The following is a 72,089-nucleotide window of genomic DNA, read 5'->3' as shown; positions in this document are numbered from 1 at the left end:
AGAAACCGCGAGATCTAAGACACTTTTTCAAGGCTAGTCACCAGACCACTACCCAGAACTTGATGAGACTTTACAGAATGATGTATGATAAGTTGAAAAAGCTTTTAACACAAAACTTGATCAGGGACTCACCCTAGCCCATCCTAGTTATGACATTCATTCTGTCAAACACATGATGAACATGAAACCTATAGGTCATGAATGCATATATGAACATAGAGATATGAAACTTATCTAAGTTTTACCAAGGAGGACTAATTTCCTCTCACAATAACTTCAATAACATCTATTAACTCATACATTCAATAACCCTTCATTTATCAATTAAACATGATAAGATCCATAACTTGGATTTGTCATAAAACCATGCTTATAACCAACATATAACCAGATAAATAAAAATAATAGAACAACCATTAAATCCACATCATAACAAGTACATTTACTCATAAAATGCAAGACGAACTTAGCTCTTATTGACATATGCAAAGGCCAACCAAGTTAAGGACTTCCATGTACCACCCAACCATAGATTGTGCTGGAACCAAATATTTCTTTCAGCCAACCAACCTTGTGCCATATTCCAACCAAGAATGTGGCATCTCATAGGATAAACCAATCCATAAACAACCAAGGGAATCTAGAGGTTAAACCACATCTACCCTTACACTATTGTGATCTCACCTAAACTAGTCTCGAGATAAAAAAACCAAACCGATCTTGGATGCCTCAAAATTCCTTCACTATCCCTTGAGGAATTTTCCTGCCTCCACCCACCTATTGAGGGTTTTCTGGAGAAAACCATCTCCACTCCCAACCCTTGGTATTTTCTTGAGACCACCTCACCCTGATCCAAAACCTTATGGTAATCCAAAGCTCAACCAAGAATGAATCCCATCACACCACAAATATCCAGAAATGGAAAGGCAATGCTGAAACCACTATCAAAACCAAGCAAAACCCATGTCATTGACAACAAATAACCAAATATACACATGCATATAACATGCATGCCAAAACTAGATAGAAAATCATACATGCAACCTGTTACTTGCAAGCATTCCCACTGAAACTGCTTGATCCAACCTTTCCTTGCTTGATCCTTGCTTTCCTTTGCTTTCATTGTCCTTCCTTTGCTTACTTTCTTTCCTTTTCCTCTATCATACTAATTCCAAAACTGAACTAACAAAAGGCTGTGAACTGATCCTCAGAAGCCTTTTTATCATTAAGGCCTCTATTTTCTTCAATTTCCTCTATTTTTCCTTCAGTTTATTTCTCATGCAAATATGTGACCTTTCACCTTCCTTTTCTCCTAATTTCCCTTATTTTCATAAATAAAATGTCAATAATTCCTTTTTTCCTTTTCAAATCTTTTTATAATGCCTTTGCTAATTTCCCTTAGCCATAATAAACAACAAGTGATGCCTATTAGGATGCTTTTCCCAACATTCAACTTGAAATATGTGTTCCATGACCAATATGTGTTCCATGACCCTGGGCTATTACAAACCCTTCCCCCTTAGGGGAGCACCATCCTCGGTGTTCTATGACACCTACAACCATCAAGACCACTGAAAACCAAAACATACTGCCCATGGAGCTTTATAACTCAATTTGATGTAATATTTACAATATCGACCTGCTGAAATCATGACAATCATACCATTTACTAGAGTTTTATAACACAACTTATTACAATATTTACAATAACAACCACATATACTTGTACACATTTGCTTGAACCAGCAAATAACCATATTTTCTATGGATTTGTATAAATCCAGCTCGATACAATATTTACAATAATATACACATATATACTTATGTGAATTTTCTCTAACCAACAAATAAAATAATACGAAGCCTACATCCGCAACAAGGGAATATAGAGGCTCAAACTTCCATCCTCAAGAGTAGTACCAGGTTTGACCTCCTTCCCAGGAAGTCCAGAATCCACTGTCAAATTCAAACCTGCATCTAATTTCTAGCGCTACAATCCTTGCACTTCATGTTCTGTCAGTGAACAGTTACCATCTCATTGTTTTAGGGCACACTCCCAATGTGCATCTGATTCCATCTGGAAATGCTAATGACCAAAACAAATCCATCCACCGCCCTTCCCATCTCTGCTACATAGTCCCTTGGGAAGTCCAGTCACCCCCTTCCATACAGTCGCTCACCTTCCATGTTCCCCCACATCCCCTATCCCGGGTGATCCATCCCTTGGCAAGGTTTCCTTGCATGAGAAGGTCCAAAAACCAAGGCATATGCCTCCCTCAAAACCATCATAATGGTCATAACATGATCATTGAAATCAATGGTCCACATTATTGGGTACTAGTGTCCCACAATGGCCCTGCTTGTGAATGCTTTACCAACATACTACTGCCTGTTCTAATTCCTTTTTTTGCTACTACTAATCCTTGTAGTGAGTTTCAACCACCCAAACCGGGCATTACCTTGCTTTCTTGTACCAAGTTCATAATTGCCATTAGAATAAAAGGAATTGAAACTAATTCAAATCACACCTCATTGGCGGCTTGTCAATAAGGTATACCTTCAATTCCGTTTACTTTCTATCACAACAAGTCAAACCAGATATTTATCCAAATCATCATGTATAAACATATCACAGCCGGTTAGCTTGAAAGGCGACCATATTAAATCAAAATCATAAATCACACGCAACCATCATAAATTAGAGTCATAGATCACATGCATAATAAAGCTAAAACAAAATACAAATACTTATCCTTCAATCAATCCTTTGCTTCCATCTTTGTTCTTTGTCGTTTCTATACACACACTAAATTAGTTTCCAAACCTAGCAAGCACCCAACGCCTTCTCTTTAAGGAATAAGGGAATCCATAAATTGAACCACCTCCTCCCTCAATATCATCAACAAGGATATTTTGAGACTAAACCACCTCAACCCTCAATAGTAACAAGGGTATCCCAAGACTAAACTGCCTCAACCATCAATAGTAAAAAGGGTATCCCAAGATTAAACCACCTCAACCATCAATAGTAAAAAGTGTATCCCAAGACTAAACCGCCTCAACCCTCAATATCAACAACAAGGGTATCTTAAGATCAAAGTGCCTCAACCCTCAATATCAACAATAAGGGCCCAGACAGTCCCATACCTCGACGTCTTATCATATTGTGTAACACATACACATATGCAGTGTACAACACAACACATACACCAACACCTAGAGTACAACACAACACATAAACCTACACCCAGTGTAAAACATGACATATACATCTACACCTAGTGTAAAACACAACACATACAACTACACCCAGTGTATAATTTCACACATACACCTACACCAGGTGTACAACACGACACAGGCACCTACACTAAGTGTACAACATGACACATACACCCACACCTATAACACAATACATATACGTAAACAAAGTGCAATACCACGAATACACATGTCACAATACAATAACTACGCAATACCCATAGCGTCGTACCAAATATACACAAAAAAACATGTATAACATGTACACAATACCACATGTACACATTGCCACCTTCACAAAATGTACACAACACCACTTGCACAATGTGTACACATCACCCAATGTACGCAACACCACCTGCACAATGTGTACACACTTGCACATAATGCCACATGTACAACATGTACACAAATCCACATGTACAACACGCACACAACACCATATCTACATAACACCACTTATATAACATGGAGACAACACTATATGCACACAGTATCACATATACCATATGTACACAATACTACATATGAAACACGCGCACCGTCCCACATATTCACAACACCACAATTGCAACATGTAAAGCATATACACAACAATAATACTACACATATGGAGGCTACATTGTCTCTACCAAGCAACATAGCTTCTAATGTCTTTCCACTATCCATGCTTGTCCAACATGTCACAAATCACACTACTTTCATTCATCTGATGTATCCCTCAACATTACCTTCCATAACATAAACATAGACATAGTATAATCAGATAATATCAATTCATATTCACATGATACTGACCTTGTAGATCTGTCAGGCTACTCTTCCACTTGATTCCTCATAAGCTAGGAACCTCTCCCTGCCATTCACCCGCATAATAAATCATTCCTCCACAAGAACGATCCCTGATGATCCTGTTAGAAAATGATGTACATACATACATACATATATACATCAACATAAAAAAATCATGATCCTAATGACCCAGTAAGATAATGACATTATACATACATGTATACATATAAAGACATCAACATAATCATGATCACAACATAATTACCAGTTACCATACGGTCAAGGTGAAGAGAACTCCCTTTCCGTGCACAACATGCACAATATTGAGAAAAACAGTGCCCAACATAAGCAAGGCATCTGATGCCTCAGTTACATTTAATTCACCTTTCAAGTTACCTTTCTCATGACTATCCTACAATCGTCCATCTATCCCAATGAACCCAATCCAATCTAATTGGTTGTCATATTCTTACCTTCAACTGGCCTTTACGCATACATTGAGCTTCATCCAAGTCTTACATTACCTATTGGGTTTCATTCATCTCCCTCCAAACTACATTAAATTTTCTCTTTCCCAAACCAATTCCCAAGAATCTCAAGCACAAAAGGAAAAAGAAAAAGCAAGAAAGAAGAAAAATCATGGAAACCAATAACAATACGACACCACAAACAAAATGGCATGGCCATGCACCAAAAATAAACAAAACTGAAAATCAGGCACGAACAAATCACAAAATACCGAAAGCATAAAAATCCCGACAAACACCCTGACTCAATCCCCATGGGTTCCCAATGATTCCAAGGGAAATATTAACCTAAGCCTTCTTCAAGATTTCATTGCAGTCTCTTCTACCATGCAATCCCCTGCATCATATTGCCATAAAGAAATAATTGGCAGTGCATAAATAAAGATAAAGTTATACCAGTTGCCTTACCTTTTTGTGCAAAGCACGTTGCCTTGTAACTGAACACGTACATATATCATCTCTCAAGGGACTCTTGTTGGCTTATTGGGCCCTAACCGAGGTTTGGAAGAGTGATTAGCCAAACAAATCCCGTAGCTACTGGCCCTTTTGGCAACAGCTTGCGGAGCGCAGACTAAGGTCTCACCCGAGGTAGCAGGGGAGGGTGCTGGAACCAGGTTTCCACACCCTTGGAATGTCTTGATGTGGTCTGGAGGGGTCGCGAACCATTCTGTAGCCTCACACCATTCTGTACTACTATTGGGCTTCCAAGTAGATCCGCACGGGTGTACTTTCTTATTAATGAAATTATTATAGATCTGATCTTCTCGTTACAGTATTTAACAAAACATTTAACAATAAAACCCAATGCGCGTAATTATAAAAAGATATAAACTCATATAACAGATGCATAAATTTGAACACAATAGATCCGCGAAACATCAGAAACCACTTATCTTTATTAATATCTTCCCTCAATACAACCAGATCCGCCTTACGCACTCAGCTGCAGGGGTCCACGCACACAGCTGCGGACTCTACCAAGCCTTTGCGCACAGAGCTGCAGAGCCTCTATCTATCTACTAACACCCCTGACTTGGACTTACAGACGCAAAGAATATTGCCTTCACAAACTCATAACATCAAGATCCCAAACAAAACTTCCAAAAAACTGACTTCTAGCCATAGATCCTTGCTCTATTTATACATTCCCATGGTCCGTAGACCATGGGCAAGCTAACTCACTTCCTATTATTTTACATTATTCTCAGGTTGACAACCCTTTGACTTGACTCATTACAATTCGCGCTCCGCGCACTTCGCAGAGTCTTTACCATACCTTTTTCCAAAATTGTGGACTTTGAGTCCCAAAACCATTACGTGGGGCCTCCGCTACCCAACAGGCCCCCAACACAATCAACGTGACTCGTCTCGAGTCACTCGGCTAGTGTGGAAATCTTTGCACAGAGGTCATTCAACAACTTCTATGCTTCGCTTACCCTCGCAACAAAATCATTTGCCATCTGCTTTACCCGTTCTACGCGAGCCATCAATGTATCAATATCTGATTTTGTTGCTTGCCTGGGTTTAGATGTTGCCTACATGTGTGCTAACTTTCCCTCGATGTTGGAAGAGACCGCGAATGCCTCATCAAGCCAAGGCTGGATGTGTTCTTTAAGCATTGCTTCCTTCTGCCGAGCCACGTCAACCTGTGCCTTGAGAACCCAGGTCTCCCTCATTTTGGCCAGTCGTTGTGTGATGGTGACCATTTTTACAGTCCCCCGAACTTTGTCATATGCCTACTATAACTCCCGCACTTTTGTTTCTACCTGTTGTAGTGTTGGGTCGTCCTGTAGGGATGTGAGAGTAAGGTGGGATTGATCCAACAATCGCAAGCAATCTTGGACTATGTGCTTTATGACTTCCAACCCTGCTTGAATTTTGTCGCGGCGCTGCTCTCAAACTTCTGGGGGTGTGGGTGGTTGTGCCTTCAGTCTTAGCTTCGCACTTTTCAAATTTAATTCCCACTGAGCTTTCGCGGCCTCCTCTTGGGCGGTATAGAATCTAGCAGCCATGTAATGGATCTTGTCCGTTATTGGAAGTTCTGCTGGGACAACCAACTCTGGTACCTTGCTTCAAGCCGCTGCCATGGCCTGTTCCGCTTCCTAGTTGTGGGTGACCAAGTCATCACGTTGTAGGCTAATCTGCTCCAGATTTTCCTTATGCTCCATTAAGATTTGGAGTTCGCGGCCTTCCTTGGCACGCAACTCAGCGGTTACTCCATCCTGCAATTGGTAAAGGGTTTCTCGAGGCAGAGCGGTGAAATTCAACCACCAACTTTGCATGTCACCCTCAGGTTTGGTTAAGACAGCGCCAACTAGCAATACTAAAGTGTTCATTGTGTGACTATGCACCATCTGCTCGGCTTGCTGCTATATCATCTGTTAGGTTTGGTATCATCCCTCCCGAGGGTCACACCTGTAATCCCTGCAACTGCACTCTGAGCTCCACCAACACAGTTGTTTGCTCTATCATCAGCTCCTCCAATGCGCCTGTAGCGATATTGCGCACTGGTTCACTACTATCAAGAAATTGTTTCTCCAAAGTCTTAGCTATTTTTGACTTCTTACGTGCATGTGGCAATTCTTTGCTGCACAACCTTTTGCCTTGGGCTGATTTTGTGCTAAAGTCGGTGCGTTCCTATGTCTCTGATTCCTTCTACCTATCCTATTCCGAGGACATTTCCTGATCTTCCGTGGTCTCTTCGGCAATTACTTCCTAGGTCGCCTCCTGCAGCGAAGCAACCTTTTGTCCCTGACGTGTCCTTTTTGCTAGTTTAGTGAGTCACAACTGGATTTCCTTCTTTCACTACTATGCCGCCATCCTTTCTAATGCGACCATGTCCGGGGCACGCTATTCCGGAGGCCATGCTACCAATACTTTGTAAATTGCATCATCTGTTGCAATGAATGGGAGCTTGACCCATGTTCGCTTTGGATCCTTCCGCGCCCGGATATATAGGTTGTGCATGTCTACTTTGAACTCGGTCGTGCTTTGCAAATTGTTGCAAACCGTTGGGGACATCCACGGTCTGCAAGCGATCCATGTCCAGATACTTGCTTCCATGAATATCCAGAATACCTTGATCTCTATTATGAAACCAGCTCACAAAAGGATAGAAATGATATATCAACACCTTAGAATTTAGCCTCTTTGAGGGGGCAACCTCCTTTACGTTACATAAATGAATAATTCTTGGATGATAAAAATGACAAAACCTCCTTTCTGTATATAGGAGTCTAAGGAGTCACAATATAACTCAGCCGACCTAACAATAATAATATAAAGCCACAAAAATAACAATAGAGGGATTCTATGGGGCACAGTAATAACAATATGGGGACAATAGGGGCACAACAATATTAATAAGGATACAACTATAATAGTAATGGGGTAATCACTAGTATTATAGGGACCTAAAATGCCCCTCTCCTTAAAAAAAGTGTTGTCCTCAATGCTTGAGTAGTTCTGGATGCTTCTGTATAAAATTCTCATCCTCCCATGTGGAATCTTCAGCGAATAAATTCTTCCACTTGATGAGATACTCCGAAATTGATCGATTTCGTAGCTGTCAAGTTCTTGTCTCTGTGACTGCTTCTGTTTCCAATATAATTTTTCCTTCCTCGTCAAGTTCTAGAAATATTGTTTGAACTGGGAGCTTGTCACCTATAACCTTCTTTAAACATGAAACATGGAAAACTGGGTGCACTCGAGAAACTGCAGGAAGCTCCAATTTGTATGCCATAGTACCAATCTTTTGCAACACCTTTATGGACCATAATACTTTGGTGATAATTTATTATCCTTCTTAGCTTGCTTCAGGGACATTTGTTTATATGGTTGTAGCCGTAGGAATACCCAATGACCTACATCAAAACTTCTTTCGCTGCGATGTTGATCTGCCTGTTGTTTAATTCTATTCTGTGCCAACACGAGGTTATCCTTTCAGAGTTGGAGGACTTGTTTTTGATGTTTGATGTGATGTTCCACTGCTTGAACCTTAGAATTTTCTCTTAAATATGATGTGATGGATGGTGGATGATATCCATAAAGTGCCATAAATGAGGTCATTTTTGTTGCTGTATGGAAGTATGTGTTATACCACCATTCAGCCGGGGGCAAACATTTGACCCATTGTGTCTCTTTATCAGAGACAAAGCAACAAAGGTATCCTTCCAAACATTTTTTTACTATCTCATTTTTCCCATCAGATTGAGGATGATAAGATGAGCTATGAGCTAACTGAGTACCAAGACAAAAAAATAATTCTGTCCAAAAATTTCCAGTGAAGATGGGATCTCTGTCACTTACAATAATCTTTGGATTTCTATGTAGCTTTTGAATTGTTTCCATAAATGCAGTAGAAATTGTACTGGCTTTAAATGGATATGATAATGCACAAAAGTGTGCATACTTGGTAAGTCTATCAACTACCACCATGATGACACTCTTTCCCTCAGACTTGGTTAAACCTGTGATAAAATCCATTGAAACCTCCTCCCAATGTTGGCTTGGAATGGATAAAGGTTGTAATAGACCCAGGGTCTTAATTGTTTCAACTTTATTTTGTTGGCAAACCAAACATTCCGCCACAAACTTTTGAATATCCGATTTAAGGCCCTCCCAAAAAAATTCCTTCTTAACCCTGTGGTAAGTTTTTAAAAATCCTGAGTTCCCTCCTAAGGGAGAAGTGTGCAATTCCATAAGAATATTTTGTTTGAGTTTGGAATTATTACAGAGGTATAAGTGATCTTTGTACCATAACGAATCATTTTGCTAGCTAAATGTATCAGATGTATTGGAATCTTGTTGTAACTTTCGAATAAGTGCCCACACTTCTTCATCCTTCTTCCATTCCTCCCTTGCTTCGTTTATCCAATCTGGTTGGATAATAGAAATGGCGCACAACAATGCTTCCACATCCTCATCCTTTCTTGAGAGTGCATCTACCACCACATTTTGGTTCCCTTTTTTATATATGATTTCAAAGTCATAACCCAACATCTTTGTGACCCACTTTTGTTGCTCTTCAAAGGATAATCTTTGTTCTAAAAAGTATTTAAGGCTATCATGATCTGTTTTTACCTTGAAGTGTCTTCCCATTAGGTAGGGTCACCATTTCTTAAGTGAATGTAGTATTGCCAGCATTTCCTTCTCATAAATAGCTTTGTGTAAAAACTTTCCCTTGATTGGACGACTTTCAAAAGCAATGGGTCTTTAATCTTGCATTAAAACAACACCAATTCCATTTCCTGAAGCATCACATTCCACAATAAAGGTTTTTGTGAAGTCCAGTGTAGCTAAAACCAGTGCTTGGCACATTGCCTCTTTAAGATGTTCGAAGGCCTTTGTTGCTTCTGGAGTCCATGAAAATACATCTTTCTTCAATAATGTTGTTAGAAGTGATGCTATTCTCTCATAATTCTTAACAAACTTGCGATAATACCCTGTCAACCTAAGAAATCCTCGCAGATGCTTTATGGATGTGGGGATTTTCCATTCCTTAATGGCTTTAATTTTTCTAGGGTCTACCTTAACTCCTTCATGAGATACAATATGACCCAAATATTCCACCTCTTGTACTCCAAAGAAACATTTGGATATTTTTTCATATAATTGTTTCGACTCCAATAGTTGTAGCACCCTGTCAACATGTTCAACATGATCCTTCCAAGACTTGATGTAGATTAGTATATCATCAAAAAATACTAACGCAAATTTTCTAAGGGTGGGTTTGAAAATGGAATTCATCAAAACTTGAAATGTAGAAGGTGCATTGGTAAGGCCAAAAGGCATGACCAAAAATTCATAATGACCCTCATGAGTTCTAAATGCTGTTTTTAGAATGTCTTCAGTCTTCATTCTGATTTGATGATATCCTGAACGAAGATCCAACTTGGTGAAGTAAATTGATCCATGAAATTCATCCAGTAATTCATCAATAACAGGAATGGGAAACTTATCTTTAAGTCGTAGTCTTTAACGCGACTTTTTGAAAGCTTTTCCGGCGATTTTTTCTGGTGAAAATCCGGCAGTAATTTATTGAAATCCAAGTTTGATAACTAGTTTCTGCACAATGAAAGCGTCCCAGAGGTTTTTCAGGGTGCTGAATCCGAATATGCAGTTAAAAAACCATTTTAACTGCAACAAATCATGATTTCATCTCAATTTCTGCCGCCGGATTCCGTCACCGGAATCTCAAAAAGTCGCATTATAGACAACTCCTATCTTTAATAGTGAGCTTGTTGAGCTCCCTATAATCCGGACACATGCGCCATGATCCATCCTTCTTGTGCACCAATACTACTGGAGCAGAGAAAGAACTTTGACTAGGTTGAATTATACTAGCCTCTATCATTTCTGCAACCATACGTTCAATTTCACTCCTTTGGGCATAGGGATATCTGTACGGCCTAATGTTTGGAGGAACACTTCCTGGAATCATATGAATAGCATGATCATGATCACGAATAGGTGGGAGACCTTTGGGAGTCTCAAATACCTTGGAATGATTGTCCAAGACTTTTTGGAGATCTGGAGAAATATATGATTCCGATGTGGAAACATCTAGCAAACATAATTGTGCAATTACACCTCTTTGTTCCTTTTTTAGAAGCCTTTTCATACCGTTAGAGCTGATTATCTTTCCCGGTTTCCCTGCAATAATTCAACTTCCTTTCTTTTCGCATAAAATTTCATGAAAATTTCTTGAAAATTAAAAGATATTGCACCCAAGGATTTTAGCCATTGGACTCCTAGTACAACATCAACACCTCCCATTGGAATGGAAAGCATTGGGCTAGTCAATAAATATTCTCCCATGGATAGCTTGATATTATGACACTTTCCAGAGCAATTTATCATTCCTCCATTTGCAACCATCACTTGACACTCTGGTGCTAGATATAGGAAGCAATTCAATTCTTTTGCTACCTTACAATGAATAAAATTGTGGATACTTCCTGAATCAATCAACACTATTACCCTTTTCTTCTTGATTTGTTCTTCTATCTTGATGGTTTGAGGAGTGGTAATTCCAGCCAATGCATTTTTTTTTCCGAAGAAAAAGCGAACTTTTTATTAAGGAAATAAAAAATTACATTGCATATGCTGTGATCATTTCTATTGCTACTTTTGACTGCTCATGCAATCATGGAAAAGTCCTATATGCCATAAGGACCATCTGATCTCAAAAATAGATAGCTGTAAACATAATATAACAGCTGCTTTTAACTGTCCAGCCATGTATAATAACATCCCCTCCTACAAGAGGGCAGCCAAAACCATCATGAAGTGGGTCTCCTCGAAAAAACAAGGAAAAACAACCCTTACAAAAAGGATGTGTTTCGTAATGTCCAGAAAGAATAGTTGTATCAAAATTTTAAACATAAAGACTGAGTAAAGCTGTAACTAAAAGTGAAATTGAAGGAAACTGTCATTGACGAGGTGGCTGATCCGATATGTGGGTCTGCCCCTGTATTTCTTCTACTATTTTCCAGCCGCCCAAATTCTGCTGCACACCTTCCTTAGAAAGCTTGTCGGCTGAATCGTTGCTATCCCTGTAGATATGACATAAAGACAAGTTGTTAAAAGATGTTATTAATACCTGCAGTTCTTCCAACAGTGGTTTCAGAATTTGATTTTTGCATGTGCTTTCCCCATTAACCCAATTTATAACATTAAGAGAGTCTCCAAAGATCTGAATTGTGAGGATGTTTCTTTGAATGAGCCAACAGAGAAGTAGCCTCAATGCTGACATTTCTGCAAAGTTGTTTGATCCTGTCCCTAGACCAACTGAGGCTTTGAGGATGTGATTTGCATTAACATGGATGACTATACCAGCTCCTGCCCTATTATTCTGAGAGGCACCGTCAAAGAAAGCCCAAGGAATGCCCTCTTTAATGTGTACAACCTTATTTTGATTTTGAGTTTTTTTCTCCTCTGGTTCAGGGATGCACGAATAGATAGATACACATTGGATTGTTGTGGTAGATGCCGGAGTTTCCTTGTCCAAACCCCATAACAAATAATGAGAGGAAGATTTCTCATATTCCCTTCAGGATATTGATGCCACCATTTTGCCCAAACCTCAGCCATGTTTCCACTTCCCCATTCGACCCTTTTGTTCATCATTTTCTCTACCTCCCCCCATATCTTTTTTGTTTCAGGGCAAGATAGGAAAAGATGGTTGATAGATTCCGCTTCCGATTTGCATACTGCACATCTCCCTGGGCCGTGCATGTATCTTGACTGAAGAATGTCCCATGTTGGTATTTTCCTGTTTAAAATACACCAAAAAAAGAGTCTGGCCTTAGCCAGACATTTGAGCTTCCAAATATGCTTCGACCACCATTCCGGAACTCCCCACCCTTTCCTGGACATAATGAATTTATATCCACTTTTTGGGGAGTACCCTCCAGTTTCTACGTGAGCCCAGATCAGCAAGTCTGGGCTGTCTTTTAGTCTGACATTTGATCGGGTGAGTTCTTGGATATATGAATTCCATTCATTCCACCATCTATGATCTAGCTTTAGATCTTCCCCCTCCTTCCAAGCTTGACCCCACATAGATGAGTGACCCACCTTTTCCACCTGATTTAAGGAAATTATGCTCTTACTTTCTAAGTGCCTAATTAACCCTGGGGATAAAGCATAGGTTTCATTACATCCTACCCAAGGGTCCTTCCCTATCTTCAAGTTTCTTCCATTCCTGATCTTCCATGCCAATCCTTGTTCGATCACCTTAAAGGATTCCACCATTGCTTTCCAAATCGCCGAGACATTATTCTTATTCTTTACTGGGTTTCTAATCCAATCTTCTAAGGGAGCTGGGTCTATGTATTTCGTTTTCACCACTCTTGTCCATAAATTTTCTGTCTTTATAAGTCTCCATCCTGATTTAGCTGCTAACGAGAGACTGAAATCAGGAAGACTTTTTATCCCCCATCCTCCCCAATCCTTTGGCCTTGCCACTTTCTCCCAGGCCACCCATGGAAGGACAGAATTCTCCTTTGAGCCATCCCACAAAAATCTGCTACAGATTCTTCTTATTTTCTCCAAGATACCTTTAGGAACCCATGTTAAAGCTACCCAGTAGACTGGAATGGCCAGTAGCACTGATTTAATTAGAGTCAGTCTCCCAGCTTTGGATAGCCATTTGAAGCTCCAGTGAGAGAACCTGGCTTCTATTTTTGCAATCAGCCAGTTCCAATCCTCTTTCTTGTATGCATTTGGTTTTAACCAGAAACCTAAATACTTGAAAGGAGATTCCATATTACAAGATTGAAAAGGAAAGAGAGAATGAATCTGTGCTCTCTCTTGTCTGTCTACTCCTGCCACTATTAACTAATATTTCCTAGAGTTTATCTGCATTCCAGTTGCTTTCAAGAGCAGATCAAGAATGTTTTTTAATTCCTTAATTTCATTAGACTCTCCATTTGTGAAAATCAAAATGTCATCAACAAAAAGGAGATGAGAAATGTATAGATTGACTGCTACTTCAATACCTCTTACCTTGCCTTCCCTTTTGGCCTTTTGAATCAGCTGGCTTAAGCCTTTTGCAACTAAAAGAAAAAGTAGAGGGGACAAGGGGCATCCTTGCCTCAGACCCCTCTGTCCTTTGAAAAATGGAGTGGCTACACCGTTAATTAGAATTGCATAGATGATGTTTGTAATACACCCCATGATCTATCTTATGAAGTCTGTTTTGAAGCCTAGATGGGTTAGAAGCAGACGGATGTATATCCAGTTTATCCGATCGTATGCTTTAGATAAGTCAATTTTTATTACTGCACCCTTCTTGTTCTTCTGTCTGACACTATGCAAAACCTCCTGTGCTACACCGATGGCTTCATGAATTTGTCTTCCGTTTAAAAACCCGAATTGCTCCATTGAAATATGCCTTGACAAAATTGGTTTAATTCTGATCGCAATCACCTTTGCAATAATCTTGTATATACAGTTGCATAAAGAAATAGGTCTGAAATCCTCGAACGTTTCAGGAACTTCCTTCTTTGGGATGAGGGCTATAAATGTTGCATTGAATGGATTATAAACCTCTCCTTTCTTCCTGGATTCTTCTACTACATCAGTTATTTCTGCTCCTATCAAGTCAAAGAAATGGAGGAAAAGTTCTATGGTCCATCCGTTCGGCCCGAGGTTTTTTTCTTTTGCCATAGATTTAATAACATTCTCTACTTCCTCCTCCGTTACCGGGCATAACAAATCCTCCGCTTCTTCCTCCTCCACGAACCTTGGGAAACATTGAGTTGTTTTGATTACCTCAGCGATGGTGGCCTCTCCTTGATCTACAAATAAAATCTGGAAGTGTCTTTACCCTAATGCAGACAGAGATTTAAAAGTCTTTGCCTCCCTTCCTTCTTCATTTTTTAAATTCCAGATAGTGTTTGCAGCCTTCCTCCCTTTTGCATAATTGTGGGAAAACCTTTTGTTTTCATCTCCTGCTTTTAGCCAGATCGCTCTGCTCTTGAGCCTCCATTCCTCTTCTTTTGCCAGAAGGATTTGATTTTTGAGTTTCTCAAGGTGGAGGATCCTTTCTTTTGATTCCTGAGTAACGTATCCGTCCTCCTCTATGCTTTCTAGCTTTTGTAGTTCCTCACTTGTCCTGTTTAATTCCTTATTCTGATTTTCCTTTCTATCCTTCGCCTAAATTATAGTAGCTTTCTTCAGTCTTTTGAGGTTTTCCATGAACAGAAAACCTTTATCCTCTGTGGAGCTGATATCAGGGTGTCTCCATGTATCTTTAAATAATTTGGAAAAGGAATATTCTTGCAACCAGGATGCATTAAACTTGAAAGGTGATGGCGGCTTTGGAGGAGGATTGGAGAGTTCTAAGTAAACTGGGAAGTGATCTGAAGACCCTCCCTCTTTAACCCATTGCCGAAACATTGGGATCATGGAGGATAATTCTTCATTAATGAGAAAACGGTCCAGTCTTTTTGCCACTCTAGCTTCTCCTACTCTCCTATTCCTCCAAGTCAGCTTTAACTTTATCAGGTTTACATCAATAAAATTGTTGGCAGATAACATATTAAGGAAGAAATCTGTCAGAGGATCTTCCCTAGCCGATGGACCCCAGGCCTCCGCTCTTCCTATTGAGAAATTTAAATCTCTGCCTAGCACCATGAATTTACTCTTCAGGGTCGATTTTGACATCAGCTCATTCCAAAAGGCCACCCTTCCTTGAAAAGGCCCATAAATGTTGAAAATAGATAATGGGAAGTCGAATTCAGGAGATTGAATTTCCATTCCCATCACCTGCTTCATCCCCCATTGGTTCCATATCTTAATTACCCCTTCCCTGTAACCTACTGCCAGACCTCCTGAATGGCCATCTGAGTCCATAGCCGAGAATTTCCAGCCTGGGAGGAGGGCATTTAGCATCATTTCTACTTCTGCTCCATTCCCCAAAGTCTCCTGAAGAAAAAGGATATCTGATTTTGAATTTAAAACCATCTCCCTAAGGGCCAGTTTTTTGGGTTTACTGGCTAAACCCCTGCAGTTCCATGATGTCAAAATCATTTCAGAACACTCTCAGGGGTCTGCACCGCTCTAAGTACCCCAGTGATAGACTGTTGTTTCCCTTCTGCCACATCATACTTTGCTTTTATCTGGGCCATGGATAGATTTGATTTCCTTCCTCTTTTTTTCCTTTTTTGACTCGGGGTAGGGAGCAGACCTATACCACCCACGGAATCTGAGGAATCTGGCTTGATGTCTAGAGATCTGAGATTATATGGACAAGTAGGGTGAAGGGCCGGGGGGATTGGATTAGAAGAATCACCTTCACAATTCAGATCTAAGGAGGGCATTGCGGCCGAGATGTTTTCTATACAGTTTTCCACAGTGTTTGCTTCATGATTTTCAATTAATTCATTTTTATCAGAAATGAAATTTTTTGAAGGAGACTTTGGGATCAGACAATCTTCATTTTTTCCAGAATTAAGAATAGGGGAGAAATTTGGATCTAAGCACATACCCATTGCTCCTTCGCTCTCGATGGGATTTTGTGTTGGTGTCGATCCCCCAGTGGTCTCCATTTTAGCTTTGTCAATTCCGAGCTCAAGGTATTTGTCCATCCCACTGAACAGAGGATCCTAATGGGCTGCTTCCGGAATCTGCCCCTCCTGATGGACCTCCGTCTCCATTCCTTCTGCTATCTGATTTACTGAGACCTCCTTTCCCTGAATATTTTGATTATGGCGTATTTCCTTCTCCCATTGAGTTGATGTCCTCTGGAATCGTCGCCTTCGCCTTCCTAAAGGGCATTCCTTGGCCAAATGACCATAAACGTGGCATCTATGGCACCTAAATGGCAAATATTCGTAATCTAGAATCTGTTTGAAGACGAAGTCTTTGTATTGGAGATTTATCTTTTCTGCAAGTCCTCTGCTTGGATTTAGACTGACTAAAGTCCACGCCATAACCTTGTTCTTGGTTTCCAAGAAGGACATATCCGCTTCTAGAAATGTACCCAATCTATTCCCTATTGCCTTAAAGACCGATTCGACCCACAAGAAAGAGGGCAGCCCTGGAGCTCTCACCCAAACTGGGAAGACATCCGTTTTCTCATGAACAGCATCGAACAGAGGACTCCATTTTTTTAGAAGAACAAGGATGTTCCCAAATGCCCAATTCTTTCTGACCACCCATTTAGCCGCCTCTTTATTCTCAAAGCGCACCATAAACCAGCCCTTTGCAAGGGTCAAAACCTCGAAACCTCTAATGAGATTAGACTGCCAATTTTGTTCCCCCAAGCTTTGATGAAATTGGAAGTGAATTTTTTTCCTCTTGCCCTGCCGACCAAAGTGCATTCAGCCACCTCTAGGGCTTCTTCAATTCTCACATCCATGCCCAACACCAAGTTCCCTTCCAAATCCTGTGAACTAATTTGTCTCTGCTTTTTCCTCTTCTCCCCTTTTTTCCTTGTCCCGACGTCCTCCTCCCTTATCTCCTTGCTTGTCCCATTCCTTTCTTGTTGTTCCAGACCAGGGTTCAAGGGGAGGAGCCTTTGCTCGAAAGGCGCTGTAAACGAAATTCCTATGGAATCTAGGAAAGGTTCTACAGAGGATTGATTAAATACCTGGGTTCCCAATGAAAGTCCTGTAGATTTATTTTGCAATACTTGGGATCCTCCAGTCTCGTCTTTCGGCCGTCCTCCAATCCATTTAGGGCTGCCCTGACCTTTGGCGATGGATGCCCTGGTAACCGCTGAAACCCTTCCAAAACCCCCTTCGCTTCTCTGCCCAGAGCTTGAACCGAAATTAACTATATCCTCTAATCCACCAGAGAGAAACGGCCCTGTAGAAGGGGGTTTTCCTTTTCTGCTTTGGCATGACTGTCGAAGGCCTGCATGCAACACATCTTCACCTATTCTGCATGTCTGCTGCGAAACTTTGGAGTCCTGGTGAAAATAGGCGTTCCCCTCCAATTCCTTTGACAACTGAAGAAAGGACTGGTTAATCCTTTGCGATTCCGGAGAAAGGGGTTCAGAACTGAAGGTTTCTGGTGCTCCGAAGTAACGTTCAATATTTTGTGCTGTAGGGTCTTTCCCCCAGACTGACAGGATATCCTCCATTGCCGGATCTAGGTCAACGAGCTCGCTAGGGTTAACCATGGTTATTGTGAGGGTTCTCAGGATCACTCGCCGATCGTTTTTGCTGCTAGGACAGAGGTCCTATCTCCTTACTGTCTCAGTAAAACACTTTTACTGTATTCCAATGCTCTACTTCCCAGCTGTTGACCTTACACTATTCCTGACCTCCAGCTGCCTTTCCTCCTGTCGCTGTCCTCCGAAACTACGTCTCGTACAACACTTGCCGGTGTAGTTTGCTGATGGAACCTAAACCCTCGACCTGGCTGGTCCTGGTTCTGGCCTGAGCCCCTGCTCCCAAACCCTCGCCATCGCCCTTCCAGCTAATGCATTACAAGATATGGTTGGATTCATTTCTTCTTTATCTAGGCTTTGTTCCTGGAGTATATCCTCTTCTTTTGACCTTTCTTGCTCCTTTTCTTCTTCCTCTTCACAATCTATGTAGAATAATTTCTTCTCAGCACACTTATGACCTTTAGTGTATTTTCTATCACAACTGTAACGAATCCATTTTGCTCTTTTTTCTTCCAATTGTTGTGGTGTCAACCTTATAGGTTGTGGAGGACTAGGGGAAACAACACTTCCATCTTTATAGTTGTGAGTGGTATGCTTCCTGGTTGCCATAATGTTTCTTTCCATTTTTCTTGCTAACCTGAATGCCTTCTCTAATGAATCAGGTTCCCAAAGGCAAACATCATTTTGGATATTATCCTTTAAATTCCCTATGAACACATCAATCTTATGCTCCTCTGGAATATTATTTACCCTTATGTTCAATTTTTGGAACTCCTCAATGTGCTCCATTATTGAACCCTTTTGTTTGAGACTTATCAATTGGCTAAAAAAAGTGTTGCTTTTTGTATTCTCATAATGTGCTGTCAATTCTTCCATAAAAATTGCCCAAGTGATAATTTGTTTACGAGAACAAAGCCATTGATACTATACAAATTGATTTGGTTCCAAACATAAAGTTGCAATACGTACCTTTTGTGTGTTTTGCACATTATTGAGATCAAAAAATTGCTCCATCTGTAATATCCATGTTGCGGGATCCTTGCAATCAAACTTCCTCATATCAATTTTTGGAATATGGTTGGTTTTCGATCCAACATTATATTCTATGAAATCATGATTAACATTTCTTTTGTTCTCATCATGAGTTTCCTTTACTACCATTTCACCATTAGTAAGCATTTCTTGTAGAAACTTTGTCAAATCTGTCTTCAAATGTTCCATGCCTGTCTTCAAATATTCCATTCTTGTTTTTAAACAATCCATCTTAGCTTCTACACCTTTCTTTAAACCATCCGTCTTAGCTTCTACATCTTTCTTTAAACCATCCATCTTAGATTTTGTTGCTTTTTGTGCAAGTGACACTTGTTGCACTTGGTCTCATAATTTTGATATATCATATTGCATTTCTTCCTCTTCTTCATGAGTCATGCTAGAGCTTTCAGGTTGCCTACTAGGTGTTTACATTTTCTTTCCTCAGGGCATCAATTACCGATAATAATGCTTTACTATGCCCTTTGAATTCCTTCAAACTAATTTTTCAAACCAAGCTTTTGCAAAAATAAAAAAAAAACTACACGCCTTTTTTCACTTTGTAGGAACTTGATATTGAATCTGATGTATCTCTGTAATTTCAGATCATCTAGTTCTAAAATTGCGATCTACAATAGCCCTTTGTGTCCTCTTTCCAATGCCACCAGTCTGATCCAAATTGGATTCTCCAGGGAAGAGTTATGCCAAATCTCCCACAGTGACCTGATTATAGACTAGTTCAGTAAAGCGAACTTGTATGACGTGCCATGAGTCATTGTTTTGATCTTTGGCTCTGAAAAATATCTAGAGGAAACTATAGTCTGTGCTCTTTCTGTACCTTTTTACGAAATTTGAATACGATGCTCAAAGAGAAAGTTATGATGACCAACTTCCTGAGATCATATCTTCGCAAATATAGTGTGAAAAGCTCTGAAATTTGGACCCAAGGTTCAGTGCAATTTCATCTCAAATGGGTTTTTCTTTAGCTTCTGAAACATCACAAAAAAAAAAAAAAGCTATGGTAAAAATTCCACGATGAGCTATTTGGAGTAGCGAAACCCTAGAATCCAAAGCTCTGAAACCAAATGTTATGAAACCAGCTCACAAAAAGATAGAAAAGATAGATCAACGACTTAGAATTCAGCCTCTTTGAGGGGGAAACCTCCTTTACATTACATAAATCAACAATTCTTGGATGATAGAAATGACAAAACCTCCTTTCTATATATAGGAGTCTAAGGAGTCACAATATAACCCAACCGACCTAACAATAATAATATAAAGCCACATAAATAACAATAGAGGAATTCTATGGGGCACAGTAATAACAATATGGGGACAATAGGGGCACAACAATATTAATAAGGGATACAACTACAATAGTAATGGGGTAATCACTAGTATTATAGGGACCTAACAATCTCCCAGACCCTTGTGGCATCCTTTGTAGCCCAGAGCGAGGTAAACCGCACTACTTTAGGTAGGTTGTGCTCAATTTTGGGAAACTCGCTACCCTGCGGAAATTCTCCTGCAACCAGAAGGATTGATAGTAGCAACCATGAATAATGCAAAATTTTACCTTTTTCCTATGCTTCCTTACAAGTTGTCAGAAATGCGTCGCATAAGAACTGTGCCTAGTTGAATTGGACTCCTTCTGCACATTGCTCCACAAGCGCAATGACAGGAGCTGGCACCTCATCTGTGCGACATTTCCTCATGAATTTACTGGCTAGTAGTTGGGTGGTTACCCGCACCCCTCGGTCTTTGATGCTCGCTATTACATAGCCACGCTTTCATTTTTCGAGATTATATTTAGCCTTCATTGTTTCTACAAGACCCACATCGCTACTTGTTCCAGCTATTTTTGTGGGGTTGTTCCCTTTAATAGGTAGGTGAGTAATCTGGTGTACTAAATCGGTTGTAATCAGAATTGGCTCTTCCAACCAGAGATACCCATCATGTACTAGACATAGTAACTGTCGGATCACAAAAATGGTGATGGTCGCGCGTTGATAGTGGGGTATCCACCTCAGATTCAGTAAGCCTACCTTTTCCATACCCAATAGCCATTTCCATGGTCGTAATTTGTCTGTGGCTAATTGGGGGAACTTGTCGTTGTTTTCCAGATCCCAATATTCGAACTTGATACTCGATACTCAACCCAGCAGCAAACCATCAAACCTTATCTCATCTGGAAGAAGCGGGGTCTGGAGCATACTCTTCGTAGCATCTAGGTACATTGGTATGTTGGCCGTCCCATTCCATAGAGAGACATATCGGGGTAATGAAGGTATTTGGAACGCATCTTCTTCGTCCTCATCTTGCCCTTCAATTTGAGCGATCAGGGCTTGCAAATATTCTTCGTCCTTGTCGGGTTCGGTGGTGATTGCTTTTCCCTTTTCAGCTACTGACACTTTACTGAATCACGGTGATACCTTGACTGGTCCCATTGTATGCTTATTTTTCCAGGGTCGCGATGTGCGTGGGGACTTTGGAACCTTGGGGGATGCAACCACTTCATTTGGCTCCTCCTGGGTTGGATGCTGCTTTTCCGCGAACTGTGCTCGGGTTCTTACCATGGTACTCATGGGATGCTTGGTAGCAGGGTGTTTGCTGGTCTTCATTGGTTCATATCTCACATATCCTAGTGTTTTCCAGAGGGTGTTATAGGGAGCACGTAAATTTTAATATATCCCTTCCCTCCACTTCTAGGTCATTAATATCTTTTAGGCGGCAAATACTTTCGTATCTATCTTAGAACATCTGTCTTAATGACCCGCCACCCTCTCCTCTCTACCGTAACTGGAACTTCTTATCAGGAATAGTGGTGTTAACAGTTACCTGCCAACCTTTCCACATGGCAGCACAACCCCTTTGGTGCAGCCGCGATCGTGCTCTCCGACTGGCCCTGCATGGAACCTTCTTTCTGTGTTGACCTTCCGTAGACTTGCTTATAGTCCCGTGCCTTCTTTCAACTGTGGGGGGCACTGGGACTGTGCTTTCCACAGCTAGTCAGGCGGTCGCACCCCAGGTGCGATGTCTCAGCACCCCTCCTAGCTCAGGCTTTGGGCACCTTTTGGGTGCAGTCATATTCTTCAACTCCTTAGGTGCTACTGTATGGGGTACACTCCTCCATTGGTGCGGTCACAACCATGATAGCAGGGTCACAGCTCATCCTACTACCGAGGTAGACCTGGCCAGACCTAGTTCCCTTATGTGTAGATTCACACGACCTGCTTGTACGCCCTGTTTTATTTTGCTGATTCCTTTCCCTAACATCATGCTTTTCTTTCTCTGCTATGCCCATTTTTCATTGATTTTACGAGGCCTGATACTACCATGCCCATTTTGGGTTCCCTCTTGTCTTACTATTAAGAAGTGCACCTTCGCCGCCCTCCTGTAATAGGTCCATCAACTCTCTGGTATCTGCAGGGTCCCAGTGGATCGTCTTATGCTGTTCGTTCGTCCTCTTACTTTCCTGTTGGTTTTGTTGTGGACAGCTGGCGGGCTACATCGCTACGGTGAATTCAGATTTTTGCTTCACATGCGGTTAGGCATTAGCACACCATACACCCGCACCCTACATTGCTGATGGATGCTCACCCCCTTTTGTCCTCCAACCCGACTGCGCACCCGCCTCATATATTCGCACCACTTTCCCCTAGTCTTTTGGTGTATACTCCACCCTTGTGCAGTTGCTGCACACGGTGACCCCGTTTGTGCACCCTACTTTTCTTCCAACCTTACCGGTTCGCAGTGGTCTACCAGTTCCTCCGCTTTCATTGCACCCTCATTGGTTTGCCACGCCCTTGCTTCTATTGTTACACGACGTAGTGATCTAATCATCATATTACAATTTAGTGTTGTTACATCACGCAATCGGTTCTGCCATCGCTCAATCTCTTCATCGGAGTCCGATGTACAGGAACTGTTGCGTTCCCATGATATTCTCCCATCCGCTGTCGGATTCACCCAATCTTGATCTTGCGTTGTGATTTGGTAGATATGATCCAAGTCCTCATCACTCTCCTCGTTGTGTACGGGTTTAGTGTAGTGCGCTTCTTCAGCCGGATCTAGCGGAACGACTACGCGTAGAGACTTTTTCTCAAATATCATCTTTCAGTCTTTTAAATTAATGACTCCATTCATGTCCGTGGGCCATTCTATCCCTAATAGTGTTGGGTAAGGGTTACTGTCATCCACAATTTCTATTACCTCAAAGTTTGTTTGTGTTCTCGCACCTTCTATATCTACTGTGACTCCTTGTAGTCTCCCCATGGGCAAGATCTTTTGTTGGTTTTCCATCCATAATTGAATAGGAGACCACTGTAATGTGGGCCTACCCATGCGTTCCCATGTCTGTTTAGGTAGGACATTCGCATCTGACCCCAAGTCTAGGACGACTTGATCCATCTCATAGTCGTCAATCTGGGTAGTCAACTGCATTTCCCGCCCTGTGCACAAAGCATGCTTGCCTAGCTTCCTAATCATGAGCGGTTAACGAGACCCTGCACATCTAGTTATCAATTCTTTCAATCCCTTCACCACTTTAGTGTCCTATATTAGCTTCATGCATGTCTCAAAAAAGGTAGTTAGCATAGAAGTATCCAACTCTAGCTCAGTCTGATCCTTGCTACCCGAAGTAGAAGGCTTCGCGAAGCTCTTCTTAGCTTCCATAAAGGTTTCCTTTGTGCATTCCAAATCAAATTTGGGTTGCTTTGTAGGGTCCTTGCGAACCCATGCATCCTCCTCAGGTTTCTTCCCCTTATCTTCTCCTGTAGTTGCACCACTTCTAAGCATCATGTTCACGTTAGGATCCTCCTCGCACGGTTCCGCCTTCATCATTTGGACGTTCTGAGTGGGAGTAGCCTGGAGCACCCCTTTTTCCCGCATTTGTGCAATTAGTGTGGGGCAATCTACTGCGTCATGATCGAATTGGTAACAGTACGAGTAGCATGTTCTGGTTGAGTTCATGTAGCCCCGCCTGTAGTGACCAGGTCCTCCACAATTGTAGCAGATTAATTGTCCCCGGCCTTATCCAGGTCCCATTCCTCCTCGTCCCCGTCTGTGTCCCTAAAATCCGCCCTGCACTATCGCTGCAGATGGATCCTGACCTCGTGCCTTAGTCTACATCCTATAAGAAGGTGTCCAATCCATCAACAACTCATAATTTAATTAATTGCGTTCATCATGGCCCATTGATCTACAAAAATTGCAAAATAGCTGCTGAGGGGGTTGTATCAGTTTTGACAATAGATGACAGTTGTCTGTGTTGTGCTTTCCTCCCACCTGACAGATTGCGCACCAGACCGAAGGCGCCGTGCTTGTCCCTACTTGTGCCTCTGGTCGCAATGGCATTGGTCCCCCTCCTACCAAATAGTTTACGAATATCAGACAGTGATCCTTATCATGGCCCTGGCCTTTACATTTTATGCACCATACCTCTGCGCGCGCTTCTGACCGGGGTGCTTTATCTTGTTTCAAACTTTGCATTTGTAAGCATAGGTTTTGTAGTTGCAAATGGATTTTCTAAACTCCCAACCCCGGATTCTGTATTGGAGTTTCATGCAACCTCATCACTGTCTCCAATTCTTCAGCTTGGGCTGAGATCTTCTTTTGTTATAACACTATCCTCAGATGTGGTGTCAACGATGCCATAAACCACGCGCAGTGTTACGCGTCCATTAGCGTCATGTTAGCCTCGCGGATTGTACTTTTCAATCTCTGATCTAGATCCCACAAGGTTTCACCAGACATCATCGCAATCTCCTTGAACCTGATGATCGACTGCGTTTCCGATTTTGGTCGGCTAAATTCTTTGTTCAACGCGTCCTAAATCGCCGCTATTCCTGCATTCAGGTGATCGCTAGAGTACTTTATATACCACATCAATGCGCGGTGTTGTAGTGCACTAACCAGAGAAGCCTTTTTGATCTTCTCGTTTGCTACGCCTTTGGCTTATGTTACACAACAATTTGTCACCGTTTGTCACCGTCCCTGTTACCCCTCACCCGCATACTGGAGGACTCATTCTGGGACCTGTGAGAAGTGACATGACCTGAAACCACTTGTATCATATTCCTCTAAGTATGAGCTTCATATGCCCTGAAGACATCTCCTGCAGAATATCCATGAAAACAACTCTTTTTGCATTAGCGTGGGTCCACAGTTCACTGCCCGCGCCAATGAGGGAAATCCTCTAAAAAGGGCGTGCCATTGGCGCTCTGTCTCAGAGTCGCACTCACGCCAACTGAATTGAGTAAAGTTTTCAACGAACAAGCTTCCAAAAGTTCTCCTTAACCCATTCACCAAATGAATCTATGTTGAACTAGGATGGTTTGGCTTTGAATCTCCATAGAAGGGAAGTGTTTTGCCACCTTTAATGGAAGTTTCCAAGTGATAAAGCAAATCCCATGAATAATGTGGTTGATCCTATCTCTTTCCTCTCTATCTATAAAAGCTTGTCTCTATGCCTTGAGCAAGCTAGTTCCAGTTATTGCAGAGTGATAGAGAATTCCAGGAGTTCAAGAGTTTGAAGCTGCAAGAGCCTTCTTTGCACCCATAAGGTCAAATCTAAGTGAGGAGATTCTTGTCACCCAAAGAGAGAGAGGCTTGTTCCCTATTCCAACAAGCTTTGCAAGACTTGTGTAGCTGATCACCTAGCCTGTTATCTCAAAATCAGATCCTGATAGGCTGCTGGTCAGGTTGACTCTAAGTAACTATTTCAACCTACTTTAGGCTGAGGCTTAGCCTCCTCAACCTGAGAGGGCTCTCTCTTAATGAATTAATGATTTTGATTAAAGATAAGATGGCTAACTCTTATAGAACAACTGTGAAAAATACGAATGGTGGGAACACATTAAACAAAACTATCCATTGGGCTTATGGAGTCAACAACACCTCAATATAACAATAAACTCAACCTTACATGGAAGTCAGGGCATTCAACATTTAAACATTCAGAACATAAACTCATATGGGACCACACAGTTTATAAATGTATACAGGAAGTCAGAGCACATTCAGTGAATTCTGAGTGATTATACATCCATACCACTGTAAGAATTAAGAAAAGGACAACATCACATATTCTGAACATAAAAAATCCCTCATGAATCCTGAGAAGTAAAGTCAAGCATGTATTACTGAAAATGAGTCTTACATAGGCCAAATACAAGCTTTTCCATAAAATTTTCCAACCCTGATTACATTGTTGTTTCAGCTATATATAGAGCTCTTATTCTAACTAATCGAGATTCCTCCTCCAGCATGAGGGGAATTCAAAAACTACTTCTATTACTGACAACTCTTAAACTCTAACTACTTAATAAATACAACAAAGTGTTGACTGGAGTTTTTAGAGATCTAAATAAACTATGACTCTAACTCCATATTATGCTTTGATTACAATCATTCTCGTTCTTTGACATCTTGTCCTCTTCTAGTTTGGCTGTGATGGATCTTCAAGGCTCCATGCTGGTCTTCAATGTCACACGTTTTCCATTGTCCTGAAACATAGGAAATTATCCCTGTTTTACTGGTCTTTGGTTTACCTCAAAATGTTTGAATCCAAAGAAGCATGTCCTTTATCCTTAAATTACCCAAAATAGAGCAGAATGCCACGTGCTTGATGTGCTTTCCGCCGTTTTCATGTACCTGTGTGATGACAAGACCTTTCAAAAAGATTTGTCGCTTTGTCAATCATAATTGATCAACTGAATTGTAACATGCAGCTACAGCAGTTTCGTAGCGCGCTACGAAACTGCTGTGTAATTTCAAAAGAACAGTCTTCCTTTCATAGCTAAATGATCGCCACTGTTCATGGCTTAAGCACCCTACTCCCTTGATCACTTTGACCAGATTTTCTTGCAACTTTTCAAGAAACAAATATTGCTCCTGAGGAAGAGATGCAATGACACCAATAACACCATTGACTATTCCAAATATAACTGTATGAATCTGGTTAATACCTCTTCTCCTCCTGCATCAGAACTTCCACTACCAACCCAGTTAAACTCAAAATCCCTTTCACTATTGCCCTTCACTTCAGTGTTCATCCCCAAACAGGGATCAACTTCAGGGTCAGCACTTGAAGGTGTATTTGAACCACTTGATGACCTTTCTTTTATAACCTTTCTACTGTTTGTAGTTTCTCCATTGGGCAAGTTGATACAAAGTGCATTATCATCCTGTTCTTCCACTTGACAATTTGGTTTCTCTATCTGCATTTCTACATCACAGGACTCTTCATTACAGCTAGTTATGTTGGGATCTGAACTTGATGGTAAAACTTCTGGCAAACCATCAGCATGTCCAGACTTGGGACACGACAAACCTGGTATGCCATCATCCAATTGTTCCACACTTAGTTTTCCTTTAGTATTGGCACAAGGACTGGCAGGCATTGCATCTAATATCTCACCATCTTCTTCGGTTGTAATCATCTTCTCATGCTTTCTTGCTTCCCTTATAGGTTCTGTCTTGCATAAAAGTGAAGAACTTCCAGAAGCTGCTGCTGCAGCTGCAACAGCTGCAGCTTCAGCAGCCATTGCTGCTACAACAGGACCATAAATACCCGGATGGAGAAAAGGTGGTGGAATGGCACCATGCAAGGTCCACCAAGCTGATGCAGCAGCAACTGTGGCTGCTGTAACTGCTGCCATTGCACTTGTGTCTTCACCAAATGAATGCCCATTCTTCCCTTCTCTTGGTGGCTGTGGATCTCCTGTTGCCACTGGAGAAGCCCCTGAGACCAACCCAGGCCAGAATGCAGCTGCCGCTAGTGTTGCTGCAGCATATGCTGGATGATGCAAGGCTGCTGATGGGGTAAGATGCCATGGTGGGAAAGAACCATTGGGAGCAGTGCCAGGAGCGATGAATCCTGGAATACATCCAAATCTTTCCAAATTGTTGTATGCTGGATTGAAAGAACCTGGCATGCCAGGAAATGGTGGAAAAACATTTAGCTGTGAAGTTTGAACATCTGCCTTCATCTTCCCAGTTGTGTCAGACAATGATCCGTTACCATTCAGTGTATTGATTGCCACACATTCTTCTGCCCCTCCTTCAACATTTTGCACTGGAATATGTCTCAAATAAATGGATATAGGAACAGAGGCTTGATGCTCTCTAGAAAGGGAATTCATGTTGTTATCCAGTTCAGATAGCGGCTCATCCGAGTCCTGCTGTGCTGTATGGATTTCCCTGCAGGGCAGATTTGCATTTGATTCACCACTACCTTCGAGCATACTGGTCCCTGAGTCTGATGGTGGAATATTGGATGTCACCCCCGAGGCATTCTCAGATTTAACTACTTTCATTTTAGCCTTCACACCAACATTATGCAACGACCCTTTCATCTTTTCCAACTTTGAACTCTCAGGAATTTGACCATCTAATGAGTGTCTCTCCTTCTTATGAGACGTAAACTCTTGGAAAGCTCCTTTAACATTAACATCTAAGTCTGACTCATTAGTTGGAACTAAAACCGTCTGGCCAAATAGCTTGAGACTTGATGGTGAAATGCTTGTACTGGATGATTCCATATTTGTTTCCTGCAAGTTGATGTTATCATGTGTTTGAAGTGGTCCCAGTCTTGCATTGTATGGAGCAAATGTTGCATTCTTCCGAGTTTCACCACCTAGATTGGAACCTGCACACAATCTGTCAGGTGCAGATGAAACTGCTGATAGTGACCTATTCTCCTCTTCATTTGTTGATGGACCAATTTGACTAGCAGTGCCTGCCTTCCGAGGATATGCATGGCTTGGCTTTCGTTTAGGTCGTGTATAAAAATCGCGGTTCTCAAGTGTGTCTTTCAGCTGGGTGAAAAATCTCAGAAAACAGAATATCCAGTACAATGAGAATATCCCTGAAAACTGAGCTCAAGATTGTTTACAAGGAATAGTTTCAGACTGCTCCAAATTCGAAGAATAGAAGCAAAACCCACAAGAACATTTCCCCGATTGCTCTGATACTATTTTGAAAACCCTGATTGAACGACCAAAACCGCTAAGTAAAATACAACTGCAAACATGTGCCAGTACCAAGACACCTAACGACCTAATGATGAGGATAAGCGGTCGGATATGATAGACGAAGTGTATAGGCTGACAACTGTTGATGGATATGACAGCTGTGAAAGAATGGCTATGGATTCGAACAAATCTCTAATTTCGTAGCGCAGCCAGTGCAAAATATGAATTATGCGCTATGAAATCACCTAAAACATGTTGCGCTGTGAAACTGCTTTAAAATGATTACAGGTGCTACGAAATCACCTAGACAATTTCGGCTTTGAAATGAGTTTGGACATATGATATCCATGTGAGATGTGAGACCAATGATAGACTAAAACAGAGAATTGACCCCTTTATACATACCAACAATACTCTTAACAAGACTCCTATTCAAACTATTTAGACTCTAAAACCAGATGAAAAGACTAGACCCAAAATTGACACTAACCCTTTGGCAAACAATCGAACTGATGTGAACAATTTAGAAATTTTTCTTGAGTGATAACATAGCCAAAGGAGGATTTGACGTCAGAACTATGGTTGTATTCTTCTTTGTTATTTATCAATAATAGATGACTATCGTTATGGTTCCACTCTCATTGTTCTATGATTGATGTTGAGTTATATCTTTTCTGACTGATATATAATTGCATCTATTGGATTTTATGCTTGTATTCGTGATATTCTTTGAATGTGAAGGTGTCCAATCACAGAGATCGTGGGGATCGTAACCGGCCGAGGCAAAGGAACGAGAGCGACGTCTCTTCTACGAACATTAGCGTTGGAATCCAAGTAGGTTCTCACCATCCACTTTTAATTTGTAATTAGGAACTTGCGTGACAGAATTGTTTGATTGTTGCTAGACCTGGTCTGGGCTAGTAGGGATCGTCTCTGTCCACAGAGAGGATTTGCCTCCACAACAATTTGGCGACTCCGCTGGGGAGTCTTGTCTCTTTGGTTCTCTCGTTTGATTTCTTAGATAGCTTTCTGGGTTAAATTTCTTGTTGTCTCTTGCTTCCTGGCCTGCCTGGATACTATTTTCAAGCCTTGGATTGCTTGTTTTTGTTTTTGACTTAGCAAACTTGATTAGCGCACTTTTTAGCCTAACAGTCGCGCCAATTGGCGCAAGTTGCTCAAAGACAACCCGCGCCAATCCCATAAAAGTGTGAGTTGCAGCCTGACAGTCGCGCCAGGCCTGTCAACTTTTCCAGTTTGCTTGTTTTCGAGCCCTTTAAGCTTGGATTGGTATCTTGCCACGTCTTTTTCAATTACTGGAGTGTGTTTGATCCTTGTCTGACTAGTTTTAGACCTCCATCCTTTGGGTGTTTGCCTCTTTCTATCAATTTCACATTTTGGCCCTAGGGAATCTAGTGGTTTTGTGCGTCGAGCCTTCCGTAGGAGTCTTGGGTTTTTCAATCGTCCAGTCGATTTTGTGATTAATTTTTGCACTTGCTGAGTAGTTGTCAAAGCCTTTTATTGATATTCGAGTGATTTGCTTCTTTTCCGCTTGGATCTCGCTTGTATTCGCTTGGGCTTAGATCACATAGCTCATAGAGGTCTTTGTGTTTTCTTCTTGGTTTGAAAGACTATCTTGGTGTTTTGGGGATTTTATTGTGTTCTCGTTGACTGAAATTTGTCTCTTTTTACTCGGTTTTATTATCTCTCAAAATTTGTTTAGTGCACTTTGCCATTGAAAAGAAAACGAACAATCTCTTTTGCGTTAAATTAGTTAATTGAAATTAGAAGCTTTTCATTGATTAGTGATTTAAAACAAAAAAATTTCATTTATTGCCATTAGTTGCATTAGAGTGGTTCTTGATTGTTTGTGGTCATTTTGTTTTTTCGAAAAATTCTCAACTCTCTCGTAGTTAGTATTCATCGAACGAAATGATATTCTTTGGCATATAGCTTGCATTTAGGGAATTGTGAGAGATTACATACGGTAGGACCTGGAAATCGAAACTTAATCAAAGATCAACCATAAAATGAACTAAATGAACTTAAAAACGCATTAGAACATAACGCTCACTGATTAGAGGTCTAGGCTAGAAACGTGCTCTGGCGTCATTAAACCAAGTCACTGTTGTTTCACATTACGGTTGGGTGATTCCTCCTTTTGTGACTAGATAGTGGTCTAGCACGGACTTGAGCTCCCACGTACCGTCGCGTATATAGGGGAGACCCCACTAGGTTATCATCCTTTATCCACAGGAAGCCATGTCTGCTGCCTTACAAGCCATAACACACCGAACACAGCATTCGGGAAGATTGACTGCCGTACGGGAAGTCCTTGGTTTTCATACGATTGCCAAGGTGTATATGTAGTTTTACGGATTTGTTTGGTAAACCCTTTTGCCTAGTTCTCCAGAGTAGTCACTTTTGATCCTTTTCAGACCCCTTAAAAGAAAAGGCTCACTTGAGCAGTTTGTCACTTCGGGCTCACAAAATATTCGAAGGCGACTAGAGTCACCTTTTTGTTCTTTTCTCGACTCTTAAAACATGAAAAGGTCAAGTTGTGTCCTTGCATCTTAAAATTTATTTGGCCACGATAACATTAGGTCTTGTTTGATCATTGTCATCCTGGCTGAGCCGTCGACTCCCGTTCCAAGTGATCAAGGGTCTCCGTCTTCCATTGCTCCTGAGGTACCGGTTGTGAGTGATACTCTTCCTGTTATTCCGAGTATCCAACCGATCAACTCTCATGCCCCGGACGACGAGGATTACGAAATTCATTGGAACCCCATCTGGGAGCCTGAAGAGGACGATATTCCTTTTACCCCCCCTGGTGTTTCATCTCCAATGTCTACCTCTCACATGGATGAGACATCTCCTAGAGTGAGTGAGACACCCGTTTTGTCGAATATCGACACTCCTATCCCAGCTACTTCTCCGGTACCCTCACGCTACAAGTCCTTGAGGGATAATATAAGTGCCAGGATCCTTGCTTCGAGTATGTGGGACCCCCATATCACTCCCACTTCAGGATCTTTTGTTTCATGAGTCCACACTACACCTATCACTTCAGTTCCAACGAATCCAACTGTTTGTGTAGCACATTCAACTCCGGTTGTTAGTGTCGTTACAGCGTCTTCAGCTCTGAATACTGGTGCTGGTCCCCCTCACGGTCAAGTGAGTAGTAGCCAGTCGACACACACACCCAAAGTTGTCCATCCTGCACAAAGTGCACCACCCTCTTCTAGTCCCATCCCAGGGGGGGCCGTATGATGCCTATGGACAAGCTGTTCAGGATCCGAATGAACAGGGTCCATTATATTATTATGATTCTACTGGTTAATACCTTTACCCTTCTCAACCCTTGCCTACTCAGCCTATTGTTGAGGTCTCGGTACCATTATCTGTTGCTTGGAATGCCACCACTTTCCATGGGGGCCAAGTAAGGCCTACACAGCTTCAGGGACCGCCTAACCAAGGCCAGCCATCTTATGTGCAAATCCCCCAAGGGCAGCAATATTATGGCCAGTCTTACCCAGGACAACCTAGGGACCTACAAGGACAACCCTATCAGGGACAACCTTCGGCCGCTGGTGGTCCATCTTTTACTTATCTGACTCAACCTTCTGGTTATCCAGGGCAACCTGGTACCCAGCAAGGTTACCCGTCTGGACAACCAGGACAACCTTACATCCAACAAGGTCAACCTGGTATCCAGTAGGGTTATCCCTCTGGACAAGTAGGACAAACTATATTCAACAAAGTCAACCGACAGTCCAACAGGGGTACCCTTCTGGGCAAGGGGGGCAGTCTTACGTATAGTAGGGCCAACCCACTGCCCAGCCTAGTCATCCTTCTGGGCAAGGGGGTCAGCCTTCTGCACAGCAGGGCCAACCCACTGCCCAGCCTAGTCGTCCCTCTGGACAGGCTGGCCAACCTCAAGGTCAACTGGTCGTCTAGCCCACTCAACCATCTGTTCCGCAAGGACAACCCTCGGTTGCTCAAGGACAACCTGGTACCCAGTAAGCTCATCCTTCTGGGCAAACGGGTCCGTCCAAAACCCAACCAAGGCAACCTTCCAACCAGATGGTCCAAGCTCAACCTATTCAAGGACATCCTTCTGGGCCCCAGACTCAAATTGGTTATCAGATGCAAGGTGGGTCACAACCCCAACCTTCTTACCAAGCGCAGCCTTCTTATCAGGCTCAGTATGGAGCTCAGCAACCGTATGGTTACCAGCGACCCCAGGGGCAAACTCAATTTGCCCCTTATCAAAATTATCAACAAATGCAGGTCACCCCTTAATAGAATTATCAGCAACAGTATGTTGCACCTGCAAGTCAAGTTGCTAATCCATGGGGTGTTGGGGGGCAGACCCAGGGTCAACTGTCTTCTTATGGACAGAATCCTTATGGACAGAATCCTTATGGAAAGAATCCATATGGACAGAATCCTTATGGACAGAATCCATATGGACATAATCCTTATGGACAGAACCCCTATGGGAAAAATCCCTATGGGCAGAACCCTTATGGGCCAGGCCAATCCAGACAAAGTCCATGGGGGCAACCACCACCTGGTTGGAACCCTGGTATTACCTCTCTTCCACAGCCACAAATGTCCTTTAATCCTCAGTTGCCTTTCTTAGCGATGTTGAAACTCCCAAATGTGTCCAAGTTGACGAATGATCCCATTCTTCATAATCCATATTGGCCACCAGTTCCAACTAAGATACCCGGTGATTGCCCGAAATTTGATGGCAAAGCTGGTGAGGACCCCCAAGCCCATGTCATGACCTATCACTTTTGGTGCTCATCCAACTCATGGCTTGATGACTCCATCTGGCTCTGCCTCTTCCAAAGGACTCTCACCAGCTCAGCCGCTAAGTGGTATATTGAGTTGAATCGCGGAACATTTCAAGATTTCAACTCGCTGGCTATGGCATTCCTAACTCATTTTCAGTTACCCATTCGATATGAGACAGGGACACATCTCCTTACGTCTCTCAAATAGGAAACGACCACGCATATATCCGATCATATACATGAATGGAGACGGCGTCGTCGCTTGATCAAGTTTTGGATTCCTGATCAGCTCCTAACCGAAAGGTTCACAACCTCCTTTGTCCCTGCAATCGCACGAGACATTGCCATGGGAGCTTGTGTGACTGAAGAGCAAGCTATCACGCGTGCTCAGTACCTCGACTTAGTTTATTATCAGTCAGGTACTTTATATGATTATTTGCCAGACGCCCCGAGACCCGGAACATCCAAAGCTCCGCCAAAACCATTTGTTGACAGTGTTATTGGCTCTGTAAATGCATCTTCAAAGAAATCATCCGTGAACCCTGGGAAGCAAAAAACGAATGCTTCTAATGGGAACACTTCTCAGGGTCAATCAAATTCTAGAAACACTTCCGAGGTTAACGCCGTCCAGTCCACCACGGCGGATAAATCCTCGAAAGGGAAAAAGAAAGGGAAAGCCAAGAATAAATCCGAACAGCCCAAACAGGACTCCCCTAAACCTCCACCCGAGGAAGGAGCCAAACGTAAACATAAGTATCCTTGTCTTATCTGTGATGAGGATCACTACACTAAAGACCGCCCTAGGTGGTCCGAAGTTAGTCGATTGTTTAAAGGTGCTCCTGGGACTCCTGCTGTGCTTAAAGAACCTTTCCCTTCACAGCAAACTCAAATGGTGGCAGATCCATCGCAACCCTCTTATTCATTCGGCTCTCAAGTATTTATGGCTGGGACGATTCCCATCCATGTCACTACTCGAGCAAAAGAATATCCATCTCACGCTAAGAAAGAGCCTGAGGTCCCCTCTAGCGCTCCTCCATCCAGTTCTCGTCCACTCCACATCGAAAGACCTAGCACTGAGATGACTATCCGACCCCCTCCAAAAGGTGTATTCCGGAAGTCTTCTTATAAACCTAATGCTCGTGCTGTCCAGCACTACAGCATCGTTGAGGACTTACCCAGGTCCCGTCTGCTATGTCCGCTCTAGAAGTTCTCTAGAGTTTCCCCTCCCAGAGGAAATCCTTGCTATCGGCCATCGGTGGCATAGACCCGGCTGACTCGGATCTGATTTCTTTTGACCTCGAGGGCCATACGCCGAGACTACCTCACCAAATCGCTTTCCTCATATAGGTCATTATCAATACTAAAATGATTCATCGTACAGTCATTGATGAAGGTGCCTCAACTTGCATCATGTCTATTTCCTGTTGGAAATCTATTGGTTCTCAGACGCTGAGCCAGTCTCCCATGACATTAGAAGCCTTTGATGGAAGAGAGTCTCGTCCTTATGGTATCCTCCAACGGTTGCCCATCTCCTTGGAAGGGAAGATGGTAGAAGTGGAGGTCGAAGTTGTCGATGCTAATCTTACCTACAATCTCCTCCTCGGACATAGCTAGACATGCGCCATGCAAGCTGTGGCTTCCTCCCTTTTCCATGTCATTCGTTTCCCTCATCAGGGGAAGATTGTCACGGTGGACCAGCTTTCCTTCTTCGCCTCCTCTTCCGAAGGCAATGTGCCTTTCGTGGAGCATACCTCCAGATCATTCGAGAGTGTGGGAGCCGGCCTCTTTAAATATCCCCCCCTGATGGGTGTCTTTCCCCTTCCACCTCCTAATCTCACTCCTATTAACATGATTTCCGTGCGCTCTGATCCGTGGGTCCTTCCTCCCGCTAATCAAATAGAATCTTGGGGCGATATAATTCCGTTGAGTCCCGTCGAGCTCAACTACATCAAAATCGTTGCTACATTGGCTCCCCCTCCTGAACCTACTCCTCCGAGCAGTGTTCCCGACTCGTATGTTCATTTCCCTTGGCTTGGAGATGATGCTACTTCGGATCCATTAAAGGAAATATTTACTTCCGATGAAGCCATCATAGAGACCATGTCTCTTGAGGAACCCCCTTGGTCAGGTCATCACCACCATTCCTCGTTCCTCCCTGCCCATCAGGAAATGATCGCCTGTCTCGAATGGTTTTCTTCGTGTATCCCATTTCAGCCCCTTCAAACACCTATTCAAATTTATCAAGTGTGTTTTGAAGGCAATATGGGAAAAATTACGCAGACCCAACCCATCGACATCTCTGTGGAACCAAGGATTGTCGAGCATATTCATATTGGAGTCACTTGTACTCCAGAGGGAGTTCGACTATACACCGATCTTTTTTGCAAATTTCGTGATGTCTTTGCTTGGTCCTACGAAGAGATGACCGGCATCGACCCTAGCATAGTGGTGCACGAGATACCTACGTATCCAGGTGCTAAGCCTGTTCGTCAATGCCTACGCCCCATGCACCCACGAAAGGCTGTAGCCATTAAAGCAGAAGTCGAAAAGCTTCTCAAGGTTGGTTTCATTTACCCCATTCCACTCACGGATTGGGTTTCTAATATAGTTCCTGTGAACAAAAAGCAAGGTACTATTCGAGTCTATCTTGATTATCGTGACATTAACTGCGCCTGTCCTAAGGATAACTTCCCCACACCTTTCATCGATCAGCTCATTGATGAGTGTGCAGGAAGCGAAATCTACTCGTTTATGGACGGTTTTTCTGGGTATAACCAAATCAATATCGCACCCGCGGACCAACATAAGACTGCTTTTATCTGTCCTTGGGGCACTTTTGCTTACAAGAAGTTCCCTTTCGGTTTAAAGAATGTCGGTGCTACGTTCCAACGTGCAATGTCCTATGCTTTTCATGACATTCGTCACATTGTACAGCCGTATCTGGATGATCTTCCTGCTCATTCACTCAAACGTCAGGACCATCCGTCCCATCTTCGTGAAATCTTTCTCCGCTGTTGACACTACCGTATCAGGCTTAATCCTCATAAATGTGTCTTCTGTGTTGAATCAGGTCGACTACTCGGGTTTATCGTCTCCGGAGAGGGCATCCGTCTGGATCCCCTCAAAGTCGAGGCTATTCTGAATCTTCCTCCCCCTGCTTCTTTGCAGCAGTTACAGAGCTTGTAGGGAAAAGAAAATTTCTTAAGATGATTCGTTCCGAACTTTGTCGAGGTGGCTAAAGGTTTTACACGGTTATTGAAGCGAGATACACCCTTTCATTGGGATTCTACCGCTCAGGAGTCTTTCGAGCGTCTCAAGGGTCTCCTTGTCTCTGCTCCATTATTGCGACCTCTAAACTACCACCGTGATTATACTCTGTATCTGGCCGCCGCCGATACCACTATCGGCATGGTTCTCGTGCAAGACGATGATGATGGCAATGAGCACGTCATATATTACCTCAGCCGCAACCTCTTGGATACGGAAACTCGATACGCTTACATCGAGAAGTTGGCATTGGCTGCCGTTTGTGCCGTCCAACGCTTCTGGCATTATATCTTGTTGCGCACCACGACCGTGATTTCTGATTGCAACCCGATGATGTACATTTTGTCACGTCAGTTGCTGGGGGGGAAATACTCAAAATGGATCGTAATCCTCCAAGAGTTTGACTTGGAATTTACTGCTGCCAAGTCTAAGAAGTCCCTGGTCTTTGCTGAGTTACTTTTTTATTTGCCATCTCCTTCTGCACCGTCTTTTTCAGAAGATCATATCCCAGACGAAACTCTTTTTCTGATCAGCACCCTCGATCCCTGGTTCGAGGATATTATTGTTTATTTACAGACGTCCTCTTTCTGCCCCATTGTATCCAAAGATGCTCGGCGGCGGATCCACCATCAGTCTCAACCCTATCGTATCATAGGGGACACCCTGTACCGTCTCGGCGTTGACTCCGTCCTCCGCCGATGTTTAACCCTCGAGGAAGTTGAGAGAGTCCTGAATGACTGCCACTTTGGCGCCTGTGGTGGTCACATGTCCGGATATGCCACAGCTCAGAAAATCCTTTGCACTGGTTATTTCTGGCCCTCCATTTTTAAGGATTGCATTCTTGCTGTCTGCTCATGTCATGCATGCCAGATATACCAGCGGAAGATGCGTGAGCCACCGGCTCCGCTGCACCCTGTAGTCACCCTAGGCCCTTTTGAAAAATTGGGCATTGATTATACAACCTGTAAGCCTCGCTCGGCCGGGGGGCATGGGTTTATTATCGTTGTCGTCGATTACTTTACAAAATGGGTCGAGGCGATGCCCACATTAACTGAAGATGGTCATACAGCGGCACATTTTTTGTTCAATCATGTTATTACGCAGTTTGGAGTTCTGCAGGCCATCGTCACGGATCATGGAAAGCATTTCCGTAATCACATGATGACCGAGCTGACAACCCAACTAGGCTTACGGCATGATAGTTAGACCCCGTGCTATCCTCAGTCTAACGGCCAGGTTGAAGCCGTTAACAAGATTTTGGTTACAATGCTTCAACGTACTGTTGACATGCATAAGTCTAATTGGCATCTGATGTTGCTTCCCGCCTTGTGGGCCTAGCGAACCTTTGTGAAGGATGCCACCGGCTTCACTCCATTTCAACTAGTTTACGGACTGGAGGCTACCCTTCCTATAGAATGTGAAATTCCTTCGTTGAAAATAACCGTCGAGTTGCTTCCCAACACTACTCTGGTAGAGGAACGACTTCTTTATCTAGAACGGTTGGACGAGACCCATCGCCTAGCCTCTCTAGCCATCGAAGCTCAGAAGAAGAGAGTCAAAACTCACTTCGACCATACCAGCCATCCTCGTTCCTTTGTTGAGGGAGATACAGTCCTGCTATACGACCAAGAAAATGACAAGCTGGGGGCAGGCAAACTCGAGCCCATGTGGGTAGGCCCTTATATTGTAAAGAAAGTGTTGTAGAAAGGGGCATATGAGCTAGTTGACTACGAAGGTAATCCTCTTGATAAGCCCCGCAATGGGCTTTACTTGAAAAAGTACTATGCATGATTCATGCACTTCGAGTTAGACATGCGTGTGTGTGTGTGTGTGTGTTTTCATGTTTTCAGTTTGGTGTGAAGGCGTTATTACCTCTTATTGTGTTTTTGCTCCTTGTGCAGATGTCGGGTGCACCTTATGTTGGTTTCGCTGATGGTGCTTGCCGCAACACTCGCAATTTGTCCTCTGCGGCGTGGGTGATCTACGATCCTCACGGTGAGTTGATAGATCTTCAAGGTGTGTGTTTAGGCTGTATTACAAACAATGTTGTTGAATATAGCGTTGTTATTGAATTATTAGCCGAGGCGATTAATCTCGGTATTCGTACATTGCTTGTTAACCTAGACTCTCAACTTGTCGTCCATTAGCTCAATGGGCGATATTCCGTTAGAGACCGTCACATTTTAAGGTTGTACTTACGTGTTAAATTGTTAGAAAGGAATTTTGACTTTATCACATATCAGCATATTCCACGACGATTAAACACATTATCTGATGCATTGGCTAATCATGTATTAGATAGAGATTTGCGTAATTTATAATCAAAACATTATACAAGCAAGCACATAAAAGCACAATAATAGACCATAGGCATATGTATATATATATGTGTGTCGCAATGTTTTTGCACCGCGTGCATTACATAGTCCAAAAAATAATACATGTTCATCCTGATACATCCTGGGACGACATGTCCCTCAAAAAATATGCATGAAAGAAGCCTAGAAGTCTAGTCGCGGTGGTGCTCATGATAGCATGTCACCACGTGCACCAAGTGTCTCAACAGACGATGGATGCGAGTCGGCACCCCCACTGTGTGCCTTTGGTATGCAAAAGGCACGTCCGCCAATCTAGCGTAACCTGGAATCCCTCGGGTGAGTCCCTTGAGATTCTGCACCATCTCTTCTCCCACGACACCCCTTGCCTGAGGGTCAGCTGCGGGTTGGGCCCTCCGCGCTATAGGAGACAAACCGGCTGGTCGCTCCGGGCCAACATTTGCATATACGCACAACTATCATCAGAACATGCATGTATTGACAAAAAAAAAGTGAAAATACATAAAACATAAAAAAAAAAAAACGAAGAGATCATACCTAACTCATCGTCCCATTCCTCTTCCTCTGGCAGTGGGAGGTCTGGATCCTCCGTGAAATTGGTCCCCGCGTATGGCCCATCCTCTACCACGATTAGCTGACGGCGGAGCCATATGAAGAATTCGAGCCGCCAAGACATCTGCTGGCCCCCTCCTCCTCTGGGCATCAATGCTGCCCAGCGAGCCATCCTAGGCTCTCGTGGAAATGGATCAGCCACTACAGCTCCCTGAATCTGAAAGAGGGGTAATCGTTCTAGGAAGAACGACACCACAATCGAGCCATACCAGAACTATTTCACTTCTCCACGCTTACACTTTGTAAGCTGCCTTTTGATATTGGTAGTCACCGTTGTAGCCCAGTACAAGATGGTGGGGCTGAGGCATTCTATAGCTAGTAACAGATGATTCTTGCTCGCCTCATGGGGTGCCTATACCCCAGCTGCACGCGTGATGGTGAACAGTATCACCTTAAGAACCAAGTCCTGGATGGTGGCGATATCCACCTTGGCACTGTTTCTCCCAAATTGTGCCTCTGGACACACTCGAGCCTTTACTTCACCTATCTTCTCTCCGGAAGGTCTGCTTCTAGTCAAAATAGGCCTCGCCCCTCTCCGTGACAAACCAGTAATGAAATACACATTAGATATGTCCAGCTCTAAGGTTTGGTCCCATAAGCGAAATACTTGGTCATCGACATCCCAAGCATCCACTATGAACTGTAATAACTCGGGCTGAGCTCGCAGATAAGATGTGAGGAAGAACTTCTTGAGACCACAGTCTCTCAAATCATTCATACATCCCTCATCCTCGATGGCCAAGGCGTCCACAGCATCATGCTCCCGTTCTTTCCATTCCACCACCATTTTTTCTTGTTTCCTGCACCCACAAGGACGAATAAATCATTATTAGAACACAAGTAAGCTTACAAACCGGACAAATTTTAAAAATAATGAGAAAATTCAAGGTAAAAATTAGGTCACGTGGTTGGCGCGACTGTTTCTAAAACAATCGCACTAATGGCGCAGTACCTTTGGGTAAATCACCCCATTGGCGCGGATCCGTGCTAGATACCCGCGCCAATGGGGCGCGGCCCTAAATTTTAAAATCCTCTTTGCAGAGGCTCAATCAGGGAACAAAATGCATAAAAAGGGTATGAAAATGGAGCTAAGGGAAGTGCCTCTTACCGGGAACTGGTGAAATCTCGAATGGTTGCACAGATTGGCCGTAATCACTGTCCAAAGTTCGCTCCCCAAACAGACCACTGCTACTATGCAAGAGGTAAAAAGTAAAAGTAGTTCTATTTTTTACATTTTCACCATATTTATAAACTTTTTGACTTGTACTTAGGGTTAAAAAGTTGTTTTTTGAATATTTTAATATATTTTTGGTCGAAAATGGATTTTACGCTTGTTTCTTATGCAGCGACAGGTCTTTTACACAACTTCGATGGTGAAACGAGTTGTATTTTATACTTTTTCGGACTCGGTAAACAAACGAAAAAGTCACTTTGGAGTCATCTTTCAGCCCTTTTCTGACTCGCTAAACATGAAAAGGTTGCCGAGTTATCCCTCTTGACTCGTTAAACGTAAATACGAGGCGGTCGTCTTTAAACTCTTTTCTGACCGTGTAAAAACGAAAAGATCGTCGGACCCTTGTCGTTTCAGGTTCATTAATGGTTACAAAACAACGTGATATCAATCACTTTTTTACTTTTTCAAGTCGATATCACTACATATGAAAAGTACTCCTCGATCGTAATGATCAGGCGGTTCTTTCGAGCATTGTTTTATACTTTTTTGGGCTCGGGAGACACAACTTTACGAAAAAGGACCCCCTGGAGTTTTCTTTTCTGCTATCTTTTCAAACTCTCTAAACAGGAAAAGACGCCGAGTTTTTCCTCTGTCAGACTCGTTAAAACATCATGACATCAGATTCTGTCGTAATTATGCCTTACAAGCATATGCTATCCCCGTCAAGCTTGTTAAAAATAACTGGGGTACTCGCCAGAAATGGTGGGGAAAGTGGACCCATAATTATTGTTGTGTCAGCAGTATGTCGCTCTTGAACATGGCACTCGTCTGCATTCGTGTCTGGGTGGGGACATCTCATCTTGTTTTTTACACTAGCCTCCGTGGGTTTGGGTTATCCTATTTGACCTCTCATCTGCTCATTGCCTTGTCACCATGACCTCTGCTCATTTGATGTCAAATACTGCCAAATCCACTGTCGTGCCGCCGATATGTTCAAGAGAAGTTGACCTCTACAGAATTACAACCTCCCTCTGATACCTCACATAATTCTGATTCACCACAACATTCTTCCTCTGTCTCGTGTCACTGATGTGGGAAACACTATGGCCCACCTTTGATCAAGGTCACTTCCTGTCGACTTCAGCTCATTATCCAGGAAGCTGATCTAGAGACTCCCTTCCGGTGCCTTGGAGCCTGCATGCCTCAATGGCAAGTTCTTCGTGTTCGACGAGAGGTTTTCATCATTGGCCTCCGATCAAATGATTCTGCGGGTGTTCGACGCCAACTCATTGATTCACACGCCGTAGATTGTACCTACAGTACCTTGAGGGCCATTGTCATTATTGGTGGTACCTCTCGCGTTTGTTAACAACTTTCATTATTGGTTGGTAATCAGACGATGTTCATGCATGTTCGACTTCAACTCATGTATTCACATGCTTGAACTTATACTCTGTTCAGGTCGAGATGGAGCGCAAGACCCTGGATTTTGGTTATTGGAATCCAGGCTGTGATTTGTGGCTTATTATGATCATTACATGACTCATTCACTGGATGGCTGCGACCATGCCTGAGTCTATTTATCGATCCTCACTGGATGGCTACGTCCATACCTTGGATCTAGATTATTATGTACTCTGTGATGGATGGATGTGTCCATACCACATATATCATGTACTTGAGATATCAGTTGTACTTCTTTTTGCAGGTTCTCCGGTGGCCATGTTTTCAGTTACGCATGTTCTCGTAAAGCATTTCATCCCTCTCTCTCCCTCGGGCCTCATGCTTTAGGGGGCATCTGTTACACAGCAATTTGTCACCGTTTGTCACCGTCCCTGTTACCCCTCACCCGCATACTGGAGGACTCATTCCGGGACCTGCGAGAAGTGACATGACCTGAAACCACTTGCATCATATTCCTCTAAGTATGAGCTTCATATGCCCTGAAGACATCTCCTGCAGAATATCCATGAAAACATCTCTTTTTGCATTAGCGCGGGTCCACTGTTCACTGCCCGCGCCAATGAGGGAAATCCTCTAAAAAGGGCGCGCCATTGGCGCTCTATCTCAGAGTCGCACTCGCGCCAACCAAATTAAGTAAAGTTTTCAACGAACAAGATTCCGAAGGTTCTCCTTAACCCATTCACCAACTGAATCTATGTTGAGTTAGGATGGTTTGGCTTTGAATCTCCATAGAAGGGAAGTGGTTTGCCACCTTTCATGGAAGTTTCCAAGTGATAAAGCCAATGCCATGAATAATGTGGTTGATCCTATCTCTTTCCTCTCTATCTATAAAAGCTTGTCTCTATGCCTTGAGCAAGCTAGTTCCAGTTCTAGTAGAGTGATAGAGAATTCCAGGAGTTCAAGAGTTTGAAGTTGCAAGAGCCTTCTTTGCACCCATAAGGCCAAATCTAAGTGAGGAGATTCTTGTCACCCAAAGAGAGAGAGGTTTGTTCCCTATCCCAACAAGCTTTGCAAGACTTGTGTAGCTGATCACCCAGCCAAAGGAGGATTTGACGTCAGAACTATGGTTGTATTCTTCTTTGTTATTTATCAATAATAGATCACTATCATTATGGTTCCACTCTCATTGTTCTATGATTGATGTTGAGTTATATCTTTTCTGACTGATATATAATTGCATCTATTGGATTTTATGCTTGTATTCGTGATATTCTTTGCATGTGCAGGTGTCCAATCACGAAGATCGTGGGGATTGTGACCGGCCGAGGCAAAGGAATGAGAGCGACGTCTCTTCTACAAACATTAGTGCTGGAATCCAAGTAGGTTCTCACCATCCACTTTTAATTTGTAATTAGGAACTTGCGTGATAGCATTGTTTGATTGTTGCTAGACCTGGTCTGGGCTAGTAGGGATCGTCTCTGTCCACAGAGAGGATTTACCTCCAGAACACTTCCCATACAACCTTTACCATGAACTAGAACTGATCTGGTTCCTCATTTCCTACGCCTCTAAGTACTGGCAACTTGATCACACCCGCCATCCCACCCCTCAGTGGTGGCGGCGGTGGGGTAGGTGAAGATGGGTTGGATGTAGGTGAAGTAGGTGATGGCGTGGACGACAGTGGTATTAGTGGAATGTGCTGCTTTATCAATCGAACTACGCTTCTCGGAGAGAACCCTGCGAGCTCCTCCTCGCTTTCTTGTGAGAGTGAAATCAGAGGAATGTTTTCTAATCCTTCGGTCCCTCGGTAGCCTCTTCCACTCCTCGTTACCCCAGACATCAATGGATGTGAATAACCAGTTTTTCACATAACAACATTTTAATCCAAGTATTCAACGATTTGATGTACTTACCCCACGGTCCTTGGAGAAAGCGCCTTTCTGCTTCGTTGTAACTCACAATTGTGTCTATTGCGAACTTGGTTATAAATCCTACTATTATTCGATCTAACCAGTCATCTACTACCCGTGCTATTTTATCTTCAAATGCTTCCAGCCTACGCACCAAGTCTAGAGTCCACAGAATGGGCTGATCCAGTCGGCACCTTCCCGATTGTCAGCTAGCCTCGCAATCCACTCATACAGTTCTGTTGAGAAATACGCGAAGAAGATCTCGTGGATTTCTGTGTATATGTAGTGATCCAGCCACTTTTCCTTAGATATCTGCGGGTTTCTATTTTCCTGTACCACGAACTCGTGAACCATTTGTTGGCTTATTGGGCCCTGATCCATGTTCGGAAGAGCAATTAGCCAAACAAATCTCGCAGCTACCGGCCCTTTCGCCAACAGCCCTTGGAGTGTGGACTGAGGTCTCCTGTGAGGTAGCAAGGGAGGGTTTTGGAACCAGGTTTCTGCACCCTTACGTTGTCTTGATGTGGTCTGGAGGGGTTGCGAACCGTTCTGTAGCCCCGCACCACTTTGTACTACTATCGGGCTTCCGTGTAGATCCACACGGGTGTGCTTTCTTATCAATGAAATTATTATAGATCTGATCTTCTCGTTACAGTCTTTAGGAAAACATTTAACAATAAAACCCAGTGCACGCAATTATAAAAGGATATAAACTCATGTAACAGATGCATAAATTAGAACACAATAGCTCTACGAAACTTCAAAAACCACTTATCTTTATTAATATCTTCCCTCAATACATCCAGATCCACCCTGCGTACTCAGTTGCAGGGGTCCACGCAGATAGCTGCAGACTCTACTAGGCCTCTATTGTTGAGTTATGGAAAAGGTATGCATATCTTACTTATTTCATCATCCTTTTCATTAGTTATATTCCCTTTATATCCTAAGATGATAATATATCAAAGGATTATAGTAAAAACAAAGAAATTATCTATTATCACAATTTAGCTGATTGTTGTCCTTCTTCATGTAGGAAAAAGGACAAAATGGGACAACTGCCATTCCCTAACCAAGAAAAGGAAAAAGAAGAAATGGAACAACTTTTGTTCCCTAACCAGGAAACAGCATACAGGCAGCAAGCCAAGGATGGAGCGCGCAGTTATGGACAAAAGCAAGGCAAATCACAGGACCAGCGCAAAGGAGGATAAAGACTCATAAATGGGCCGTAGTATTAGATAGATTGTATTAATAAAACCCACGGTATTGGTCCGTGGTATTGCATGTATGAGTCATATATAAAGGATAGAGACTCCCTGCGGGGAGCATCGTGTCTTATTTTGTAATCGAGATCTGCTCTATTGGAGGTTGCCCCCTCGAAGAGGCAAGTGAACATTACTCTCTAAATAATAAAATCATTGCTATTTTGTGTTCTGGGTATCTTTTCTTTGCATATTCTGTATTTGGGTATCATTTTGCAGGTTAAGAGCATAACAAGTGGTATCAGAGCACTTTCCAGGGCCGGTGGGATCTCCATTTCTTAGCAAAAAATTTTTTTGCTAGAGATGTGTTCTGGCGTCTTTAAACCACGGGATCTGTCGTTGAGCGCATAAACCTGCGGATTTGGGGAGGCATGCACGCAGGAAATACAAGAGGTGGTCACATCTGTTGGACTCCCTTGTAACCCCTGTGGGTACCCCTTCGAGTAGTAGCGCATTAGACAGAACCGCGCACGGACTGTCTTCCACGTACCCTCTGGGTATATCGGAAGCCCCCTAGGCTCCCTTGAAACCTCACCATAGATAAACCGTCATCCATCTTGCGGCTACAGTACACCAAGAACAGCACTCGGAGAGATCACTCACCCGTACGATAGGGTAGTCGGGTTGTATGGCTAAGGGTACGGTTGATCCTCCTTAGTTAAAGCCCTGAAACATTGGGCCGAGTACTACTGCCATACCCTTATGTATATTGCGATCTGTAGCACCTGACACTCCTCAAGACCATAGTTCCCTTTTCTATCGGGGGATCACACATCATCTCTTCTAGATCCGCTTATGCAAAGGGGTGCAGCAGCAGCAGACATTAGTCCCACAATCTCGAGTTCACAGATCAGCCATTCTGATCTATTAGATCCATCAGATCCACAGCAGCAGTCTGTTCCACTGCCCAGAGCTATCAGATCCGCCATTCAGATCTCTCAGATCCACCAGATCGGAGTCATTGTTAAGGGTTCCTATACTGGGGTATAATTTTCGCAGGACTTTTGGCCGCATTGACATTTTGAGGATTTGGGCAGTCCCAATTTTAAAAAAATCAGGTTGGTGTATGGTAGAAATTAGAGCTCAAGCGATGGCCAATGAAAGGATGGACAAACTTGAAGAATCAGTGCAAACCCTCCACATTCAGCTTAGCAGACTATGTAGCATGGTCGAGAAAATAATCCCGAAGGGCAAGGAGCAAGCCCACGAGGAGGCGTATAATTTCAATGGACACAATGAGGGTGAGTCTAGCCACTCTCCTCACGTCTGGCACACCCAACAACAACCCAGTCAGCGACCTCCCAAGTTGGATATACATAAATTTGACAGTTCTCACTCGTCAGCATGGATAACACAAATGGAGCAGTATTTCAAACTGAATCACATCTTAGATGATGAGACTTAGCTTATGTTGGGGAGCATGTACTTGGATAATGAAAGGTGGCAATGGTGAGAATGGCATCAATGTTGCACTGGACCTTTTAGGACTTGGACCAAATTCACCAAAGCTCTTCAAGACCGCTTTGACCAGGAATCATCTTTTTTGGGTTGTCTTACTAAGCTCCAATAGACTGGAACAGTGGATGAATATATTACAGCTTTTGAAGCCTTAGTCTTCCACACTTGGGGTCTCTTAGATGTGTTCTACACGGAATGTTTTATCAGCGGTCTTAAAGAAGCTATCAAAGCCCAATTCCTACTGCATCACCCTCCCACATGGACGGAGGCTTGCAAGGTAGCTCGTAACATGGAACGTGCATTAGCAGTCCAATACAGTCGCCCAAATTTCTTCGCTAAAGGTCGCCCCCCACAGGCTCACAACACGACTCAAACACTTAAGGTCCAAAAGGTGTCACCTGCGGAAATGACTGAAAGAAGAAAGCAAGGCCTATGTTACTACTGTGATGAAAAATACTCCCCAGGTCATAAATGCAAGGAGCCCAAATTTTTTCAAATTGATGCCACTGACTACAGCTCAACAGAGGAAGATCCACCACTTGAGGAACCTGAGCCGCTAGAAGAAGAAAACCAAAAGGACAATGTCTCTGACAAACCAGTTATTTCGTTGCATGCTTTGGCAAGGATTTCTTCCCCTCAAACTCTCAAAATCAGAGGTTTTATTAAACATCGCCCAGTAGTAGTCTTGATTGATAGTGGAAGTACACATAATTTCATCCATCAAAAAGTTGCAGAAGCAGTGCATTGTTTTGTACGAGCAGTTTCTAACTTCCAAGTTCAAATTGTGGATGGAGGCACAATGAAATGTGAAGGCCGCTGTGAAAATGTCAAACTTAAAATGGGGGATTATCAGTTGAAAACCCACATGTTTGCCATCCACATGGGGGGTTGCGACATTGTCCTCGGTGCTGAATGGCTCCGCACTCTTGGGCCAATCACAATGGATTTCCGGGAGTTATATATGAGTTTTAAGCAGAACAACTACACACATACCCTCCGTGGACTCCAGGAGAGAGCCCCCTCTATCATCAGCTCACATAGGATGGAAAAATTGTTAAAAAAGGGCAATCATGGAGTTGTAGCTCAATTTAATGCCATCCAGGCAGTCGAAACCAAGCCTCTGCCAATTCATCCTGAGATGCAACAGATTTTAAATAACCATCTGCCGGTCTTTGACAAGCCTCATGAGCTTCCACCCTCGCGAGGGGAACATGATCATAGCATCACCTTGGTTCCAGGGGCCCAACTCCCAAATGCGCGCCCATACAGATATCCATTCACCCAAAAGAATGAAATAGAAAAAATAATCAAGGAACTTTTGGAAGCAGGTGTCATTCGTCCCAACATTAGTCCTTATTCATGCCCAGTGGTCATGGTGCTCAAGAAATATGGGGAGTGGCGGATGTGTCCCGACTTCAGGGCCCTCAATAAGTTGACAGTCAAAGATAAATTTCCCATCCTGGTGGTTGACGATTTGCTGGATGAACTCAATGGGGCTCAATTCTTCACTAAGCTGGATCTTCACTCAAGCTACCAACAAATTAGCATGAAGGAAGTCGACATTCCCAAGACTGCTTTCAGAACTCATGAAGGCCATTATGAATTCTTGGTCATGCCATTTGGTCTTTGTAATGCCCCCTCTACTTTTCAGAGCCTTATGAACCACATTCTCAAACCATATCTCAGGAAATTTGTCCTTGTCTTCTTCGATGACATCCTCATCTATAGTTGCACTTGGGCCGCACATCTTCAGCATGTAGATCTACTCTTGCAACTGCTCCGCAAGCATAAATTATTTTTCAAGGATTATTGTGTGAATAGGCGTATGGCTTGTGGAGTGTTTTCCTTCCTTAAGGAGTGAATGCCTGGTGTTGCCCTACCTTAAGGGTTTGATCAATTGATAGAAACAAGGAACTTTTGGTATAAATTATCGAGGTATTATAGAGCAGAGGTTTCTACTATGGCCCCTATATCGTCATAATTGCTTATATGGTTGTAACATAATAGTGAAGGAATATTGTATGAACATGCATATGGTTTGTGGAGTGTTCTCCTTCCTTAAGGAGTGAATGTATGGTGTTGCCCTACCTTAAGGGTTTGATATCAATAAAGAAGCATTTCTATCTATTTCTCTCTTATTGTTTCTGGGTTTATTTCCATTATCATATATTTCTGGGTTAGATCTATAACAAGTGGTATTATCTAGAGAAATTATATGATACAAACGAACACTTGGACATCTTGACAAATAATTTAAATCAAAGGTTCAATGCATTTTCATAAATCCAAAAACAAAGGTTTAATAAAACTTAAAAAGTGTCATCAAAGACGTCACTTGTTTTGGAAATTAAATGGTTTGCTTCCATGTATCACATCCTCTAATATTGTTCAATGAGTGGTTCATTCAAAAAGACCTATGTAGGAGAAAATTACTCTCTATAGTCAACCTGCAATTTTAGAAAGTTTAACGGTATTCTAATTTTAGAGAGTGTCAATCATGCTGCAGTTTTAATTTAAGAAGTATTGGTTATGTATGTGTTAGTTAAGATAGCTTATCATGGGTTGTGATTGTTTGATCCGAATGGAAAATGGCATCAACCCATGGTACTCATCCACCCATATTATTCATTGACCCATGGAATTTACCCATGGTATTGTAAATGGCATCCGCCTGTGGTATTGTAAAATCCACCCATGGTGTTCATTCACCCATGGAATTTACCCATGGTATTGTAAATGGCATCTGCCCGTGGTATTGTAAAATCCACCCATGGTATTCATTCACCCATGGAATTGACCCGTGGTATTGTAACTGAAAAATACTATAAGTAACAAGTCACATTTGGTAAAAGGACAGATTGTCCGCCACAATGTAGCCTTTACAGTTATTATCGATTTTAATAAAAAAGTTTCTTTGTGGTTTTGTTTATTGGGCATTCTCCTCTTTTTCTTCTAGCATTTCAAGTTTTCAGATCTTGGGGGTCTCTTCCCCCAGATCCATTTCAATCTTTCAGATCTTGGGGGTCTCTTCCCCAAGATCCATTTCAATCTTTCAGATCTTGGGGTTCTCTCCCCCCAAGATCCATTTCAATCTTTTAGATCTTGGGGGCCTCCTCCCAAGATCCAGATCAGTGGTATCAGAGCAGGTTATGATTTCATGGGAATGAGGGTTTCATGCATTTTTCAGTCTCAATTTTTTTGCAGGATTTTTTTTTTGGGCGGCGACTTTTCAGATCAGATCTGAAACATATGGTACAAAATTTACAAAAACAAATACCAGATCTGGATTCCTCTCGAAAAATCACCCAATTTCAAAAAAAAAATGGGTTGAATCGGAGTCCGGATGAAGGAGATATCGCTGATTTAAAAATCAGTGGGGTTGCAGATAGGTTTTCGGGGCAGCGAGTTTGTGGCGCAGATCTGGACGTCCTGGTGCAAGATGTGCTAGATATAATTGCAGATCTGGAATCTTTGTGAAAAAACACCCACTTTCAAAAAAAAAATCAGTCGAATCGGAGTCCGGATGAGGGAGATATCGCTGATTTAAAATCAGCGATTTTATCAAAAAATTTGTGACGGCGGAACTGTTGCAGTGCGAATTTGAGATCTCAGAGTGTCCAGATAAGGATTTCCAACTCATGGGAAGATGCAAAATGATCCTTCTGCTTCTAAAAACAGGTTATAATAAATATTCTGAGTTATATTGGCCGAGTTATGTCCATTTTAACTTTGGAGCAGCATTCGGAGTGGGTTTCCATTGGAGACGTGCCCTCCCACCCCACTTTAGTAGGCACCTTCTTCACATTCATCAGTTTCAACATAGCAGCATTCGGCTTGGGTTATTTGGAGACGTGCCCTCCCACCCCAGGCTATGTAGGCACCTGCTACTTCATCAGCAACCAACATCACGGTTATGGGTCATCCACAAACCCACACTTCATCGAAGTCCATTTGCTAGGCCGCACACTGTTAGTATCATAGTTGGTCACAAGCATTACAGGGTATCTCTATCCTCGGATCTTCGTTCGTAATGGTTATGGGTCATCCACAAACCCACACTTTATCGAAGTCCATTTGCTAGGCCGCACACTGTCAGAATCACAGTTGGTCATAAGCATTACAGGGTATCTCTATCCTCGGATCTTCATTCATTATGGTTATGGGTTAACCACATAAAACCCTTATCTTCAGTGGCTCTTCATATTCAACAAAGGCTTTGCAGGAGGGAACTTTACGCAATGGGGACCATTGCTTCTTAAGGAGGGAGGAATGATCCGAATGGAAAATGGCATCAACCCATGGTACTCATCCACCCATATTATTCATTGACCCATGGAATTTACCCATGGTATTGTAAATGGCATCCGCCTGTGGTATTGTAAAATCCACCCATGGTATTCATTCACCCATGGAATTTACCCATGGTATTGTAAATGGCATCTGCCCGTGGTATTGTAAAATCCACCCATGGTATTCATTCACCCATGGAATTGACCCGTGGTATTGTAACTAAAAAATACTATAAGTAACAAGTCACATTTGGTAAAAGGACAGATTGTCCGCCACAATGTAGCCTTTACAGTTATTATCGATTTTAATAAAAAAGTTTCTTTGTGGTTTTGTTTATTGGGCATTCTCCTCTTTTTCTTCTAGCATTTCAAGTTTTCAGATCTTGGGGGTCTCTTCCCCCAGATCCATTTCAATCTTTCAGATCTTGGGGGTCTCTTCCCCAAGATCCATTTCAATCTTTCAGATCTTGGGGTTCTCTGCCCCCAAGATCCATTTCAATCTTTTAGATCTTGGGGGCCTCCTCCCAAGATCCGGATCATTGTTTTAAATACATTATCTTGGATGAAGGAAATTAATGGCTTGGATGAGGGGTTCTTACCATTAGAAGTTGCAAATGGTCTTCCAAGTTCTATAAGTATCGGTTTCATTTTCCTTGTAATTTCCATGTTTTTCTTCTTAAAAGGGGGGTCTGTAAGCTTTAAGCTTTTACTAAATGTGGGTTATCTGTTGGTATAAAAAATAAACATAGTTGGCAGATGTCGAGATTGGAGCTGATCATTAAACATCATTAATTGTTCAAAAGGTAAAAGTATATACAGTATGACATCAGATGGAAGACCATCAAATAATATGTAAATGAATATTTCCTTGAGAAGCGTCTTTCTTAGACAATTTCTTAGCCTTGGTGCCTATGTGGTAATCCTTTGTTTCTCAAATAAAAAAATTAGGGCATTGATTTTTATAACTCTTTGGGGTACACATATGTATATAGATGAGTATTCCCTTGGCGGTGGAGCTCCAAGGCATCCATGACAAACACTATGATGTATAAAGTAGAAAGAAGCCATGGCGAAGTTGGTATCAAAGATCATGGGTTGGTTACACCCCAACATCGTGCTTGGGATTGATAAGTCAAGCAACCACTACTTCACCATAACAAAGAATATGGATGGAGCTTGTAAGCCATATATATTTATTCTAAGAATCTTAATTAGATAATTTCTTAGCCTTGGTGCCTATGTGGGAATCCTTTGCTTTTTAAATAAAAATTTTAGGAGACTCATTTTTACAACTCTTTGGGCTTCAAACATGTACTCGATGTGTCTTCCTTGGGAGGCAGAGATCTAGGGAAACCCTAACAAAAAGTATGATGTTCAGTTTGCCTCACTCGTCTCATAACACAACCCACAAGACATTAACCATGCTTAAAACTTTTCAATAATCATGCTTAAAACTTTTCAATAGTGCAATTAAAAAAAAAATAAAACAACCCACAAGACATTAACCATGCTTAAAACTTTTCAATAGTGTAATAAAAAAAAGACATTACAGCTTCAATAACTTGAAAAAAAAAAAATTTGTTTTAAGGAGTCCCAAGGAAAAATAGTTGTTATCCTGATTTCTGGGAAGCCTCATAAAGATTGGATTTCGTACGTCATATAAAATTTTAGCCTTGGATTTTGTTGGTCATATAAAATTTTACAATGTATTATGCCCAACCAGTGTAAACCAACTAGATTGTATGACAAGATTCTTCCAATATAAATAATGCATATAAAATTCTATACATAAAATCCCTACCAGTTGGTTTATAGTAAGTCTAAAAAGGAAAATTGTCTGTGTCTTTTATTCTGCTGATGCATGAAGTCAAGATATGATCTGATTTAATATTTTTTGTTGGGTTACAAATTGGAAAACCACTGCTTGATTTCTTCACAGATTTTAACACAAGGGCGGAGTTCCTGCGGTTACATGGCCTTATTTCTAAGTCCACACATAATATTATGAAAAACGACTGCAACTACACTCGCTATGTGGATGAGTATTATTGAGGCACTGTTGCTTCGAGGAGTTTATGTGGATGAGTATTATTGAGACACTATTTCTTCGAGGAGTTGGGACTGAAGGTTGTGGCTACCTTCAAAGTATTGAAGGGTAAAAATATTGTTAAAGAAGTGACAAGAGCAAGATTAAATGATCTGGTACAAGCTATTGAGACTGTAAAATCAAGTTCATACATTTACAAATTGGTTGGATTTTTTCATTTTCAGATTTTGTAAATTGATATCCTATCAATAAAGTGTTTTGTGTTTGAACATATAACGGTACTATTTCTCAAATTGAGATGGCATGTTGTCCTCAATTTATGCCTTACAGCGTTTCTTTTGCAACATCTGGTGCAAATGTTAGTGTAATTGGTTTTGTATATACATGTGTTGTACATAAACACTATATACATGGTTGTGTGATATACGTGTTGTATTATATACATGGTGTATTATAATATACATGCTTTGTCAAATACTTTATCTGTTATATATTATTCAAGGCAACAACATCTTTGATTAAGCCAACATTGTCTATATATCGCACACCCTTGGTAGATACACTACTATTTCAACTATGGAGAACAAACTTCTAATTGGGTCACTTAGCAATAATTTTTAAAATTAGCATTTTGTGCCTTATCATGCAAAAGCACTAGAGAATAGTTTTTAAATGGATTTATTAGACATATTTTGAAGCAGTATTTTCAATTACAACACTCTACATTCTCCAACATCCATTTTGTTCTGCAAAGGTAAATACCATGTCATTGATGTCAAAGTGGGAGATAAACAAAGGTAAAAGGAATAGGTGATTTCATGAACAACAACAGAAAAATTTGTCATCAATACCAAAGGGGGAGAATGTTGGTAATATTGTCATGGATTTCGTTGATTACATTGGTGATAATTTATGTTGAATGTGAAGTTCACATTAATGTTGAAGGATTGAATGCAAAAGGTTGAAAATGATGTGAAGTGCAATGGCTAAAACATTGATAGATATGTTGATTGAATTGGAAAATGACTCATGAAACCAATACAAACTAAGAAGTTTCTAGATATGTCTTTTACAATCATTGTTGCTGGTCCATTTTATTGCAACTCTATTTCATATTACAAAATTGTGATTTTCAACATTAAAAATGAAGAGATTGACTGTGAACAGTCTTGGAATACCAAGAGGCAAATTCTCATTTCATATTCTTGTAGAGAATACAAACAGCTAACAGGCCATGCTTATAAAATATACATTGTTGAATGGAAAGATTGTTAATTTTTCATAGGGCTACATTGTTCTTTGCTTTGATAATTGCATTTCTTCATTAATACATTAAGTTCACCCCATATCATCATTACATTATTCATAACTACACCATTATTCATTATCACATGTAATTACATTGAAATAACAACATCATCATCAATGTAACAGAACATAAAGGAACAATAGAATAAAATCATGCACACAAAGAGAGACACCAGGATTGGTCTGGGACCAAGGCAAAACCCACTATGGGGAAAACCCTTGCAAATATTCTTCTTCTTAGATCATCATCAAATGATTCATCAAAAGAGAGTAAAATGAACATAACTTTATCTATGCAACAAAATGACTATGATATCCATGAAATGGATCTAATCATGCTTATAATCACAACCCTGATTCTAAGGACTATAGTGTGTTGTCATTGACTATAGTCAACTGCTAGATACTATTGTCATTGTGTTGAACACTGCTTTCACTGAGTAGAATCTTCATAATACTAAAATATCATCTCTGAGTCCCGAATGCAGGGAGGAGGGGTTGTACGAGCATCTATAGAAGTCTTGGATGCTCTCTGCAGAACTGGAAGAGTGTGTCTGGAACATATCTAGACGCTCCCAGGTTAACTAGATGAGGGTGTCTGAGGTCAAACATACCAAGATCTGCCTCAAACCTTGGATGCTCTCATAAGGCTTCTACGTGAGCATATATAGCAACCCAGACTAGACTGTGTGTGCATCTGAGGACCAAACTGAGCAGCAGAAACCCTAGCCTCCCAAACGTTCCCATGAACACTTTGTGCTAGCGTGCAAGGCTCCCTGGACGCTTTCAAGACCATATTGTGCTAGTGTCTAGGGATGAAAATACTCAGTTACATGCCAGTGTCGGAGATCTAGAAAACCTTAGATCAGTGTGAGCTTCGACCCTATAGTTTCAGACCCTTTGTGTAAGCTTTCCTCCATCATACCTATGCGAACTAAGACAATAAGAGAAGAGAAGATGGTTTGATCAATGTATCCAATTGAGCTTGAGGTCTCTTCTATTTATAGGATTTCACGAGGTTCCACTTGGAGTTGAGGCCAACCTGTCCAATTTAAAATGTGCTTAGGGCTGACCTAACCCAATATACATGAGTGAATAAATAAATTAAAAAACCAACTTTCGCTTGTCCAAATAAGGTGATATTTAGGTCAATTTTGGTCCTCTCAAAAATAGGAATCTAATGCAATCATCATATCAGTCATCTGATTTGTCCAAGGTGGAATTTTACTAAAATTACAAAAATTAATACTCCCTCTCAACTAGGGAGAATTCCACCTGCCAATATATGTCCATTGATCAATATGCCATTCTTGTGTCTTCAAGTGTCATCACCTATCATCACTATTCATATATATAATGTACTCATCATGCCATGACCACCTCAAGTATCTCATCATAATAAATCATCAATGTACATCTCGATTTATCCATTTCTTATTCTTGCTTATCTCTTGATTATTCCTACTCATATGTTGAACATTCTTGAATCTAGAAGAAGAAGAATTTGTTACTGAAGGGGAGCCCAAGATACAACCCTTTATCCATCAGGCTACTACCTGGAGTCATTTCTAGTGGGCTATTACCTAAAATATCATCATCAATCGTCATCAGAGAGCATATCATCAAGGAGAACATCTCAACCTTAAACCACATTAGGGAACACATCTCAACCAGAAATATCATGGGGGAGCTATATATATACAACCCCATATCAAGAAATAGGATATACAAACACACAGGGGAGCACATCTCGACCCTGGGATCTCATCAGGGAGCCTAATCTCAACCTAGAATCGCATAGGGTTATCTCAACCCATCCTATTTCCTATTGATCTTCCCATCGATGACCCTAAATAGTCCTGTGGTAGAACAATTGCATCATAATTCACTTGGGTTGTACACCCTAAGTACACTCTCAACTCGTTGGCCAAACAAGGAGCGATATTCCTGACAAGCCCTGCTTGTCGGTATTGTTAGCTCTACTACATGTTGCCATTATTCAAGGAGCCGAAGTAAGGTCAGTCCTCGGTTTTGCTCAGAAGAGGCATGTACTAGTTATGCTGGCCCTTCCCTTCACCTCACTCATCCTCGTCTTTCACCTCCATTTCCCACGTCTCTTGTTAAAAATCACATAAAGGAACTTTTGCTCTTAAGCCCGAGCACTAAGTTTAAACCTCATAACACCTCTCCCGCACAACCCTATGCCTTCGTTACCCATCATTGCCTTTTTATCGTAGCCATTGATCACCACACCCCGATATAATGGTCCCCACCACATTCAATGAACAACCCACCCGTTTATTTCTTCCATTGTCCGATCATCCCTGCCACGATCAGACGGCATTCGCTCGTCCCTCATCCACAAAACAACAACGTGATAACTCATGATGAAAAGCGGTTTCACCTGTACCCCGCCGCCACGTGTCACAGGTTGAATGGAATCGTGCACCCCTGTACCTTTACTGCTCGACGGTCCACGGCAGTGCGATCACTACCACTCACTGCTGAAACCGCTTTCCTTGGCCATTAACCCCCGCGAATCTCCTCCGCCCGCTGACTGTTGGATCTGCCTACCCGAGATCCAACGGCTCACGAACGTCTTGCCCATTTCCTCCCGATACCTTCTGCGAAGCCATACCCACCGTCCATCTGCTCAATCCAACAGCCAACCTTGTTCCTCCGATCGTTTGTCCACCTACCATGCAGTACGCGACCTTTGATTGTTCTGTGCTCCTGAAGGACGAAGATAACCAATCTCCAGTACTGATTGCAGTAGTTCCTCAACAACCGCATTCAAGAGACAGTAAGGCCGAGAAGAAAAAGGACAGAGCTCGATCAAGAAAATGTATTTAATAGTTATGGGACTCTATTCCATATGACACTCCAGCCACTTTAGAGGATGGCAGAGCACCCGAGGAGATCAAATTCATCCAATACAGCAAGCAACCGCACTCAGAAGTCTGCCAGACAGTTAAAGTGGTTGGTGGTCAATTATGACCCCTTCATACTTAGAATGGCCGAGTGCCTTTGTATTCAAACTCTATATATACCCAGAAACCAGATGTAATCAGGGTTGATGGTTGTTGTATTGATGTAAAGTTCAACTTCTGGAGACTGTAACTGCTTTGATACTTGCAGCGTCTCGTCTTCATTTTCAGCTAATACAAGCTTCTTTTGCTGTTAATTGCTCACTTTCCATTTCTATTATATTCTAGGTTGTGCCTGTTATGCAGTTTTCCTGAACTCTTGATGTTTAGCATTAGAGGAGCTGTCATCCTACCTCTGTGTTAAAATCTTGTATGTATCAGTGGATGTGTTCTTCAGGTTTCTTTTCACCTAACGCCAGAGAGCTGTCATCCTATCTGTGCCTTAGGGAATTAGATTTGCAGACCTCTTTACTGGTTGTAGCCGGCCATCACAAGGTCTTGTGCATCTGCTGGTGTGGTCAGTATTCTCCATATTCACCCAATCTTTAAACTGTGAGTGATTGGTGGTCTAAAGCCTTGTAGTCTGGGGGTGTTCACGCATGTCTGGAGTTAAGCATAGTAGAAGTGGTTATCTAGCTTGAACAAGCATCATTCCTTCCATTCATCCATTTCCAACATTAAGTTGAGTTTGTAATGTTCCCGAGCATCTCCGAGCTACAACCTAGGAGAGTTTCTTGGGGTGATAACATTAATTGGCGCCGTTGCCAGGGAGAGGAGATTGAAGCTCAACTTCCCTGGGAAAACGACACAGTTCCAGCTTTGATGATAAACAAAGTCTAGACACATTTCTGTTTGTAATCATATATCTGGTGACTCTACTGGAGGATCAACCTAGTGGCGACTGCACATTATAGTTCTGGCTCAGTTTGTGAGGCATACCCAGAGAAATCCTTAGAAATCACCAGCTGACCTAGTGCCTGACCCTGAGAATATCGTTAAGCAGAAGAAAACATCATAGAAAGGAGCATCAAGATCAGGTAAGCCCAAGAAATCTTATGAATTACTGCAAGAGAAGGCTATAGCCGAGAATGTACATTTTGAAGATATAGAGCCTAGTATTGTTAGTGAAGAAATACCCTCAGAGATTCATAAAGCTCCTTGTTCATTTAGTTCCCCTTTGGATCTCAATCCAAAGAAAGTCTCCCATACAGTCCATCATATTCCTTTGTCTCTATCATCTATTTCACTGCTCCCTACCATCCAATCTGCCAGTATCCTTCCATCTATCCCAGTCATGGCAGGCCAGCAAGCACCCACGAAGATGGAAAGAATCATAGCTGCTAGGTATGGACCCCTGGTCTTGCTTGTTCCTTTGAATGCCATGCCTGCAGGGGAATATCAAAAATATATGCCTAAATTCACTGGTACAGAGGGAGTAACAGCTGAAGAACACCTTGAGTCTTTTTATAGTTATGCTGATAACTTAGACATCAGTGAAGATGATGTATGGATGAGAGTTTTTGTCCAGAGCCTTGATGGAGAGGCTAGAAATTGGTTCAGAGAATTAACCCCTAGGTCTATAACAGACATTGAAGCCTTAGATGTTGCATTTTTTAAGCATTGGGGGGCTAAGAAAGACCTGCTATACTATCATACTGAGTTTGGTAACCTGAAGAGGGAAAATGGGGAATCATTGCCTAATTTTAATAAGAGATTCAACCGTATGTATAATAAGATACCAGCTGAAGTAAAGCCTACTCCCACCTCTGCCAAACTCACCTATGCCAATGCCTTTGACTTTGATTTCTGCCTACTCTTAAGAGAAAGAAGATGTGCAACTCTAGCTGATATGCAGGATGCAGCGCTAGAAGTAGAATCTAATATTATGGCCGCAGAAAAGCTTAAAAGTCATGCTGACAGAAGGAGGCAGAGAGGCAAGGCTTCTTCTTCCTCTGCTTCATCTTCAGAACCGAAGTTAGACAAAATGACTAGAATGATAGAGTCATTGGCTGCTGAGATATCTATGCTAAAGGTTGAGTAGAGCTCTGGAAAGGCAAGGCTTCCAAGCACATTTGTTCCAAGGAATCTAAATCCATTCAGAAGAGAAAATGAACAATTATAGGTCATTCAGAGGGGTAAATAAGCAAATCAAGAACAAAGGGTTAAGGCTCCTTTTCCAAATGTAGTCATGGAGGAGGAGTAGTTTGAAGAAGAGGATGAAATTCATTGCATGGAAGATAAAGGCAGTGCTGCCTTTTTGACATTAGCTGCCTATGAAGAATCATTGTTGCAGGACCAAAACAGTCAAAGGTGGGACAGAGAGGCTGTTCTGCAAACTGATGAGCAGCAAAGATGCAACCTAACGTCAAAAGCAAACAATGTCAAGGAGAATCCTGCCCAAAGAGCTATTGTCCCAACAAAGCCATAGAATATCAGACTGAAGAGACCAGCAGCTGATCCAGTCATCCTCAAGGCACCAGCTCAAGAGGTAAGAGGTCCTGACAAGTCCCCTTCCCCTTTCAGCTTTGAATCAGAAGTCCAGAAGTTAAAAATATATGTACCTCTGTTAGAACTTGTAAAGAGTGAAGTGTTTAGGAAGCCTATCCTCGATGCTCTTGAGCTGAAAGCCATTCAAGCCCCCACCGACTCTGTCAATTTGCAAGATGATAAGCCTGCAGTTGTGCTTAGCCCAATGACTGAGCCTGCTGATGATAATTCTCCATCATTTTACGTCTCCTTGACCATTCATGACAAAACCCTCCACAATTGCCTGCTAGACACGGGGGCTAGCCACAATCTGATGCCTAAAGTTGTCATGGAAGAGTTAGGCCTTGATATCACCAAACCATATCATGATCTATTCTCCTTTGATTCAATAAAGGTGAAATGTCTGGGATTGATCAAAGATTTAGCTATTACCTAACTCAGCTGCCCATGAAGAGTATGATGATGGATATTGTGGTAGTAGATGTCTCTCCCAAGTTTGGCATGCTATTGTCTATAGGGTGGATTAAGAGACTAGGTGGGACATTACAGAATGATCTATCTTATGCCACTGTCCCAGTTTTTGGAGGAGAAAGCAGGAGATTGTACAAAGAAACACAATTGGCCTACATCATCAGTGATGAGAAGAATCCTTCCAATCATCCCATTTATGCTATCGACACTGATTTTGGAGCATGTATCCTCGAAATTGAAGAATCCCAGAGGGCCTAAATGTAGATCAGGAAACCAATAGTTCAGGTCGAGGGAGAGCAAGGAAGTCAGGTTTGGGAGATGTTCTTTGATGGAGCATGTTCCAGGGAGACTGCAGGAGCAGGGGTGGTGCAGATATCTCCAAAGCAAGAAAGCACACATCTATCTTTTAAGCTGGCTTTTCAAATCACAAACAATGTAGCAGAGTACGAGGCTCTGATATTGGGCCTTAACGCAGCAAAAGACAGAGGAATCAGAAATATAAAGGTGTTTGGAGATGCTAATCTTATCATTCAGCAAGTGAACAGAACATTTCAAGCAAAACACCCAAGGCTGAAAGCATACAAAGATGAGGTATGGAGACTCAAAGATTATTTTGATAATTTTTGTATCTCATATATTCCCAGAGTTAACAATCAGCTTGCTGATTCCCTTTCTGTGTCTGCTAGCATGTTTATTCCTCCCATGCCTCCCAGACTAGTTTATGAAATCCAAATGAAATATAGACCATCCTTGCCTGGTAATGTCCAGCATTGGAAAGTTTTTGAAGATGATGATGAAGTAAATAGGTTTTTGCAAGTCATTGATGAGTTCTCTGAAATGAAAATTGACCAAGAGAATGAAGCCTTGGAAGAAAATCCTCAGTTCTAGCTTAGAAACAAAATTGACAAAGATAGCATTGTCCAACTGCCCAGCGATCATATACCTAAGGGTCTAGTTCCTTTAGAAAAGTTGTTTGACCAGAATGATGTGCCTTACAAGGCTGCCCAAAAAGAAGACCAATCTACAGTCTGTAAGCACAATATAGGGAGTCCAGAGCAGCCAAGATACATAAATCTATCCACCCACTATCCGCTACCCAAATTTCTGAATATTGCAATTTAATGAAGCAATTTGCTGATGTTTTTGCCTGGGAATATAGTGACCTGAAAACATATGAAGAAAAGATCATCCAGCATAAAATCCCTTTAGAGAAAGACACCATCCCTTTCAAGCAGAAGTTGAGACCAATAAATCCTTTGCTTCTTCCTTTTATTGAAAAAGAAATCAACAAAATACTAGCTACCAAAATCATAGTCCCTCTCAGATATTCAAAATGGGTAGCCAATTTGGTTGTGGTAAGGAAGAAAAGTGGAGAAATTAGACTCTGTGTTGATTTCAGAAACTTAAACAAATGATCTAAGAAAGACAATTATCCTCTACCCAAGATGGAGCATTTGTTGTAGAAGGTCTAAGGGCCAAAGTGATGTCTTTGCTGGATGGATTTTCAGGGTATAATCAAGTTGTTGTACATCTAGATGACCAGGAGAAGACTGCATTCACCACTCCTTGGGGCACTTTTATGTATTCCAAGATGCCTATTGGGCTGATGAATGCTGGAGCCATCTTTTAGAGAGCTATGGATATAGCATTTGTAGGAGAGAAGGATAAGTTTGTCCTTATCTACCTAGATGATATAACAGTATACTCCAGCAGTCATCATGACCATTTGCAGCATTTGAAAAGGGTGTTCCTGAAGTGCAGAAGGTTTGGGATTTCAGTCAATCCTAAAAAATCACAGTTTGCTTTAGAAGAAGGCAAGTTGTTAGGACATGTTGTTTCTGCTGCAGGTGTCAAAATTGACCTAGAAAGAGTAAGAGCAATATAGACTTTGTCTGTCCCGAGATCAAAGAAGGATATCTAGTCCTTTCTGGGAAAAATAAATTTTGTGAGGAGGTTTATCCCAAATTTTGCAGAACTTATAAAGCATATTACCTCCATGTTGAAAAAGGGGTCAGAGATCAAGTGGACTAATTCAGCAAGAAGATCCTTTGAGTCCATTAAGAAAGCTATTATGGAAGCTCCTATGTTAATCAGTCCAGATTACAGCAAGGAGTTCCATATATTTTCATTTACCTCTGATGACACCCTGGCAGTAGTTTTATTGCAAGCAAATGAAGAAGGTTCATAGCATCCAGTGGCATTTTTCAGCAAAACCTTGAGAGATGTTGAGCTAAAGTACGATATCATTGAGAAACAGGCATATGATCTTATAAAGTCTTTGAAAGCTTTCAGAATTTATATTTTGCACTCCAAGATAGTTGCATATGTGCCCTCTGCTTCAATAAAAGACATCCTAACATAGCCTGATGTTGATGGAAGAAGGGCTAAATGGATTGCAAAGTTAATTGAATTTAATATAGAATTGAAGCCCACCAAGCTTGTCAGAGGTCAGGGCATTGCTAGACTAATGGCTGAAGAAAATTGTAGAACGCTGGACATAAATCTCATAAGCACAAATGCAGAAAATGGTCAAGCAGAAGAAGAAATAGATTAACAAGGAAAAAATTATTCATTGGCAGAAAATCTAGCTTCTTGTGATTGGTACTCTATAATCACCCAATTCTTGTTGAAGCTAGAAACCCCTCCAGGATTTAGTGCAAGCCAAGCCAGAACTGTGAAGCTCAGGGTAGTAAAATATTGCATCAATGAAAATCTGCTCTATTGGAGGGACTCCTCTGAAATGCTTTTGAGGTGCCTAGACAAAACAATCCATTGAAATCATGCAGCGGTTCCATTCCAGCATGTGTGGAGGACATCATTATTGGAAAACTACAGCCCACAAAATCCTCAGAGATGGGTATTATTGGCCCACCTTGTTTGGTGATGTCATTTCATTTGTTAAATCTTGTGACAACTGCCAAAGATTTGAAGGGAAACAGCAATTGAAGTCCCTGCCCTTAAAGCCTATACATGCTAGTGCCCCTTTTCAGCAGTGGGGCCTGGATTTCATTGGAGAGATCAATCCACATTCCAGTGGCCAGCACAGATGGATCTTAGTAGCCATTGACTATTTCACTAAATGGATTGAGGACATCCCTACTAGAAAGGCTGAACATCATGTGGTCATGAAGTTTTTGACAGAGCATATCTTAACCAGATTTGGTTGTCCACATAAATTAGTTGCAGACAATGTAGCAGCCTTCAGGGCAAAATAATTGGTTGATATGTGTGACTAAATGGGCATTAAGCTGGTTCATTCCACCTCATACTATCCTCAAGGCAATGGTCTAGCAGAATATTCAAACAAAAGCCTGATAAGGATAATTAAAAAGCTGTTGGAAGACAACAAAAAGAATTGGGACTCTAAACTCAAGTATGCATTGTGGGCTGATAGAGTGACCACCAAGAAATCCACAGGGAATTCTCCATTAAAACTGGTATATGGCACTGAGGCTGTATTCCAAATTCAGTTGATCCTCCCTGTGGCAAAGCTCTTACAAGAAGAACCGAATGAGGAAGAAGACATGGCAAAAAGGATCACTGATTTAGCAGAGGTTCACCAAATCAGAGAACAGCTGGTTGAAAAGTCTGCAGCACATCAGAAGAAGATCAAGGATGCTTTTGACAGGAGGAAAAAATCAGATAACTTTCAGGTGGGAGACTTGGTTCTGAAGTGGGATGCACTGAAAGAGAAGAAAGGCAACCATGGGAAGTTTGATGCTTTTTGGATAGGGCCTTTTATCATTTCTCATATTCAAGGGAACAATACCTTCATACTGCAAAGTATGGAAGGGGAGACAGTTTTTGATGGCCCAGTTAATGGGCGTTTTCTGAAAATTTATGTTATTTAAGGTTTTTTGGCCTTAAAATTGTAAATATGTTGTTTTATCAGTTTTAGTGTAAGCTCAGTTAGACTCCATGCCCAATGGAACACTAGGAAATTTTGCTAATTGGTTTTCACAGGAAAGGTATTGATCTACAAGTTCTTGAGACCTCACAGGGAGGATCTCATCCCCAGAAGGACCCATTGTTAGCTCTGCTACATGTTGCCATTATTCAAGGAGCCGAAGTAAGGTCGGTCCTCGGTTTTTCTCACAAGAGGCCTGTACCAGTTATGCTCGCCCTTCCCTTCACCTCACTCATCCTAATCTTTCACCTTCATTTCCCACGTCTCTTGTTAAAAATCACGGAAAGGAACTTTTTGCTCTTAAGCTCGAGCGCTAAGTTTAAACCTCATAACACCTCTCCCACACGACCCCGTGCCTCTGTTACCCACGTTTCCTTTTCATCACAGCCGTTGATTGTCACACCCCAATCTAACAGTCCTTGCTGCATTCAATGAACAACCCACCCATTTATTTCTTCCACCGTCCGATCATCCCCGCCGCGATTGGACGACATTCACTCCTCCCGCATCCGCAAACCAATGGCGCGATAACTCGCGATGAAAAGCAGTTTCACCGGTACCCCACCGCCACGCGTCATAGGTTGAATGGAATCGTGCACCCTTGTACCTTTACCACCCAACGGTCCACGGCGGTGCGATCACTACCACCCATTGCCAAAACCGCTTTCCCCAGCCGTTAACCCCTGCGCGTCTCCTCCGCCCGATGACCATTGGATTTGCCTACCCGAGATCCAAGAACTCACGAACGTCTTGCTCGCTTCCTCTTGATACCTTCTGCCGAACCATACCCGCCGTCCATCTGCTCAATCCAACAACCAACCTTGTTCCTCCAACAGTTCGTCCACCTGCCATGTAGTACGTGACCTTTGATTGTTCTGTGCTCCCGAAGGGAAAATATAACTAGTCTCCGGTACTGATTGCAGTCGTTCCTCAACAACCGCATTCAAGAGATAGTAAGGCCAATAAGAAAAATGACAGAGCTCGATCAAGCAAATGTGTTTAACAATTATGGGACTCTATTCCATACGACACTCCAACCACTTCAGAGGATGGCAGAGCACTCGAGGAGATCAAATTCATCTGATACAGCAAGCAGCCGCACTCAGAAGTCAGCCAGATAGTTAAAGCGATTGGTGGTCAATTATGACCCCTTCATACTTAGAATGGCCGAGTGCCTTTGTATTCAAACTCTATATATACCCAGAAACCAGATGTAATCAGGGTTGATGGTTGTTGTATTGATGTAAAGTTCAACTTCTGGAGACTGTAACTTCTTTGATACTTGCAGCGTCTCATCTTCATTTTCAGCTAATACAAGCTTCTTTTGTTGTCAATTGCTCACTTTCCATTTCTATTCTGTTCTAGGTTGTGCCTGTTATGCAGTTTTCTTGAACTCTTGATGTTTAGCATTAGAGGAGCTATCATCCTACCTCTATGTTAAAATCTTGTATGTATCAGGGGATGTGTTCTTCAGGTTTCTTTTCACCTAACTCCAGAGAGTTGTAATCCTGTCTATGCCTTAGGGAATTAGATTTGCAAACCTCTTTACTAGTTGCAGCCGGCCATCACAAGGTCTTGTGCATCTGCTAGTGTGGTCAGTATTCTCCATATTCACCCAATCTTTAAACTATGAGTGATAGGTGGTCTAAAGCCTTGTAGTTTGGGGGTGTTCACGCATGTTTGGAGTTAAGCATAGTAGAAGTGGTTATCTGGCTTGAACAAGCATCATTCCTTCCATTCATCCATTTCCAACATCAAGTTGAGTTTGTAATGTTCCCGAGCATCTCCGAGCTACAACCTAGGAGAGTTTCTTGGGGTGATAACAGATATGATGCCAACTAGGTTATACTTTGTAAAGACTAGACATGGGAGCAACATTCTACTACCCTATGAAGATAGGGGAGAAAAATCTTCAACCCTATGGGTAATAGATAGGGATCATACCCTATTGTCCAGAGTTCCCTCAACCCCACGAGTCCTCTATCTCAATTCCTCACCCTAGGAGATCAGGCAGGGAGGAAGAGTTGGCTTAGTTTCCTTGATCAATGTTGCTCTCATCATACTAAAATCTGGTATCTTCTTGTCTCAATAGAATTTGTTTCTTGTTCATACAAGACATCAAATCAAATATCATGTCAGAACATAAATAATAATATAAATCACAAAAGGATACCATAATCATCCTCCCTCTCAAGGAGGTGCCAACCACAATCCTGAGCTTTTTTTGAAGAACTACACTATCTCAATATATGAGATTATCTCAGTCCCAACTATAAATATGGGATTTTTTGTCAATCGTATCTCACTCTATGCCATATCTAGATCATTCTTAGACAAGTCTCTAAGGAGCTTCTTCGTCCTTCCTCACAACTATCCATGCTAGCAACATCGTACTCATCCTCAATCGTATATGAACCTCTCATCCAAGATATCATGGCAGATCTCATACTAAAGAAGCATCCAAATCAACAACAATACATCCATGAAGTCACATATCATAGGAGAAATATCTCAGCCTCAAAAATAGAATATCTCATGAAGATATTTCAAAGGATGCTCGGTGGAAACTCTATGTGAATGAAGCAGCTCACTCATGAATTTATTCAAGTTCTATGAACACCATACATATAGATATGGATGTTTGAAATAGAACATCAATGCTTCAATCAACTGATGGATGCCATGTCAAGTTCAACAACATATTGAACTTGAAATCATAGTATCCAAGGGTTTGCATTTTCATTATTCAAAATTTTTTCCAATACATTTGCAATATTTATTTTCCAAATTCAAGAAATCGATTCATCATGCCATGATACATCATTTTGAGCTTCGGAAGCCATCTCGCTTTTATTTAGATCATCAAAGGATCATCACCTATCAAGAGTAGATCATCAGGATATAAGGCCAAAATCATAATAAAAATCAAAGCCATTATACCTTGGAACTCATCATCCTTACTTCATCAAATAAATGTCAAATATAGACATATCTGGATTAGGGATTTTTCTTCATGCAATGCTCTAAGCATAATGCCTTGCTAAGCCAACATAATCAGCCTTAGATAAATCAATGTTGTACCATCACATCAACAAAGTCAGCTTATCAAAGTTTAGAAGTCAGATCACAACCAATATCAAAGTCATCAACATCACAATATCAATTCTTTCAACTGGGATATAGGTGGAGCTCATATCAGATATTGACCACATTTAATTAGAGTGCCAATAGGTTGTAACCAACCATGCAATATCAATCCAAACTTCATCAGGTCATTTTCATAAGTCATTTTTGTCACTAGGTGCAAATGCATACACCAAGGATGAGTCATGCATGTTTCAGTTTCATGTTGAATCACAACTATCAGTACCTCAAACATTATGCTAGGAACAAGGAGGCCAATACAAAATCATTTTTCCGAATACCCACATAAGTCATTATGCCGACATAGCATAGACATCAAGCCAAATCAACAATCGTCAGATCAAATCATTTGACATCAGGTCAAGTCCAAATTTCAATCATCAATTCAAAGTTGTTTTCAAGCATCATGACAAAACATTTTTCATCTATATCAATAAGCCAAATCATGCCAACCTCTTGTAGCACAAACATAGTGACATATCTACATGTATGTCCCGGTCACCTGCAAACACAATTTCGATCTGCATGTTCATGTTATGGAAAACATTCAAGCTTTTTCTGCTTGCATATCTTGTTGTTATCTACAACACATATGTGGTACTAACATCTTTAAGGTGAACAATTGTTTCCATGCACAATACTTCATGTTTATGTGATCAAAAATTTAACTCAACAACTTCAGAAATCAGACTACAGTGGCAGAATATGTCAGAGACACCTTGATTTAGAGTTCATACAGCTTTAGAAAGCTTCACATGATGGTAAAATGTATTCAAACCCCTGGACACTCCCTTCACGTTAGATGCTTGGACGCTATCTGGTCCTTTGCATGCATGCGTCTAGGGACGAGATTTCCCATTTCTGTGCCTGTGTCCAGAGCAAGAACCCTAATTTCTATAGAAGCTTTAGATCTGAGACTTTCTTACAAAGCAATAATGGTAGATGCACATAAATCATGATTCAACAGTACATAATGAAAATAGTAATAGAGTAAGAATCTTGAGAAGAGATTCTCCCTCTGACTGGGAATCTACTTCATTCATCTTCATTCATATCATCAACCTGTCTCTACTAGAGTCAAGCAATGGAAAATCTATTAGATCTTAAACATATATCTATCATGGCTATTAGCATCATGACATCAATCTTTCATCAAAGGTTAGACTCAAAGCAATAGATAGATGCAACATCATATCTCAAAGGTTATGAACACAATAACACTTTCTGTCAAGGCACTTGATCAAGTTAGGGAATTCAGCTTTACCATACGCTATCAAGACATGACCAAAAGTAATAAGAGAGATAGAATATCAATCTCATAGTTATACCTCTAACATCAAGGTTACTATGCTTATCATGATCACTGAGATTAAGCTAGGTCATTCAATAAATATTTACCAAAACAACGAGAGTGTCAATCTCTCTTTCCATATGCTTTCATCATGCTTATCACAAGGATTACCAGTAGTATCATGTATAAGAGTCAATGAGCTATAATTATATATGAAATCCATCATGAAAATTATCATTTACTAGAGTCAAGGTGATATCCTACTTTATAGAATTCAAGAAGATCAAAATGTTCAACATCAGGTGCACCAGTTCATCATATAGATCCAAGTGACATTCATATGCATGTATGAGCCATCAAAGAAAGAGACATTCTCATCATACCTTAGGGATTACCTAGCCGTCAATGTTATTTCTCAAATACAACATACCATGCATATCTTGTGGTATTCAAATACATGTGCACCTTTTCATTAGACATAGGCTACTAGAAGCACTTTGTCATAGTTCCTTTTAACCTTTTCCAGCTCTAACCATCCTTCCTGCAATTCAAATAATCCTCAAGAAGTATCTATCTCATCAAGGAGGTTAGAAACATCCATGTACTCAAATACATATGTAGGAAATATAAACAATGATTATAATGATTAGATCCATAAATCTAAACAAAAGTAAGAAGCATCATAAGTCAAGAAATACTTATCTTCAATGAGAGGTGATCCTCTCCCTCTTGAACCAATCTTCAAGATTCACCAGTGTCCATGGTCCATATACCAATGTTGCATTCAATTATCCAACCAGGCCTACTAGGGATTATCCCATCAAATCTTTCACAAGTGCTTGAGTATCTTCACATTGACCAGCTAGGTTCCATATCTCATATTTTTTCCATAAACCAGGGTTTTCTCTCCAACCTTAACCTTATAAAATCCATCAAACCCTAATAATCAAGTTGCCTAGGGTTTTCTTCAAACCCTAGAATTCTTTTAGGTCTCCACCATCCTCTTCTTGCTTCCATCAAAGGTGTCATCATCAGGGTGATCTCCATGGCTTTTCTTCTGCCCAACTCCGATACCATGTTAATTTTTCATAGGGCTACATTGTTCTTTGCTTTGATAATTGCATTTCTTCATTAATACATTAAGTTCACCCCATATCATCAATACATTATTCATAAATCTACACCATTATTCATCAACATATACAATTATATAGAAAGAACAACATCATCATCAGTGTAGCGGAACATAAAGGAACAATAGAAGAAAAACATACAAACACATAGAGACATCGGGATTGGTCCGAGACTAGGGAAAAAACCCACTATGGGGAAGCCCTTGAGAATATTGTTCTTCTTAGATCATCATCAAATGATTCAACAAAAGAGAGTACAAGGATCCATACATTTATCTATGCAACAAAACAACTATGATATCCATGAAACATATCTAATCATGCTTATAATCACAACCATGATTATGAGGAATGTAGTGTGTTGTCATTAACTGTAGTCAAATGCTAGATATTGTTGTCACTGTGTTGAACACTATTGAACACTACTTTCACTGAGTGGAATATTCAAAATACTGAAATATCATCTTTGAGTCCTAGAGGAAGGGAGGAGGGGTTGTATGAGCGTCTATAGTAGTCCTAGACTCTCTATATAGAGCTGGAAGACTTTTCCAGAACAAATATGGATGCTCCCACGTAAAATGGATGAGGGTGTCTAGGGTAAAAATTACCCAGATCTGCCTCAATCCTGGATGCTCTCATAAGGATTCTGTGTGAGAATCTATGGAAGTTCGAACGCTCTCAGGACCATACTGTGCATGTGTCTGGGGACCAAACTAAGCAGCAAAAATCCTAGCCTCATAGACACTCCAGTGAACACTATGTGCTAGCATCCAAGGCTCCCTATACGTTGTCAAGACCATACCGTTCTCACATCCAGACACAAAAATACTTAGTTACATGTTAGCGTCTGAGATCCATAAAACCCTAGATGAGTGTGAGCTTCAACCCTATAGTTTCAGACCATTTGAATGAGCTTTCCTCCATCAGACCTGTGTGAACCAAGACAATAAGAGAAGAGAATATGGTTTGATCAATGTGTCCAAATGAGCTTGAGGTATATTCTATTTATAGGATTTCATGAGGGCCCACTTGGGGTTGAGGTCGACCTGTCCAAATGAACATGTGCTTAGGGCCAACCTAACCCAATATACATGAGTGAATAAATAAATTCAAAACCCAACTTTCGCTTATCAAAATAAGGTGATATTTAGGTTGATTTTGGTCCTCTCGAAAGGAGGAATCTAATGCAATCGTCATCTCAATCATTTGAGTTGTCCAAGGTGGAATTTGATTTCAGTTGCAAAAATTAACAAAGAGAACTTTTGAAGTGAAGAAATCTGCATGAGAAAGTTGATGAGCAGTGACAAAAGAGGAACATAGTTGAAGAGGAGAAACAATGAAGATTTGCAATAGACTTGAAAACAAAATTATATATTAGGTGACCTACGCTTTTGACTTGATATTGTGATTGAGATATTGCAGTCACTTTCTATGTTGTAGCTTGATAAAATATAGGTTGTAGCCAGTTGAGGTGGGAGCCTCCTATGGGTTGTAGCCTACAGAAAATTTGTGGTTGTTAGAGCTCCCTTTGAGGTAGGAGCCTCTTGTATGTTGGATCCTACAAAAATATGATGTAATAAGGAGTATTAACTTTCCTTCACATCACTTTCAACCTAAAATTTATGGTTTTCTCCCTTTAGGGTTTCCCTTTAT

At 41.7% G+C, this 72,089-nt stretch overlaps 1 protein-coding gene across 1 annotated transcript; it reads right to left on the bottom strand.

The window, feature by feature from the left end:
- Positions 1 to 27,167: 27,167 nt before the first annotated feature.
- LOC149209698 (uncharacterized) lies at positions 27,168 to 65,720 on the bottom strand. The gene is made up of 2 exons (XM_089398710.1): positions 65,640 to 65,720; positions 27,168 to 29,054 (listed from the first exon to the last, which is right to left on the bottom strand). Exons 1-2 carry the CDS (start codon positions 65,718 to 65,720, stop codon positions 27,168 to 27,170), a joined length of 1,968 nt encoding a protein of 655 aa, XP_089254836.1.
- Between the last annotated feature and the right edge of the window lie 6,369 nt (positions 65,721 to 72,089).

This window comes from Pinus tabuliformis, chromosome 1_2 (genome assembly GCF_031772625.1).
Source record: "Pinus tabuliformis cultivar Carrire ecotype Pingquan chromosome 1_2, CPIR1, whole genome shotgun sequence".
Classification (NCBI taxonomy): domain Eukaryota; kingdom Viridiplantae; phylum Streptophyta; class Pinopsida; order Pinales; family Pinaceae; genus Pinus; species Pinus tabuliformis.
Note: the sequence above shows the minus strand (reverse complement) of the source record. Positions and strands in the feature narration are given on the sequence as shown.

Bases quoted from the DNA above. Each gene is read 5' to 3' on its own strand.
- LOC149209698 (XM_089398710.1), bottom strand. From the start codon at position 65,720: ATGGCAGGTGGACGAACTGTTGGAGGAACAAGGTTGGTTGTTGGATTG. The intron at 29,055-65,639 runs GTATCAAGAGGA...TTTTTCACCCAG, and splicing joins CGGGTATGGTTCGGCAGAAG to CTGAAAGACACACTTGAGAA.